The sequence below is a fragment of the Phaseolus vulgaris genome, chromosome 9 (genome assembly GCF_051622355.1).
Source record: "Phaseolus vulgaris cultivar YP4 chromosome 9, ASM5162235v1, whole genome shotgun sequence".
NCBI classification, from domain to species: domain Eukaryota; kingdom Viridiplantae; phylum Streptophyta; class Magnoliopsida; order Fabales; family Fabaceae; genus Phaseolus; species Phaseolus vulgaris.
In genome coordinates, this window is record NC_143506.1 from 30653327 (window position 1) to 30725415 (window position 72089).

The 72089-nt window shown below is 30.7% G+C and overlaps 4 protein-coding genes across 11 annotated transcripts; 1 reads left to right on the forward strand and 3 right to left on the reverse strand.

Annotated features, from left to right (window-relative positions):
- Positions 1–3102: 3102 nt before the first annotated feature.
- On the reverse strand, positions 3103–4790 carry LOC137822668 (transcription factor PRE3). Its single transcript, XM_068627610.2, has 2 exons — positions 4149–4790; positions 3103–3448 (listed from the first exon to the last, which is right to left on the reverse strand). The coding sequence occupies exons 1-2, from the start codon at positions 4275–4277 to the stop codon at positions 3299–3301; spliced, it is 279 nt and encodes a 92-aa protein (XP_068483711.1). The 5' UTR covers positions 4278–4790; the 3' UTR covers positions 3103–3298.
- A 16815-nt stretch (positions 4791–21605) lies between these two features.
- Positions 21606–29658, reverse strand: LOC137821833 (ABC transporter A family member 7). Of its 2 annotated transcripts, XM_068626605.2 has the most exons (18): positions 29449–29658; positions 28908–29289; positions 28750–28832; positions 27700–27844; positions 26963–27082; positions 26762–26886; positions 26293–26451; positions 25796–25958; positions 25589–25714; positions 25420–25503; positions 24275–24636; positions 23729–23929; positions 23286–23395; positions 23102–23186; positions 22544–22672; positions 22357–22462; positions 22174–22262; positions 21606–22064 (listed from the first exon to the last, which is right to left on the reverse strand). In XM_068626605.2, the coding sequence occupies exons 1-18, from the start codon at positions 29515–29517 to the stop codon at positions 21765–21767; spliced, it is 2838 nt and encodes a 945-aa protein (XP_068482706.2). In that variant the 5' UTR covers positions 29518–29658; the 3' UTR covers positions 21606–21764. The 2 variants fall into 2 exon arrangements, with proteins under 2 accessions (XP_068482706.2, XP_068482705.2); XM_068626604.2 differs by having other exon boundaries at positions 25589–25958.
- Positions 29659–40953: 11295 nt separating this feature from the next.
- Positions 40954–47513, forward strand: LOC137822729 (ABC transporter A family member 2). The gene is made up of 16 exons (XM_068627683.2): positions 40954–41671; positions 41755–41986; positions 42082–42251; positions 42611–42796; positions 42900–42995; positions 43095–43295; positions 43481–43640; positions 43734–43963; positions 44448–44565; positions 44676–44752; positions 44870–44959; positions 45097–45240; positions 45322–45627; positions 45710–45790; positions 46500–46676; positions 46896–47513. The coding sequence occupies exons 1-16, from the start codon at positions 41300–41302 to the stop codon at positions 47160–47162; spliced, it is 2907 nt and encodes a 968-aa protein (XP_068483784.1). The 5' UTR covers positions 40954–41299; the 3' UTR covers positions 47163–47513.
- Positions 47514–51486: 3973 nt separating this feature from the next.
- LOC137822730 (protein IQ-DOMAIN 31) lies at positions 51487–58977 on the reverse strand. Of its 7 annotated transcripts, XM_068627690.2 has the most exons (10): positions 58848–58960; positions 58614–58727; positions 58398–58438; positions 58109–58138; positions 57040–57137; positions 56599–56853; positions 54811–55014; positions 53913–53987; positions 52184–53288; positions 51487–51843 (listed from the first exon to the last, which is right to left on the reverse strand). In XM_068627690.2, exons 5-10 carry the CDS (start codon positions 57121–57123, stop codon positions 51812–51814), a joined length of 1755 nt encoding a protein of 584 aa, XP_068483791.2. In that variant the 5' UTR covers positions 57124–57137; positions 58109–58138; positions 58398–58438; positions 58614–58727; positions 58848–58960; the 3' UTR covers positions 51487–51811. The 7 variants fall into 7 exon arrangements, with proteins under 7 accessions (XP_068483791.2, XP_068483786.2, XP_068483787.2 ...); XM_068627685.2 differs by lacking the exon at positions 58109–58138 and having other exon boundaries at positions 58848–58977; XM_068627686.2 differs by lacking the exon at positions 58848–58960 and having other exon boundaries at positions 58614–58827.
- Positions 58978–72089: the final 13112 nt, after the last annotated feature.

The window sequence follows — 72089 nt, forward strand, 5'->3', positions numbered from 1 at the left end:
GAGAAAGATCATTTTGAATACAAAGCAACACAGATAACGAGGTGCATAAACTAGATGACCTTTTAGGCAAAATAATTATGAGAACATGGAATGTGACACATTTCAAGTTTTATTTCAATTAAGTTATCAAGACCTAATGCTCCAAGTGCACTCTTTTCTCACTCAGTTTTTTTTCCATAAGGAGGGTTTTGACCGAGAAGGTCTTAATGAAGCACAAATAAAATTATTTCTTATTCAAGTCTTTAGTTGAAATTAAATTCGGTTAAGGAAGTTTCAACTTGACCTCTGGCAATACAAATGTTGGCTTATGATGATTTACATTAAAGGAATCGACTAAGGAAGTTCCGCAGTTGATGACTTTTTTATGGCAAGTGTACCGTGTCAGAAGTAATAATTTGTCTATTCTTTTTTTTCCTTTTCATCTCAATTCTTTCCTAGAATCCTGAAATTAACACAAATTTGGGAATAAATCGTTCTTATTCAAATTATAATCACAAAATATGTAAAAAGGTTTAAATTCATAAATTAGGGGTTATATTATAGTTATTTTATCAATTAATATCATAAGTGTCTGTATTTTAATATGAAATATTATTGAAATATGACACTAATCAGTAGTCGAGCAATCCTTCTCGATTACCTTAGCGCAAGAATTAAAGGAACTAACTAAGAAAGCTTCACAATTGAGCAATCCCTCCCAATTATCTTAAAGCAAAATAAAATTAATCGAATAAATTTCACACACAAGTTAATCCTCTCAGTCACCTCAATATAGATAAATTGAATATGCAAATCAAAACAATCTAAAGCAGCTCAACACATTTAAATGAAAAAGAAAGAAAAATATAAAATCAGCACAAAAAAAAATCATAATTATCATTGATATAGGCTGATCTCGATAATCACTTACAAAAAATCAGAATATGTCGGTGAGATGCCACTTACAAGAATAATTCTATAGCCATTTACAAAAAATACAATTATAAACTAAGTTACTCAACCTCCCCCCAACCATCTCACCTCAGCACCCTTCTTGGTAGTACTAGCCTTGATATTATCTTCACTAGTAGGAATGTCTTCAATAGGTATCAACTGTCGTCTATAAACATCCTTGTCGATATCAAACTGCCACTCTACAATCTGAATATCATGTAGAAAGGTCACTTGACAAATGACTTGGTTAAAGCCCTCAATATGCATCTTGAGAACATACCTTTTGAATGTCAGGAGCTCTTACTAGGCCTTAACTTTTTGAGAGGTAGCCTCCTCATAAGCTAAGGTCATCTCGGTCAGATTTTTCTCCAATTCCTTCATCTCGCTCGACATGCTTTTCAAGTCGAAATCGAGAGCTTTTTTTTCGAGAAGAGGCATCTTGTCCTCTAGGGAGATTTGTCAGTGACTATCAATTCAGGATCAGTCTCAACTTTCTTCAACCTTTCATCCAAAAAAGCATTCGCTTCCAAACCAACCTTGAAAGAACTGGTGGACTCGACCAACTCTTGTTACAACTTCTTTATTTCATCTCCAAGCATGTGACCACGAGTTCCTATGATGAAGCTGAGGCTATTACCTCCTTCTCGACAGTTGTCAAGGATATGTTCTGAGGCTTATGATTTGGATGCAATTACGTGGCGTGATATTGAAGATATGGAAAACACCCATAGTAAACTCATAAAAGGGTAGACAAACATGAACATCCAAGAACAAACAAATACACATATAGAATAACTCATACGAAGTCCCCTTCCGACCATGACACACATTATTAATGACAATACATCACTCAAGAGAAACTATGCCAACTTTGACATCCCTTTTGAGCATGAGGACACTTATGACATATTACTCTATCATTGGTGGCCATTGGTGTACTTTGAAAACTATTGAGTGACTCGTGTCTGTACCCACTCAGAGACTGACTAGAGGGGGAAATCACTCTTGTCTTGCTTAACAACAAGATTCCCAACTCAACCAAAAGCATTTACCTGACATTTCCCTACCCAAAGGCTAAACACTCCCCCACAAAAACGATCGACTAACCAAAATCCCCTGAGGAGCACCAACCTGAAGATGCCAACACACTCAAAGAGGAAGACATCACTAACCTTGAATATACACGAACTCTCTATACTTAGCCACTAAATGAATCAATACAAAAAAATGCAAGTGGTCCTACTACTAAGGACCTACCTCTATTTATAAATGTTGAACTGCGGGAACCCAATCAACGCACCCCATTGCTTCGCAACCATCAAATCCCTTCAATATAACAATCAAAATCACACCGAACATGGATCACAAAGATGACACATCAAACTCTAGTCAAACCCATCCTTTCTAGACTCTTTGATATAAGACCTCGAGCTTGGGGGTTAGGTGAGATGATCGGGAACATATCGATCGGCCAAATTATTCAATCAGAGAAAAAAAGGTAAAATTTTCTTTCAAAACACAATTAAAACTCTTAAAGTCAAGACTATCAAGCTTGGAAGGCTAGTGTGTTGCACATGACTGAAACCATTAATATTCAACACCATTGACCTGAATGAGATCATGCTTGGTCGATGTCATCTTAACAAACCACACAAGCAACAATAAGAACAAACGATCTAAAAAAATCTCGTCGAACACATGTCAAGGATGGAAAGTGACAAATAAAGAAGAAATGATTAAAATCGATTAAAACACATCAATAAGCATATGTAATGTCAAAATAACCATGATTAAGCATGAAAGTCGTGATAATCCAAACCACTTGAACAATCCCCACTCACTTCTATAAATATATCCTGGTAAAATTTACGTTTTCAATAGGGTTAATTCAACTACCGAATATTGATTTAAAGTGTAGAATAACCTTTTACATCTTGCAATCTTGCAGCACATACAATAACAATTAGCATTACTAATTACTTAATTATTTAGCTAGCGTCTAAGCTATAGTTATCCATTTCCACAACCGAGGCCATTGCTGTACAAATTATTGGGAGCCTTTTTCTATGGTAAATAGTATTAATTAAAACGACAGGTTCAAATTTGGGACGAATTAAAAATACATTATGGATCTAATATCTGCGTGTGCATAGAAAGAGACAATGTATATTTAGCAAAGCACGAACTCTGAAACTTTTATTTAATATCTAAAGAAATCGGGCTTCGCAAAGAAGTAATCATGCATAGTGGACAAAAACCATACAAAAAAAGAGTGAAACGAAAAGGGAAATAAGAAATACACGACTACTGGATCCGCTCAGAAGTAGTGAAGTGCTAACTATGCATTATGGCATAAACTACCGACCTATTGCATAAGTAAATTTCTAATTATTGCAGCTTGTGCACTGTCAGTTGTTGCCAATAGCTCAGACAAACGCTCGCTTAGGTCGTCCACTTCCCTGTGTAAGCTTCTTATATAGTTGCATGTCTCTTGCAACACCTTCGAAGCTGAAACCTGAATGCATTCAAATATCTCACTTTGTTAAAACAATTATACTCTATATATTTCTCAAATTTCACACTATACATATATATTTTCTATGTAGAACCGTAACATTTTATGTTAGCTTTGCTTTTCCTTTTATTTTTTATCATTTTTAAGATGGATAACAACTTTCAAATGCTTTGCGGGTAACAAAGCCAGATGGGGTTCAAATTAACAAAATGTATATTTAATTTGAAGAAAGAAGTATTTCAGAAGTTCCATGAAAACCTATTCAATTTGGTAACTATCTCACCATTGTTTATCCTAATTAAGAATATCTATGCTAGGTCCAATGATGCGCTAAAATTAATATCGTTTGTATTTACCAAAATGACAAAATCAACTCCTGCAACATAATGAAAAATCATGGTTTCACTTTGGGACAGCATCATGCCCCAACTGCTTCGTAGTCCTCACTCAATTGGATTATGATTCTTGAAACCATGAATTGAAAGATGCAGTAATATAAACCAACACCTGATGCACTGATACATTAAAGTTAACAACCTATCTGATTTGTTCCCATATCTGTGCATCATGGTTAACTAATTAACTTTGTAGAGCTTTAATTAGAGAAAAACTAGCAGTTAGGGAAATGTGAATGTGCAGTTAAACAAAGAAAGAGGAAGAATCTTATGGAATACAGAAAAAAGAGAGTTAAATGATGCACCTTATCTGAGCGCCTATCGCGTATCTCTGGAAGAAGCTGTTGCAACTTGGAGACAAGATCGTTGATCTGATCATCGGTGATATTCCTTGAACTACCTGTTTGCCTTGACCGTGACCTCCTGCTAGACATCTTATATTATTATATATAGATAACTCAACTACTTTTAGGTCTAATTCAGAATCCTAGCCACCAATATGTTCAGGGAGTTGGTAGTAATAATCAGTTATGAAACAAAGCTAGTGACGGTTGAGAATTTGAAATTGGTTGTAGAGATGGGATAACTAATTAAGTAGTCAAAAAGGAATTAAAAAGATCAACAGTGGATGGAGGTGGGGTTGTAGAGTGTGTAGAGTTATAGCTTGTGATGTTGGGGGATCGAGAATGAAATTAAGACAAGTAATGCATGGGAGAAAGAAGAGGGCTATGGTTATCTTTAAATAGAGTTTTGGAGAGAGAGAGAGTGAGAAGAATCAACTTTCTAGAGATATGCTATAATATCGTCCAAGAGTGTTCCTAAATTTGGGTTAGAAGTTTGAGAGCACCCTGTGCATGTTTCAAGTGAGAGAAATTGAACAAGAGAGAGTGAGAGAGAGAGAGAAAGAAAGCTTTGTTCTTTTGTTTTCGACCTTCTCAGTGTGTCAGCCTCTACACGCAATACCATGTTATCTAAAGATTTCCAACAATGCCATAGTGCAAAAAATTAGTATTATATTATTGGGTGTGCAGCCCGTTTCATAAAATAGCTTGGAACCTATTTAGCAAAATCTTGAAGACTCTTTTCCTATAATGCCCACAAATTTGTGTGAGCTGCGAGTGAGGTCACTTCTTATTAAAATAAGCAAATGATTAAGCAGCATTAGCAGCAGTGTAAAGTTTCATCCAAGATCTTTATAGATATTATTCATATGGGACAAGTAGACAAAATGGGGGAACAGCAAATTAGGGTAACGTGATCACCCAGAACTTAAGTTGACTAGTCAATGCAAACTCACTCCATCTATGTTTTTGATTGCTTAAACAAGGACATGGTCTTCCAGGAGTGTCTGGAATCGCTCTATTTCAATTTCCAATCGACTCTAAAGGAAGAAACAAAAGGAACGGCACAGCCATACCTGTGGTTGAGATATAGTCATAACATTTCTAATGTTTCCTCAAAAAACAAAGCTGCATATTCACAACAACAAATTACTCATACTTTAATTTGCAAGCCTATATGTAATTTGTGGATTAAGGTTAGAACTTTTGGATATTGGTAAAATGGAAAGCAGCAAAGAATTTCTCTTCATCTTATAATGAATGGTAGTTAAAGCCTGTGCATTATTCTGCAAACCTTTATTAGAGTTTGAGAGAGGCTGAAATTTGGTTATGAATTGAAACGCTTGATGCAAAAGTACCCCATATACTCTCTGCATAATGATTTTTTTGTCTTGTCCAAAAACATTGGTCATGGTTACATTTTTACCGGAAGCCTCCACTGTTTTTAGCATATTCGAATGTCTATAATTGTAGAGTATTATTTTGTAGCCACTTGTAAAATTGTTTTCTTCTGGTAGTAGTAGTTGGAATGGATGTAACAGAAGGAAAAGAATTGAAAATAAATAATTTAAGTATGTGTGTGATTTATACATAATAATATTAAGTTTTTACCAATATATAGAGTTTTAAGGAATATGAAATTATTTATTAATCCCAAGAAAAATGATCATACATGGGCTAGTTTTTAGTTTGTGAGGGCCAGAAATAAATATCATACAAAAATTAAGAAATAACTCTAAGGGTGGCGATATAAGCAGAATTAGCATGTTGTTAAGCATATCTCCTCTATTATTTATTCTTCTTCTTTTTGATAATACTTTTCTTTAATATATATTTTCTTCCTTGTCACCCATTCAAATATCCCTCCTTTTTCTTCTTCCTTTACTTGTTATTTGATCCCTTCTATATTTTCGACAATACTCTTCTGTTTTTCCTCTTCCATTGATTGTTTGACACTTTATGAACGTTCTTCTTCTGTGTACTATTTTTCCAGTACGTCAATAGCTATGCTTCAGCATGTGAAGGAAACAAAGAAAGAGAAAAGGAAACAAAGAGCATTGTCTCAGAAAAAGGAAAGAAAGAAGAAGTAAGAACAAGTGAAAAAGAGTAGTCATAAAGAAAGGGGACATATAACAGTGAGAGGAATGAGGAATATGATTAATTCACAAAAAAAATTCTATATGTAAAACACAGATGGAACTTATACCTCAACCAAGAGTATTCACATGTCATGATGCTTTCAAATAGGTAAATATTAATTTCTTGATAGAAAGGGTCTCAAATATTGCACATTTTATCTTAGGCCACCTTAAAATATTTCAAAAGATAAGACATCTTTGATTCATTATAAACAAAATATGTATTTTTGTGATAACAATTAATTTTGTCATAAATAGTGATAAATTGTGACAAAAAGTTAAAGTGTGCGCTAATTAATAATTTATCACTAAAATGTGTCATGAAAGTCATGAACAGACTTTATTAATGATCAAAGATGAATTTGTGATACAACTACAAGTGTCATAACAAAACAAGTGTCAAAAAGTTGTTATAAAAATGAGATATTTATGTGCATTAAAATTAACTTTCTAGGGACCTAAAATATAGTTTTCATCAATGTTGTGGTGCATTATAACCCTTCAATGAGAGGTACAAGTTTAATAGCCACATATCAAGTTTTAAGTGCAAATTAAGTAAGGGAAGGTTGTTTTAAGCACCAGTATACCAAACACAAAATTTTCTAAGTGTTTCACTTTAGGCGTCCATGCTTATGTTCTTAAGAAAATCTATGTAAGTTGGTAGATTTACATTTGTACTTAAGTTCATCGTGCTTCAACCATCGTCACTTTAAATAATTGCACTTAAGTGACGATAGTCATGTTCATGATAGTAAAAAACAAAAGATGAAGAGATGAAACTTTTAATCATTATAACAAAATAATAACATTAAATACAAAAAATAAGTAGAGAAAGAAAGAAAATATCAATTTATCGAATGAAGTGTACAAATAGTGACATACAAAATATTTAAAAATTCTTTGGTGAAAGGTGGGACAACCAAATTCATAGATCTTTGCATGTTGTAAACTATTTTTCGAACCATGAATTGCATTATTCTCCTAATTTTAAAGTTAATAAAAAAAATGTTAAAATTGTTGTATTGCAATGTCTACAAAAGATGGTTGCTAACCCTGAAAAGTTGTTTGGTATTTTCTTCGTTAAACACCGAATTTGGTGAGAATCTTAGGAAGATCAACATGCAAAACTTTAAAATATTTATCATTCACGTACTTAGTTTGACATGTAGTTTCTCAGGATGTGAACATAATTATAATTTATTTGACATAATAAGATTTTAAATTTATCAAATTTTAATTAGTAATTAGTTATATGTAATTTGCATTTGTATTTAATAGGTCAAAATAAGTTGAAGAAATTATTTGAAAAAAAAAATTATTTATGTTATGGTTACTTTAAAATTGGCTAAGAAGAAGGAAGACGAAGAGTTTGAACTTAGTTTTTTTTTATAAGCAATAAAAAATAAATAAATAGAAATCAATTCAGGGGTGGTCCAACCCTTATTTAGTGATTCATAATTTTATATGATTTATGATCTACTTAAAGTTTGATTAAAAAATTTAAAGTGTAACATTGTCATTGATTATTCTTTCAATTTATTTCATGAGTATATCTCATATTTATGAGCTCACCATTTATAATATTGTAATAGTCTCGGAATTATAATTATTATTATTACTATATTGTAACAATTACCAATTGTATGATAAATAAAATAAAAGAAGGTGAAAAATTGGGAAGAAGAAAGAAAAAGAGAACAAAAAGAAGAATTTAAAAATATTTTTAAAAGGAAGCTAGTACTAGACAGCCATTATTACTTTTGTTGTATAAGGAAGCAACAATATAGTCATGTCTCAGAATTTCAAATTTCAGAATTTAGAAAAGAGAGGCGACATAATAAAAGGTTTTAGTGTGCATGTTTTTAAAAAAATGCAAGTGATGCTAAGACGTGGCTCCTTTTACAAAATTACAAGTGATGGCTAAGCCCGTGGTCTAAAAAACAACAAAATTTACTGCTAGAAATATTAACTTCGAAAAAAAATGATTAAAAAACATAGAAATGATAGTGTAGTTTTCATTTTTTTAAAAGAAATTGGTAGAATTTAAAAAAAAAACACTTTTATAAACTTATGCATTAATGTTGGTTCTAGTACTCCATTTTGGGATTTTCTTATAATAATGATGATTATTAGTATTCTTTCTTGACATTTCTGAAAAACTCACTAAAGTTATCCACTAAAAAGTACAAGTAAATTCTTTTATGATTAAAATAAATTAGTTTAAAAACTCTTTTATAGCGTAACACTTAAATTGTAGTTCAACTAGTAGGGTTTTGGATTCTATTGAAAGCATCTTCTTGTAGCCAAATAATAATGGCTACAGAAGATCTTGTCGAAAATTCTTTTTAAAAGTATCACTGAAATAAAACAAAGATAAACTCATTTTGATTTACATTTTAAAACTAGTTGAGTTATAATTCCACTCTCGAGCAAGGAATCAATCTAAAAGAAACAACCTGATTGGCAGAAAAGCATGCCCACATGATCATAAATTCTTTCTTACATGGATACTCGTTTATGTAATCATTGTCTTTGTCTAATAATATATAGACAAAAAAACAAATAATTTTATAAATGTAGAAGAGAAATATATAAAAATATATAATAGCTGCCTTCATTTATTATTTTTCTTATTCCATCTACCTTCTCTTCCTATTCTTAGATGGTGTAAATTCATCTCCATATATACTCAAACTACGATTAATAAAAATTTTAAAATTTCAACCATAATTACAAATTTGTGATATTTAAAAACTAATAATCGAATTAAAACTATTTTAAATGTTTATAAGAATTGCAAACGATCGTTACAGTTATGCGTTAGTTTAAATATAAATTGATTTTGTTGGTGACTGTTGAAATTAGTGCAAAATTTTATTGACACTCTCAATTTCATGTTTTCAACTCTTCAACTCTGAATGACTAACTACTTTTAATTTATTTAATTTAAAATTTCATGTATACAAAGTAAAGATTTAATTTATTGCATTTTCGATTGATATTTGATTCAAACAGAATTAAAAAGAGAAACTAAATTTAGTAAAATATAACTCATCAAAATAATTTAATAAATAAATAATCAAGAGTTGTTGAATAATGAATGTAAAGATTGAAGAAATAGGTGAATCACAATTATGGAGTGTTGGGTTGGCATGTTCAATGAAGAAGAACATTTTAAAATGGAAGGAAGATTTTTCAATGAAATTGTGTGAATCAATAATTTTGCTTCTTTAAAACCTGAAGCTCAAAGTGGAGATGGGAAGGAGAAGCCATGAAAGTACACAGCACAAGTCAAATTTTGAGTTCTTACTAATCATGTCTCTGCTGCTTCTCTTACAAAATTCTGGTTGCATTTTGCACAAGTTCATGGCTTTCTCTTGGCAAAATATGCTTTGATAGTCTCCACACAAAAATCAACCGAGAGCAAAGAGTACAAAGCAATATTTACTTTGTATCTTCTGTCAAACAACTCACAAATTTGCTGAACATCTTTATTCTTTGGAATTGGATGCAGGTTTGCTTTTAAAATACTTAAAATTTAAGCTTGGCTTGGTTTTTCTTTATGACACTACCTTGAACTTTACTTCTTTCTTAAGGAATCTGATCAGAGGTAATAAATTGAAGAAAAATAGAATGGTGTTTTTATTGTCTAACGAGGTCATCCATAATACTATTCTCACAGAGCATGCTTAATTGTGAAAGTTCTTATTGTCTAATGCATTTTAAAAGGTGCCTTGATTTGTAAGTGTGGTTATCATCAACTTGGCTACTTGGTATTGAATTAGGCGGGAACTGCAGACATTAACAGAACTGGGATCTTATTTAATTGCAAATCATGGTTTTGTGTTGCATCTAAGGTACGTAGGTGTTTCTCTTTTTCTGTCAGTAATATATAACTTTGTTCTTTAAATCTACTCTGCAGGGTCTATAAGAATTAGATAATAAATAAGTGTTTGGGATGTGGTGTATGAGAGTTGGAATATCCCTTGTCCTCTAATGATAATTTTTGTTTTCAGGATAAAAATACATAATGTGAGGAGCTAAATGCCATCTTCTAATTAAACTGTGTTTTGGCTTTTACTTGTATGGTAGTAAAAACGCATGCAAGTTGATTGGTTTTAACATTATTTTTATCCTATAATTTATCTAAATGGATAAGTATCTACAAATAGAAAGACCCTTTGGCCAAATTGTAAGTCTTCTGATAAAGATCATAGTATGAAGCCATTAAAATGAACCTAATGCATGATGATGCAGTATACAGAAAGACAACATAGTGATGAAGAGCTTAAAATAATTTAGCATGGATCGTAAACTACCTAGGCACATTATTATTTAATAAAACTTGGGAAATCATGATATTCTAAGGTAGACATTAAGAAGAAAACAATCTACAGCTGCCTTTTATAGTACATATCACATGAGATTTAAAAAAATATTATGAAAGGCTGAAAAGGTATAAGAAAAGGATGAATATGAATAGTGAGAAATTGTGGTGAAGGTGAGAGAAGAGTGAGCTAAAAGTTGCATGGAGATGAGATTGGTCAGCGTGCATCTCGGGGCACATGACCTTGGATCCAATTAACAGCGAGGACTGTGGTATTGGTCACGAGCATCTCTCATTTGTTTATTTCTTCTTTCATTAAAAATGAATCAAGGCTAAAGATATATCATGGTATGCGCATATGCTCTCTGTACCATTTACTCATTAAACTATATATCAAACCTGTTAAGTAATTACTCATTCACCATTTCTTAATTATCAATCTTCTCGAACTTGCTGAGATTTTGATCTGGATTCTCAAGAGTCGGTGTTCTGAACCACGTAACTGGCTCTGCTTTTTAATAATTCATCCGAATAATTGGCCCTCAACTTGATCAGTCCATCAAATATTGCCTCATTAAATTAATTTCCCACCAGATTGCTTACTATTTTACTGTACGTGTGATTTAGAAATACGCATCCTACCATGAGCTTTCTAGTAGTGTTAGGTACACATATATACAATGTCACCACTTCACACTCAAACGACAAGAACCACCTCAATTTATATCGTAATTCATGATGTCAAATTTTTAAGAATATATTTTATTTCTTACTCTTATAAAATCAATTTATAACGTAAAATTTGTAATTATTTAAATACTACAAAATATTTTTATATTCAACACATCTTCGTTTAATATCTGTCAACTTTTGCGTGAGACTATACATTATGAATAGTCTAATAGTGGGTGACACAGACTCAACAAAGTCTCGTTAAGATAGATTATAGATGACTTTGATACTATATTAAAAAATGAACTTTAAGTTTAACTCAACCTTAAATCGACTTATATTGAGATTTGCATTATACAACCAATTCTACACAAATATCCAAAATCCTAGAGAGAGAATGGAGGAAAATGGAGGTTTTCAATAATCCATGGTATTCTTTCCATGGAGAAATGAAACGTTTAATTATTCCGAAAGACCAGGTACAATGCGATTATTAGATTGTATTATTAGTTTTTTTTAGCATAAAAAGGTGGGCAATATATTGTGGCAATGTAGGATGGTATTGGTTTGCATAGGGTGATGGTTGGAAGAGTTGCAGAGTGACGAAAATAGTTAAAAGGGAGTGCACGTGTTGAGACTTAGAAGGAGCATCTTTATCTTCCCTCCATGCATTGAGGGAATAAAACAAATGCGTAGGAACAGAACCATACAATCAAAGAGTTGAAATTGAAACCCTTTTCGTTTAAGCTTCCGACAAAAGGTGAAATTATCCATCGGTGATTCCTGCGAACAAACCGCAGAGCCACAAACCAACAAAGGTTTAATTCCACATTTTTGTATTTGACAAGTTTCTAGGCTTAACTGAAGACACTGACTTCGCCCGCTGCTTCTTCTTTGCATGCAACTTCCTCTCAGCTTCTCGTAAAACTCATCATCATATATACACTGCCCTTTGATTACCACTTTATATGTTAGTGCAAGCTTTTACACCAGTTTAACATTACCAATGTAACTGCTCTAAATTATCTAATATTCTTGTTTTCAAAAGGGGATATATTACAAGCGGTTTGTATATATATAGATAGATAGGAAATGACCAAAACTTATAAGGCATCATTTATAGTATTAAAACCTAAATGTGTATAAATCCATTTTGCCTATGTGAGTATGAAATTATTGTAAAATTATTATCAAATAGACTTAAGAATGTGTTTCATAAGGTTCTAGTGGTAAATGAGACGATAAGAAAAGGTGTATTATAATTAAGGTTGATTTTGAGAAGACTTATGATTGAGTTAAATATGAATTTCTTTTATACATGATGTAAAGACTAGGGTGAGTTCAAATCTTTGTGGATAAATTGACTAAAAAAACGAATAGAGCCATTTAATGTGTTTATATTTATTACTGAACGTCCAACTAAGGAATTTAAGTCTTTTAAGGATCTTAGGCAGGCGAACCTCTTCCTCACTTTCTGTTTTTGATTGGTGCAGAAAGTCTTGTTGAGTTAGTGAGACAATCAGTACAACGAAAATTATTAAGTGGGGTCGTAGTGAGTAACAAGGGTTTAGAAATTGATATGTTGCAATTTTCGAATGCTAGCTTGTTCTTGTGTGGTATACTATTGAAAACATCCACTACAAAAAAATATTATTTAGTGATCGAGTTTAGCGACCAAAATAAATAGGTCTCAAATTGTAACTGAAATTGCGAGCGATATCGTTTTTGTCACTAAATCAATGCAAATTAACGACCAATTTTGGTTTTTGTTGTTAATTTACACTGATTTAGTAACCGAAATTCAATGGTTGCTAAATACAAATACATTACTACAAATTAGTCACCAAATTTGATTTTTATTGCTAATTTACATTGATTTAGGGATCAAAATCAAATTGATCACTAAATACAAATATAATACTACAAATTAGTGATCGATTTAACGATCGAATTGTAATTATTTTATTATTAAGATTATAATTATTTTATTATTATAATAATTAATTGTAATTATTATTATAATTTTAATTATTAAGGTTTTTTTTAATTTTAATTATTAAATTTAACTCCATTAGCACTCGATTTAACGACCAAATTTCTCATCAATTTTTGGTTGTTGAATTGGCCTCCTACAATTGGGTGACCAAACCCTTTACAATTAAAATAACAATCAATTTTTTCGGTCGCAAATTAGTTGAGCGGCTAATATTTTCTTTTTAGCAACCAATTTTGATGGTCGTTAAAAGACATTTTTTGGTAGTGATCTTTGCAATTAAAAATATGATTAGGTGCTTTTGAATTATCATTTGGGTTTAAAGCAAACTTATCTAAGACCAAAATTGGTGGCATTGGGGTTTAGACTAATAAGCCTTTAAGATTTTTGGCAATGTTGAGTTGTGACACTATGGAATTATCGTTTAAATATCTAGGTATGTTTGTTTGGAGAAATTTAAGAAAGATATTCTTTTGAAAGGAGATCATACATAAAATCAAGAGGAAATTGACAAATGGAAAGGAAAGTACCTATATAAAATTAGTAATTATAGCCTAACACTTGTTTTATATTTCATTTTTTTTTTGTAATGCCAAAAGCAGTGTGCAACCTAATTTAGAAAATCCTAAAGGACTTGTGGGGTTGGGGTTATCAAGAGAGAAAATTAGCACAGGTGAAATGGGCCTAAAAATGAAGGGGGATTACACATTAAGAATTTAAAAAATATTCAAATATGGCTTTAGTTGGGAAATGGACGATGTGAGTTGATTTTGTAAAGACAAGGTGCAGCACAGTTAGGAACAAAATAAGGAGGCTTAAGGACACATCAATGGAGTACAATGCCTTCCAAATGATGAACCTAACTTATGAACATGAGTGTCATATCCTTACACATAAATGATTAGTAAAAACACACACTAACAGCAAGATAACAAGATAAGGATGCCGAAACTTAAAGAAGATAAGAACAACACATTTAAACGAACATAATCACAATACAAAGTATTTGAACCGAATGAATTGAAGAACAAAACAAGTCAACTGAATAGAATTGAAGGACAACACAAAACAATCGATTAGAATTTGAATATAAGTGCGAAAATGGAAATGGAAGATGAAAGTAAGAAGAACTTATGTGGTTGTAGTCATGGAAGGGAAGAACACGCCACTTGGATGGTGAATGATCCAAGATAAGTGCAAGTTGCCGCCACTTGAGAGCTTCCCAATTACTCACAAGATGAGACTAGTTAGGAGAAAACAATTCTCACAACTCTAACACAAAATGTGTATAGTTTCTTTACTTCAAATTCAATCTCCTTTTACAAGAGCCAAGCACCTCTATTTATAGTGTTTAGAGGGCTGCAAAAGAAGAGGGAAAATTCAAAAGCAAACTATTCAAATTTGGCACCTAACAGTCACAAGGAATGTGTGACTTGATTTCTTTGTTTGGCACCTCCTAAAACTACACCTACACCTTCTATTTATGTCACATGGAAGGTGTGACTTATCTTTATACATTAGCACCCCCTATATCTATATCTACACCTTCTTTTTGTGTTATACTAAAAAACTACTCAAAAGAAATTACAAAAAGAGACATCCAATGATGCTCATCTCCCAAAGCCTTGGCCTTGTTCCTAGTAATCCTTTGAGGCATGAAGGATGTTGAGCTCATGGATTGGGCTTGGGCTTCTTGGGCTTGGGCTTCCATGTTAAGAATACTAATAGGAAGAACTTCAAATGTTTTAGTCCTTGACCATTCCTCCTATTGATGACATCTTTATTTGCTTGTTGAGATGATCCTTCTAGTATAACATCATTGGTCATCTTTATGTGTTTTTGAATCACATCAATGGAGGTGGAGATTAGGTATATAATACGGGAACTTGAAAGGATTTGTTGGAAGCCAAGTATGGTGGTTGGAGAACTTTAAATAAGGGGGATGATGTGAGTTGATTTTTGGATTGCACATTTTATGGGTTAATATTTTGTTTATGAGTTTTATGATTAGCCATTATGGTGAGAAACCCAAAGAAGATTCTCACTGTACACAAACTTAACCAAGTGGTTAAGTAAGTGTGAATGTTCCCTTCTAGAGAACAAAGAGAAAAACACAATTATATGGTGTTGATGATAATGAGGTGAGAAATTAAAGAACATATAATGGAAAGAAACAATATGGAAACCAAATAGAAAAGGAAGAACACAAGAACATAAAAGGAATGGAAATGGCGCAAATAAGAAAGGAAAAAGATGAAGAGATGAAGAAAGCTTATGGAAAATGGAGCAAGGAATCACACCACTTGGAGGGTGAGGGAATTCCAAAATGAGTGGTGAGGAGCAACCAATTAAGGTGTTATGCACTTAAGATAAGACCCAAGAAAAATTTAGGAGACAAAGCTCACTAATCACTCAAACAGAGTTTCTCTTCTTAATTCAAATTCAAGTGTAAAATACATGAGGCAAGACACTCTATTTATAGGAGAGTGTCTTAGAGAGCAAGCTAGAGAGCTAGGGGTGTCATTTTTTAGAAACCTTCCAGAAGGTAGGTCAAAGTGGAGTGCCTCCCAAGCTAGCCTATATCTTTTAGAAACTAGGTTAAGGGGCGGTTTTGGTAATGGTTTCTAGAAGCTAGGTTTTTTTTGGTGGGTTGGCACAAGCCCAATGTTATACTAAGTACACCTTTATCAAGTTTATTCTTCTATTTGGCATCCCTAAAGCGAGTTCAATTTATTTTACATAAACTTGTCTTGTGAAAAGACTAGAAGGAAGAACAACTGATATTCTGGTATATGTTTGGTTCTTATTCTGTTGAGGCTTTTCTAAGGCCTTTGGCGGGTTTGATCTTGTATGCTGAGACGACTGACGTAGTTGTGAAGTGTCTGTTGTTTCCTTGGTCATTTGTTTGTCGAGTTGGGTTGTATCACGAAAGAATATGAAAAGGGAATCCTTTTGGTGGAGGGACCTGAGAAAAATAATAAATGAGACAAAACTAGGGAAATGGTTTAAAAACAATGTGGAATGGGAATGGTAACAAAATAGATTTTTGGCACGATAAATGGGTAAGGGATGAGACATTAGCAGTGTCATATCTTAGGTAACATAGAAGCAAAACTACATCACATCAGGAAGTGACTAAGTGACACACGGGTTTGAAATTTTGAGTGGAGAAGGGATTGGTTCACTTGGGAAATACAACAACTCAACTGTATGTTTAACATTATAACTTATGAGCAGTTAATCATGAATAAATGATGATTGGAAGTGGAAAAAACTCTATGTCAAATGCCTACACGGTTAGTACTGCTTACACAATTTTACAACAATATAGTATAAAGCCGAATGAGTACATTTTCATATTAATTTGGACAGTTATGACCTTATCGTTAGCGCAATATTTCACATGGCAAGTTATATGAGGTCAAATTGTTACTATGGATAACTTAGTCTCAAAAGGAATTCTGACCATTGTGTAAAATTGAGCCTGAAAATGTAGATCATCTCTTCTTCAAGTATTATGGTAAGGGAGGTTTGGGATAAGTGGAATAGGTGGATAGGCTTAAATAATGTACAACACTACATTGCCAAATTGTATTTTTGTGAATTCAATATAATTGGTCTCAATACTAAACAAAACTTGTCTTGGAAAGGAATATGGATGAATGTGGTTTGGGTGCTATGGAACCATATAAACAATATAATTTTTAGAATAGGGTGGTTGACCTGAGAGAGACTTTTACATTAGCACAATTAAAATGTTGGGGTTGACTAACAAGTTTGTATCATACAACATGATTTTTCTTTTTGATTGGTGCCTTTGCCCTCTCTTATGTCCTAAAACACTTTAATTTTTGGTGATAGTCTTTGATTGGTCAACAAATGGTAGCAAACCAAAATAGCATGAGTATGTTAGTGAATATGTAGGCCAGAACTGGCCAGTACATCTTGACGTGATTTTGTAGGTTCATGGTCGGATGTAAGAATCAACAACTACAAATAACCTCCTTCTAGGAATGATGTCTTTAGCATGAGCATAAAGGCATCACTAAGCGAATAAGAAATTAATGAAGGATATGAAACAATATACATTAAGCAGATGGCTTATGATGGAAGGTGCCTTACTTCCATATAGTTCCAAGCAATTTTGACCGAACAAATATTAATTTGGAGGCAACTAAAGATATTTATGATCTGAAGGAAATAGTGGAATAGTCTAGGTAGTTTCACTTAGAAACTAGAAGAAGTAGAGCTTTTACTTCACGAAACTCCTAGGTTGGGTACACTTGAACACTAGAAGGGAGAAAGAATGAGACAAGGGAGTTTAGAAATATGTTTTGAAAGAGTTTTCTTACTCTCAAATCAAGTCTGAATTATACATCAAGAGAAGCCCTATTTATAGGAGAGAAGGAAGGGAGGTGATGTGCCAAGCAAGCTACCTAAACCCTAGTTTGATAGTAAGTTAGGGTTAGGGTTTGGAGCAACTGTTTATGTCTTCTACTAAATCATAGTTTGCATGGAAAGTTAGGATTTGTAAAGGCTCTTGTACACACCCTCTTAATCATGGGGTTAAGGTTTATTCTTATTTTACATTTGACCCATAATACAAGGTTAGAAATGAAATTTCTTAATCTACTATTTACAACTTTATACAAGACTTCAGAATAAGAATATATTATTTTGTGTCTTTACTCTAAGTCTGAGTTGTGGTGACTATCTTTATATGGATGAATCTACATTAAATTCTTTATATTAGAGACGTATATTTGTTTTCTTTAGTGTTAGATATTAGCACTACAAATTTAACTAAAGGGGTATTTTGAATAGGATTTAATCTTGAGGGTTAGAGATTTTTTATTTTTTTTTGTTACCGCACTTTTTTGTAATAGCTGGATGTTTTAAGGTAATCTTACTTCACTGATTTTTTTATTTATGAACTGTAACTTTCTTTAAATATCTCTTTAAATTTATTTATTGATTGTTGATAAAAAAAAATATATGTAACTTTCTTTAGTATAAAAGACATACAAGTATTAGATTTGATGCTATCATTAAAAAAAAAATCAATAAATAACATATAAAAATTAATTAGTCACTATATTGGCTAAATTATATATTATTTTAGAAACTAAAAATTATTCGTATCTAAAGTGATTTTTATTATTAATAAAAATTTATAAAATGATTTCTAAATTAACTACTAAAGTTTTAGTTACTAATATTTTAGATTCTAAATTAGTCTCTAAAAGACTAATAAAGACTAATTTTGAATATAAAGTAGTAAGTAGCTAAAATCTTTGTAGTTAATAATTAGATACTATTTAAAAATTATTTTATAATTTTTTTAATAATAGAAATTATTTTAGATATCAATAATTTTTTAATTTATAAAATTTTCTCTAATTTAGTAAAATAATAAATAATTATTTTGATTTGTAAAATTATTTTTTTAGTGTATAACATACAAGCGTGTAGTAAAGTAGATGTAATATATGATATTTAAGGTTTGTTGGAAAATCCAGCTTTTTGTTTGGTTTTTAATTAAAAAAATGAGTTTTGGAGTCAAATAAAAGGTCTCACATGTTTTCAAAATAATAGATTTTTGATATGGAGACAGAAGGAGCTTGTAACAGGGATAGACAAAGATATGACGACGGTTTCTTCCGGCACTTCCGTACCTTCTTCTCTTTCCTTCGTATATTTTCAAATTTCCAAAAATGTCTTCTTTATTATTTTGGATTACACAATTCGAAAATCATTTTTCAAATTTATAATTAGCTTCTGGATTACCAGAAGTCTTTTTTCATATACATGATTAATTTTCAGATTATATAATCCGGAAGTCTTATTTAGCTTCCGGATTATGTAATCCAGAAATTTTTTTTAAATGAATTTCTGGATTACATAATCCGAAAACTATTATATGAGGGTGACATAAGAAGGATAAAAATGTATTTGCATGTTGTGTATGGAGGTGGCAGAAGAAAAGGTAGGAAGAAACCGTCAGATATAACTATACGATTCCAGGAACTCATGATGGGCTCACTTTATTTTTTAAGTTTGGGGAAGGCCCTGTTAAAACACTATAGCAAACATTCTTTTATATTGAAAACAAATTGAAAATGTGGGTTTCATATAGAGATTAAAAAAATTATTAAAACCGAATTTAAAATTAAAGTATGACACTAACAAGAATCCAATGCATAGATCTTTAATACACAATGCATTATAATTAAAATAAAACCATAATCAAAACCAATAAGTATATAAGGTTGAATATTTAAGTCTACAAAGTACAATTACATACATAGTGTTTCGTTGAAGAAAAGAGATAGAAACAAAAGGGTTTTCCAAATCTATCTTGTTTGATTTTATTTTTGAAGAGATTTCAAAATTCATTTATTTAACTTTTTTCTCCCTCTATATATTGGAGGGATTTGAGGAGGAGGGAAAGTCAGTTGACTAAAAATTTGAAGTGCATCGAGAAAATTTATTTATTTTTAAAATAAAAATATAATGTCTAATTAAAATTTCTTCCCTCTCTTTCCCTTTATTAAAATCAAACACAATGTCTAATTAAAATCCATTCCTTTCTTTCCATCAAAATGTCTCTTCATACCTTCCAATTTGATGTACTAAATAAGAAAAATATTTTGAAGTCCTTTTATATAGTAATTTCTAATACTTAATTTAATCAAACTGGTTTATAAGAAATTTTATCTAATAGCAATGTAATTGATATGGGTTGGGTCAAATTTAATTTAACTTTGGATCATAAAGATAATCGCTCACAATAAAGAAGAGTGTAGGAATCCTAGTATTGAGTGTTTGAGAGCAAAGCAGTGTAAACGCAGAGAAATTCAGAGAGGGAAGAAAGAAGAAGTTTTGAGAGAGAAAAGAGATAAGCGAAAGAATTTGATTAATCACAAAATGAAAGCACATCATGTTCACGGGTTACAAAGAGCAAAATATAAAGGCAAAGTAAAAGTCCAAAAACATAAAAGGGCCCAAAATAGAAAAATGAAAATAAAAAAACAGAAATATGTTATGGAGGTGGTAATAGCACAAGTCACTATGTAAGATTAAAAAAAAGTGAAAGTAAGACATGTGTAAAAAGTGAGAGAACTCGTACAAATCTTAAAAAGTAAACACTCTAATTGTTAGCTTCTTTATTAGAATAAAAAAAGTCTTTTTTTAGTAGCTTCTTTTTCTTTAGTTGTAAAAGAACACTGTGATTGTTATGATGGAGTGATTCAGAATCATTCAGCATAAATAAGTTTTGAAGATTCCTTCTGACATAAAGAAGGACTATCAAACCTTCTAATATTCCAAATTTAAAATTAAAAGCAAAACAGAGCAATTTTTTTTATTTTAAAGAAAGTAATATTACAACAAACGTTTAGAAGGTATAAGTAACAAATTGCAAGAAGAAGAAAAGGAGAGAAAGGCAGCAAATGTAACATAGTATTAAAATAATCAAAACAAATTCATAAGAAAACTTCAGTTATTACTATTACGTTTAGTTTTTTATATATTTTTTGAATTAACAAAATAAAAAATTGATAGAAACATTTATCGTTCAACGAAACTTTTTCAAAAAATAATATTAATAAAGGGCATCATCCAACATAACATTAGTATGAACATCTCTCAACAATCATATTTCTTTTAAGGATAAGTATATAGAAACAAAAATATAAAAAAAAAATACAAATAAGCCTGGGAGATGGAATGAAAACCATATAATTAGGAAAATTTATACTTCAAAATAACTAACTCCTCTATATTATTATCCATCATCATGATTCCAACCTGAATCCACCCCAACTATATAACATGAATGGAAAACAAGCAAGATGAAAATATCTCATATATAAATCATCAAAAAATCTAAATAAAGCAAAAAAAACAGTTACAAAAAGATGGTTTCTGGAAGTACCAAACTTACAAGCACGAAATTACTTTATATATATATATATATATATATATATATATATATATATGTTTATAATAATATATAATAAAGATTTTTCTATTTATAATGTCTTTATACTTTGCTCTTAATACTATCTTAAAGTCACACTAATAAATAAACTAATACATGACTTCTACCTATACTAAAAAACCAATAATGATTTATATCATATTTATACTGTTACGATAAAGTGTTTAAAATATTTAATTATATATAGTTATTTTTTTATTATAATATAATTTTAATATAATGCATGACAAATAATATATTTAATTATTTTATTTTTATATAATAAAAAAATCACATAAAATAAAAAATATATATACCTACACTGTTTCGAATAGTAATAAGAAAATCTCTGAAAGAGATGGTTTTACAATGAAGAAGCTAAATTTTAGTTTATTTTGGGAGAAGCAGTAAACAAAATTCGAGGGTGTATATATACACATTATTGATCATGTACATGCAGAGTATGAAGCTATGACAAAGTGTCAAATGCCTGAGCCCCACGTGCAACTTTGATGAAGACATCTTCCAATGTGGTATCAGCTAAACCCCATGCTGAAACGGTGAAGCTTCTCTTTGCAGTTTCAACTGCTTTGAATACATTTGCTATTTTAACCTCCTCCTTTGGTAGCTCAAACTTTTGTGTACCAGAGATGTGGTAGATCTTGTTAGCATTTGGTGAAAGCCCTCGCACCAAATTCTCTACATCCTTTTCATCATCCACAGCTGTTGTCATTGTGAACACATAACTTCCTCCATACCTACCTTTCAACTTTGATCAAACCACCACAAGTATAAAAAGTGTCACTTCACGAACATGGCATATGCATGAAATTGGATTTCCAATGAAGTTGATTATTATTATTATTAAGCAATGTTACCTGCTTTGGGTTTCCTATGCACTGCAAGCTTCCATCTACAAATATTCCTAATCGATCGCATAGGACTTCTGCCTCTTCCATGGAATGTGCTGAAAAGAGTGTGCAAACAAAGATTTTATTAATCACCAAAAGGTAAACAAGCTCTGTATATGTGCTTCTAAACCAAGAGGAGAGTGAGATTACTGGTAAGAATGATTGCACGATCTTGTTTTGCACGCTTCACAACATTCCATAAGTTGTTTCTTGATGCAGGGTCTAATCCAGTACTTGGCTCATCCATATAAACAACCTTAAAAAACAAAACATTTAGTATAAGAAAACATAACAAAAACATTTTGGAGAAAGAAAAAATTAGTTTAATGAAAGCTACTTTAGGATCTCCAATCAATGAAATTGCGACACTAAGCCTCCTTTTCATTCCTCCACTGTATTTTCCAGCTTGTTTATCTGCAACTCCTCCATAAAAAAGGTTTACACTTTTCAACGATTCTTCCACCGCCTGCATCAATAGATTGGAAGTTAAAATTACCTAAGTCTTGTCTCTACAGATAAATAAATGTTAAGAGAAAATGGTTCAGTTTGTATCTACACTACAACCAATACCTCTAAAGATCACCCTTTTAACAGAAAAATATATATCCATGAATAATTAAGGGGGAGTGAGCATAAAACTATGATAACATTGATAAAATGTTCAATTTCCTTTAAAAATGACAAACTAATAGTACTCTTCATGACGTTTCACACACTTGTGTCATTCAAACATAATACACAAGAACTGTATATTACTAATAAAGAATGACAAAACTTTTAACTACCCAATGTTTTTGTCACATAAGAATTGTATGGTTCTCTCTTTGCTCCAACTATGATGCAACATATTCTAGGTTCCAACATTCTCTGCAATCACAAACTCAAGTAGACTTACTTCTGTCAAGGCTGAACCTTTAAGATTTTTAAGTCTGCCATAAAAGAGTAGATGCTCTCTTCCTGTCAGAGATTCCCACAGCAAACTAAAATGATAAAAGAAAAATATATAAAATTTCTTAATTATTACAAATTTAATTTAATACTACATTAAAAAACATAAATAGGAGGAAGTTTCAGCTTACTCATGCTGTGGGCATACACCCATGCTAGTATATATTCCATCCATATGAGTTCTTATGTCAAGACCTTGAACAAATGCTGTACCGGAGGTTGGCTTCGTGAGACCAATCATCTGTAAGCAATACATGATGGTTAATTGAGGAGCAAACCACCAGCAAAAGAAAAACAAGGATTCATGGCATAACAGGATTTCGCAGAAAACCAATCAGATTCATACTTTTATGTGTCAACTCAGACATCATCTCTAAGGATCAACAAAATTGGCAATTTTCATTGATAAAGATACTCTTTTTTTCAAAGTAATTTTAAAATTGTTCTTTCCTCTTGAGAAACTAAATAGATTTTTCAGATTCAGCTTATATTTAAAGAGGAAGGAAGGGATAGAGAAAGAAAAGTAAGGAATTTTCCAAAAACGTTTATTGCTGATAAATCAAATTTAACTAACCATATTGATAAAGGAAGTCTTCCCAGCACCATTGGGACCAAGCATACCAAAGCATTCCCCTTGAGGCAAAGCAAGGGACAACCCTCTCACTGCAAATTTCTCAGGGTTACCATCCCTCCCCGGGTAGACCTTTTTCAGGTCGTCGCATACAATTGCTTGATTAATGGTCGGTTCAAGTAGCAGTTGCTCCACCTTCTCCCTCTGAAGAGAAAAAGGCAAAAAAATTAACACTTCATGCATGTAACTGAGGTACACCATATTTTAAAGAGAAAATAGGCTATACAGAGAACTTTCTTGCATAGTCTAGTCATAAACAATCTTTGTTAATTTTTACAATAATTACTTGAGAAGTCATACAATGGATTATTCTGTTCAATTATGACAATCTAAAACTGTTTTACACTATGAATGCATAATCATTGACTCTATTTTAAATAAAAAGAAACAAGTAGTGACATGTTTTTCAGTAAAAATATACTGTTCAAAGAATAATCTATTAAAGAAACCACTAATGAGTAAATGTATTCAATGAAAACAAAAATTTACCTCTTGAGCGACATCAGGTTTCTCCATCTGAACAAACACCTTAGATTTCTGCCTTCGGATACTAGGCTTCCGAAAAGATGAATGAGACTCTTTCTGAAATCCTTTCAAGAAAAAAAGAGGACTTTTTCTGCTTCCAGATGACAAAACTTGATCGATATAATAAGCAAAGAAAAGCACCAGAAGCCACTCCACAAACATTATAATTAAGACCTCCTTCATGCCATTTGCGCTATCATTCAGATCGCTCCAGCGCATACCATCAGTCCCCAAAGCATCCCCACTAAAGGAATATTGCGAAAACTCATATAACCCACGATATAATGCAAACCCAGGATACAACTCCATAACAATGATCCACCCTCCTGAAAATATTGTACAGACAATAAATCAACACGCCAGAATGAAGCTTAGAAAGTGCCAACATGTTCGCACATGATACATAAAGATGTTCACAATGATCATGTTAGTCTATTATTTTCAGTTGATAAAGAATAAAACCTTAATTCCCTACTCATGCCATTCATCCTTGTGTATCAATTCACAAGAACATTCAGCAACATAACACTCACTCCTCGTCATGATCTTACATGATAATGCGTGATTTCATGACTGCAGAAACTTTGTTCTCATTAATAATTTGGTGTTTTAAATATCACAGATTTTTAACAAATGAGGCTACAAATTTCCTTTGACATGAAATTGAACTGAAACATGTTTGTAGCCACTAGAACAATAATGGTTAACATAATTAGGGGAACAATAGCATGTTGGGTAGAGGGGGCAAAGACAGTAAATTTAAGTTTATGTTACATGGTATTCAAATTTATTTCATTGTTCTATTTGTTAAAGAGTTTAATAAAATTTTAGAGGAAAAATTTCTCAAGAAATTTGTAGGTAAAATTATTTCCAGTTCAGTTAAAGTCATGATCGTGTAAACAAAGATGGAATTTTTCCAGAAGTTTATTGAGGACAGAAACAAGGGCTACATAAATTTGTAAAATATCTTCCATGCTGAAAACTGTCTGATTATGAATTGTAATGTGGTACAGTATATCTGTCAATACTTTAGAATAAACATTCTAAAATTTATATGTCCACATGAATGATCCAAGATGCTTACAAATTTTTTATCATTTTTTACTTACTCGGAAATGATGTGTCTTGAACAAAAAATTGGAAAAGAAAGCCAGCTAATAGCCCAGTTCCAAACACACCTATATATGAAATTACTGCAATTACAAAAAAAAAAAGTTAGTAATCCGACCAGATAGAAGAAAATACTAATTCAACAACATAACATGGTAATCATCAAACCTGTAGCAGTTTTAACATTTGAAAACACGGAAGCCAGCAAAAAAGCCAGTACAATTTGTAAATTTATATAGATGAAATAAAACACGAATTGGATGCTGTAAGCATTCATTGTGAAGAAATTCAACCCTGAAAAAAACCAAGCAGTTGTATTAAAGAGAAACTGAAAAAATGTCAGAATGAAAATAGTCACATTGGTTGCATTCTTACCTATGACTGAGCCAAATATCACCAAACACAGCATGTAGACAATAGATATGGCAAGAAAATAGCCATACGAAATCATCCAATATGGCCCATCACCAAGACCATGCATTTTCATCATGATTCTTAATTTTTGTTGCTTCTCATATACTAGCGTTGTCAAGGCAATCTACATCAATAAATCCACAATTTTAAAAACACATTATAGAAAATTAACTGTTCTGTATTGACATAACAGATATCGGATAAAACTGTTGCCTTTCAATCATGTATTTTTTTCTTAGTGCAAAAATCCTTATCCACAAAGAGGCTTTACATGAACACACTCATACCAAAATGATATGGGAGACATAAAAATGACAGGCCTAATTCAAAATCAAATTTTAGCCAAATAGAAACTTATTCAGTAAACCATGTCAGTTCTTTTCTCCTGTGCTAAATTCTATTGGTACAAACAATGTAGTTCATTGTAAATATATTGCTTCATATAGTTATGTACTTACAGGGAAAAGTTGCAGGATGACCCATGTAAAGAAGAGAGCACCCAAAAGAGAAGCTAAATCAAATTTAATTGGGGTTGAAGGTTTTGGCATTTCCTTCACAAACTCAAAAAACATTCTGGTACCAGGTCCCAACAGAAACTGGAGGTAGGCATCTGATACCTGCGATTGCCAAAAAATAGAGACACCAATGTTATTAAAATGAAAAGTAGGAAAATGCATACAGAGCAAATTATAATCATACAGTTTTGAAATCTAAAATACCACAATTGAATAATACATGGATGTCATGATAACTCCTTTAACTTCCCCCGTTTGAAATATGAATTTGAAATGCATGCAGAAATTATATTGCAAGTAGCGCGAAGTTGTTTCATATACTGAGACAGAGTTTGCTGTTACAATATGTTATATCAATCATAGATAATAGAACAGAAGATGCACATTGAAAAACAAAGTTTTAGATTCTTACCAAATTAACAGAACGAGGAATACGCGCCAATGCAATTTGACTAGAACCAGTGTCGTTTTTGTAGGTGGAGTTGTACCATATGCTGACATTAAATATGTTCCCATTTGAATTTAAAAAATCATAACCTGTCAAAAGAATATAAAGTTAAGTATTGCTTTCAACACTTTAGTGAATCAAATCAAAATATGATTATGTACCTACCTGCAGCTATCTCTTCGATTTGTTCCTCTAGATTACTTTTCCGATAGCCTCTATATAGCTCATTGTTCACTTCAGAAGCACTATTACGCCATAAAGGTAAACCCTCAGCGCAAACTAACTCTACATCCAGTAGAAAACAAAATTTTGAATTAGTAACAAAACTTTTAAACAAGACATGCAAGCCTTGAGCATACTCAGAAAAGAAAAGACAAGCACACTACAAGCAAACGTATTCAAAATCATTTGGGAACACTTCTTGGGCGCAAGATCACTATCATTAGAAGTGTTTGAGAAAAGTATACCAAAGGTTGCAATTATGAGTAACTATGCAAACATATTGTATACTTTCTTTTGATAGTTCCTAGTTTGGCAATATAGCAATTATTTATTAATGATCCTATAGCTAAACTTCCACCCTAAAATATTACATCCTACAAGGCTTAAATTTTTATACTCAATTAAGTTTGGTTTAATTTTTATACTACTAATTACTTGTTTGAACAAGAAGACATGAACTAAAATCATATGAAAGCAGAAAAAAACATGTCCAGAGTACACAAGTTTATCGAGTTATTTTTAATCAAACATCACCTTCTTGATTAATATATAGATACAAAATCCACAATGGATTATCATATTTCATTAACAGATGTATGCAATACAACTATGCACATTCATTCACTTTCCTGTTATCACTTCAGGAAACAATACATTGCCAATAAAAGGATGTCTTGTACCTTGTCTGCTAGTTGCTGCTGATAGCTCAATAGAAATGGAAAATGTAGAGTTCTGCGTGCACTGACTTTGTAGATAATAAATAGGTTCATCCGAAAAGAAAGCAGGTTCCAGAAAATTGGTGTTCTCTGTCATTGAGGCTGATCCCTATATTTTAAAGACAAAATGAAATTACATATATATGAATCTAAATACATAAGAATAGATAAAGTTTACACACGAACAATGTCTAAACGTTTCATAGTGTTATCCAAGTATAAATCATTATGCATGACAACTCTTTTGATTTTTATAATACTAATGATGATTTATGACTGGTAAATAGTTTAAAACTTTTACATTAATAATGCATGTCTATTAAATTCAATAAACAAATAAACACTAAATTATCTTTTTTTTAATCCTAAACCTTAATCCCAAACCCTTTTTTTTCAATTTTTTAAAAGTTTCCTTATTTGCTCCCACATATACTAAAATTTTCAGTACAGTCTTATAATTACCAAAATATATGCACTGTGACCCTTTTTATTTGTTTTCTCGCTAACTTGATTAGGTACTGAGGAAACAGATGAAACCATATGTTTCAGAACTTAGAAAATCACGTTAAAAAAATTGGTATCTATAAAATTTAAATAACATATTTAATCCTCTAATTTTACAAAATTAAATAATTGATCTAACATAATATTTCATCTAATTACTACCAGAAAATCACAACATTTTCTTAACAATGTTAAAAATTTATTGTTAATCATGACCCCTAATGTTTTATACGAATAAATAACTAATCTTTGTCATAATTTATGGAAAGGTCGGCATTTTAGGTTAAAAATTAAAAAAAATATTAATATTAAAATATACATAATGATGCCTAACTTAAAAAGTTTATATAAAAAAATAAAATTATTTAATTTTTAAACATTAAAAGACTAACTGCCCCGTTCAAATTTTTACGTAGATCAAAATTACACATTCACTAAACAATAGAGGCAAAAAAAAACGATTTAAGCCAAATTTAGTAACAATATAGCCAATTTAGAACAGTAACTCACAGCGACATTTGCTGCCAAACTAGCCATAACAGCAGAGCTGTTTATAGGAGTGAAGGAACTTGGGATCATATTCCCAGATATGGCTACAAAAGAGAAAACCAAGAGTAAGTTAAGTAAGAAAAAAAAAAACAATATAATGTAAGGATTCAGAGTTTTACCTTCTCCAAAAGACTGATTTGTGCCAGTGAAGAGCATAGTGACAGGGCAGGAGCCATTCCTCCTGCAGGAGGCGTTTGGATAATCGGAAAAGGGAAAATTGTCTGTTCTCACAGCTCGGTACTGTGGAGCCGGCACTTGCAACAGAGGAGGCCATTCCTGAGGATTGGGAACAGGGCAGGTCGAAACTTGGTCCAAATCCGAATGCTCAAGCCCGCACTGCTCCTCCACACACGTGTCCCCTTGTCTCCTCACACAAACGCACCCACACTTGTTCTCTGCCTTGTCCAATTGAGTATCCACCAGGCGTTGGAGCAGAACCAGCAACAGACACAACAGGAACGGGAACATGATGAGTCGAACGTTTGTTTTAACATTTCGCTTCTGAAAACGAAAACAACACCTTAATATCTCACACTCACCTCAATAACCATTTCTAACAGAAAGTCATATAATCAATAGTGCATGTTTGGCTCAGCGAGTTAAACCCAAACCACTTCCATTAGCTTCAAAACATCAAATCAAAGACGCAGATAAAGTTACCTGAAAGGTTAAATTCTTCCTAAGGAGTGCGTTTGCCTGAGTCCAGAAGCTCGCCGGTTCGTTTGCCATGCTTCGGAATTTTCTATGTCAGAAACGAACACCAACTTGTGTGAAACTTCAAACCCACGTTGTTTTATATTATATGTTCTATATAATGTTTTCAGTATGACCGTTTTGTCCCTGAATCTTGATGTTATTTTCAACAATGGTGTTTTGTGAAGTGTGGAAGCGAATTTTTGTTAAGGCAGGTGAATTTTTGTTTTCCGAATATGCCCTTGGTTAAATGACTAGAGTGTCCTCTTGTAGGAATGTTGACTTTGTGTCGGGAAGCATTTTCCATGACCTTTACAAGGCCAGACTTTTTCTGTTACGTTGAAATGTACCCGTTCCGTTTTTACTCGACGCGTTTTTTCCAATTAGCACGTAAACTTAACGACATCAAAATCTGTTGACAATAATATATAATGGTCAGTGTCTTCCTAATATAAGTAAAGAGTAATACGAAAGCTAAAACAACACTCTTTTTAACATATTTTATTATTGGGTAAAATTGGTTGGGATTTTTTTTAAAAAAATTCTACATCTAAATCAAGAGAGAATATTAAAAGATCAAATATTATGTCTAAACAACAATAATAGAAAAGAATTGAAAAGAGAATGTCTCTAACTTTTCTTATTTATTATTATCATTACCATTGAAGAAGATCATTACTATACTTTTCTTTCAAGTAAGAATAAATTATTTTTTAAAATTATTATATTAAAATGTTAATTATTTTTAACTCATTTTTAAAGTGATTTAATTCTTTCATTATTGTTATTATTTATCAAAAGTAAAATATTTTTTTATTCTTTCTATTATATCTCATTGTTCTTTGGCTTTTTTTCTTTTTTTTTTCTTCTTTTATCTACTCCAATTCACTACAACAATGAGTAGATGAACACATTTCTTCATATATCAAACTTTTTTTATCTATCTACGGCAAATTATATCACTGATTACACTTATATATGTTTTTTTACTCTTTCTTCTTTTTGTTAATTTTAGAGCTAAAGTAATAATAAAATACAAATTCAAAAATTAACTTATCTATTTATCCTTTATATGAAGAGTTAAAGAATGTCAATTTATTTTATTGGTTCGTGAACCATTGATGAAGATTTTTTCCATTATTTTTCTCTCATGGTTTTAAGAAAGAAGGTCGATTACGTTAGTAAGCTTTAACTTAAAAATCGAATCTACCAATTAAATAAATAAAAAAAACCTGTAAATGTAACGAATAACCAAATTACCTAAACTACAAAATTAATATAAAGAAAAACCAATCAAAATTAGAAAACCAGTTCAAATTAAAAAAAAAAAGAGTTAAAATTCCATTCAAGCTAGATCAATAAAAAAGTTTAATACAATATCATCTTTTACTCTTTTTTTCTTAAAAAAATAGCTTAAAATATTTGGAATTTTCTTTATATTATACACATTAATTTTAATTCAATTATGATAATCATTTTATTTAAACTTTTATATTATTATGACTGTTAACATGTTTCATTTTTAACTTATTATAAAATTGTGATATTATTTTTTAATTTTTTAATATAAAATTTTCTTTTTTTTCACCCGAAGTGATCCTATTTTTAAAGAATCTTTTTAACTTCTCTTATTGGCCACACATCTCTTGAATAAATTATGCAATTTTACACATTAATCAATTGTCACAATAACCAATTATCAAATAATTTAATCAATATATAATTAAATAATTTGGTCATTTCACCCAAATTATCTCAAATAGGAATATCCTAAGTTAATACTTAATCACTCATTACAGAATTCGGTGAATATTTTGAACTACCATACTTTAATATATCATTCAAATTCAATATATTCTACACCACATTTTTAACTCAATATACACAAATTCGATGAATAAAGTTGAGGTCATTATTTTCTATATCAATTGATTATATTACAAGATAATACTAGATATATAATCTCGACATTGGAATACTCGTAAAAATAAATAATTACTTAAAATAAATTAGTTTAAATTAACCTTAGTTTTTAATTATGTTTTAAAATAAAACAGTTAATTATTAGAGCAAAATTGCAATAATTATATAATTTCAATTAAGTTCTTATCCAACAAAGCATGAAGAAGTTGTATACGATAGACGCTATACACCAAGAGTAAATTATGCAAAATGCAAGTGTTTTGTCTTGACAAACAATAAATAATCATGTAGATTTTCCACTTTGTCTGACAAGCGTTGATGATGATCATACGAGAAATGCAAACAAATTTTAAGCTAACATAAACATACTCTCGAAGCTTAATTTTGTGTTATAGGAAATGTCTTCTTCATCTGTCACCAAGATTATTCATGCCAAAGGTAAGTCTACATCAAACATTTCTTGGGAATCGAGCTAAAGCTATATTGTTAGTCAATTGTCATAATATAAGTATATATCAACTTTGACTTGGTTGTCTACCAAGTACGATGTGCACTTTTATCATGTGTTTGGTGTAAAAAGTTATTCAACCTAAGGAGATATTCTCTACAATCAAGCTTGACAAATGATAAAAGAAAAAGAAGAAGCTATTCAAAATGAGTTCAAATACAAACCATTTTCTGACTACCTAGTACCACACGATGCTTTATGAAAAAAATTTAAAAGATTGAAATTAAATTCAACTTTCCCTTCTTATGTTTCTCCTATTTTCTACCTAAATTATGTCTTAGAAAATAATAGTTTACTCCTACAAATGAAAAATAAATATAATGTCTTTTATCATAGGATTGATATTTACTTATCATGGTCAAAACAAAATTTAATATTGGATGTAGCACTACAAAAAGTTTATTTTTAACATAGGTTTGTTGACAGAGGTTACAATAACCTCGACTAAGACAAATGTGTATTGGGGGTTTTCTAAACCTCTCATAAGTGACAATGGTTATTTAAGAAACCTCAGCAAAATTTTATATATTTTTATTTCTCACTTTATTTTTTTTCTTTCTGCATTTTCTACATATTGTTTTAAAGGCACACATAGTTCTAGAATTCATAATTCAAAATTCAAAACTCTCAATCATAGGCATGCATAAGCACACAAAGCACGCTCTTCCCATCTTCATCTCTCGATCGTAAGAAAGAATTCAGAATTTTCAAGGAAAACAACAATTTATCTCTTCTTGCACTAAGGCTTTCGTTGATATTCTTTTTCCCTTTGCCCTATTTGATTATTCGAAATTGATTTTTTTTTTCATTTCTCGTGTCTTTCTTCTTTGCCTAACTTTTAGTGGTGTATTTTCTTCAAGCAACCCGTTTTCCTCTAGACGGTTCATTTTCCTTCCGGTGTGCATTTTCCTTTTGGAACTTTAGAGCATTTAATGGGTTTAAAACCATCTCTTTGAACTTTTTTTCTAGCTTATAGCTTTAATATGTATAAATGGCATGTTTCACTTCTTAAGCAAGTTGAGCAGTGGTGTCGAAATTTTATTTGGACTTATGATATTCTAAAAAAGGCATAGTTATCGTTAATTAGGTGATGATTTTTTCACCTATTGAGAATGGAGGTTTGAATATTACTAATCTCCATCATGAAAATAATGTGTATCTTCTTAAGCTAGCTTGAAACTTTGCTTATAGCAATAGGCCTTGGCTCCTGAAAGCCAAAGTTCTTAAATCAAAATACGAATTTAGAATGGCTTATAGATCCTCACCTCTTTGGCTTAGAATTAAACAGTTTTATTCTATCATACTTGATAATACTTTTTGGACTGTTAGTACAGGTACTTTTATTAATTTTTGGAATGAATGATAAATGGTGTTCTACTACTTCTTTAACAAATATTGCAGAATTATTTGATGGTGTTAGCATTCTGGATATAGTTTTGGACTGGTTGTGATTGGAATATTCCCTTGTTTTTACAGCAGATGCCTCATTTTTTTAATCATATCATGGTTAGGGAGGAACAGGATCTCCCTAATTGGATTTTAGATGAGTCTGGTCGTTTCACTCTTAAATCGACGAAGACTTTTTTCTTAGAACCCGAAGTTCCTTGTGGTTTGGGTAAATTCATTTGGTTTTCATATATTCTGCCTTCCAAAATTCTAGTACTTTGAAAAAATTTTCATGGGCGACTTCCTACAAATCAACATATTCAAAATAAAGGTTTGTACATATGTTCTATGTGTATGCTTTGTGAAAAGCACGAGGAATCTATTTAGCATTTATTTTTTAAATGTTCTAATGTTTTGCATATTTGGAGTTGGGTTCTAATGTTCTGCTTTTGCCTTTCATTTTCTTTCTTTTTCTTTATATACAAAACAAATCGTTTGCGTCCCCAAACTGCCGTCGAACGGCTCCCCGTCGCCGTCATCACCACTGAAGAAACCGATCCTGATGCCGACGACGATGTGAGGGGTTAAGGCCTAGGGGACACCGCCACTTGACACGTTATATCTCTTAATTCCATCTCTCTCTGCCACATAATATCTCTTAATTCCATCTCTCTCTGCCACATAAGTAGCCCTTGACGCCGTAAGGTGCGATTTAACAGAAATGACCAATTTGTATACATTTTAAAAAACATAAGGACTAAATTGATTTTTTTTTAAAATCACGATACTAAATTGAATGTTAACCCTAAATGTATGGACAAATAAGATAATTAAATCTATATTAAGATAATTAAATCTAGTAAAAACTGTTAATAATCTGTTAAAAATGTTAGATCTATTGAGAAAAAACAAACTAACTTATTTATTAGAGATTAAAATCACTAGAAACATTAAATATAACTATTTAAATACAGTTTTTTTAATGTGCATTATCATCAACTAGAGAATATTAGTTATTATTAGTCTTGTTAGATATTATTCTCCTTGTTCGAATTAGTGATGTTTTGTGGTCCATAAGCAATTATGATTTTGTATATGGATACAATGATTTGAACGTACAGTTTTCAAAAAAATCTTCCTAGACTAATTCAGTTGTCTATGTTCCCATATGTGTGCAGAAAATTCGCATAAGTAATGTCGTTGTCCAATGTTATCCGCCGTGGAAAACCTCAAGCATTATGGTTTGACAAAACAACCTTGTTCTCATCAGAAATTGTTCATGAAAAAAACTGTATTCAAGAAAAAAACAAAATATGGTCCTGGAACTAATGTACACAAATGTATAAATGCCAAGATTCATGATTGGCTTTGATATTCTACCAGAATGATTGGATTGATTTTTTTTAATACTTTTGTTTGAATTTGAAAAAAAAAATTACATTATTCTTTTGAATTTTTGTGTTAGGATTACGACGGTTTGTATGGTGTACATTAGTAGATAATATTGATCAATATTTTCTACTTGTTACTGTAAGTGGTCAGAGCTATTTTTTTTATAACTCAAACAAAATTTTACTGGTGGAATTATATTACATTTTTTAGAAATGATATTCTTCGAAGTATTATTTTCGAATATATTTAAAAAGGTGTTTAGTTATATTTTACTATTTTTAGGAACCTTTTTAAAAATTGAAAATTAGTAAAAGTGAAATTTGAAAGTGTAATAATAAATTATTTGTTATATTTTTTTGGAAATATCACTTTCTTATCCTTCATTATAAATATTTTACCATGCATATTTTTTTATGATTCATGGTAGTTGGTTTATATAATTTCTATTTTTTTTTACAAGTTCATATTTCAAAAAATCTGACTTATTTTTTTTTAGCTTTTGATGTATGTATATTTTATGTGCAATTTTAACTTTAGTTATAATTGTTAATTCTCATAAATTTGAAATATTTTAAATTAAGGTCTTCATTTTAAAATGTAACTAATAATTAATTCACTGTGAAAGTGATAAGTAATAAAGTTAATTTTCTCCTCGCAATATGTTATTCCAATCTTTAGCCAAAAATATACATGACTTTGAAGTCCACATCTGACGGATAATGCAATTATTTATGATATATAAAGCAATGATAAACACTAGTTGTTGCCAAACTAGGTAAGAGTGACTTGTGACCCAAGTTGGGGCAGTAAGGTGATGGAAGAAACAATATTGGACTAAGAAAAAGATTCTACCTTATTTGGTGTTTCTTCTCCTTATATATAATAGACATAAGTGCGGCTGAATTGTGATTCCTTGCTAGGACTACCATCGGTGACCATTGAGCATGTGCTGGAGAGCCATCTGTCTATGGTGGAAGAGAGAAGTCAGGAAGATCGTTAGAAATAGTGGAAAATGGGATTGAAGGTTATTTCAAACGACAAGTCATTTTACGAAAATTTTGAAACTCATAGTATTTTACGAAGGTTCTTAAACCCATGGTATTTAACAGGAGTTCTAAAAAACTCTTTTTGAAGTTTAAAAAAACATCAAGAAACATATTCCCCAGGAATGATTTAGCGGGAAAAACTACAACTCTATGTAAATAACTTAATAGAGATTTTAATCCTGAATAATGTAAAAATAAACCCGTTAAAATATTTTTTTTATAGTGTTACTTTATGTCATGTAAAAATTAGAATAAGTTAAATTGTTATTTTTTTTATTAACTCAAGAACCAATTTGAACAACTAAGTAACAAAACTTAGATCAACACTTTATCCTTCTTGAAAAGAACATATACATAAAATTTTACAATTTGTAATTATTTACTTTTTACTCCATATAGTCAATTATCTTTGCAATTATATAATATTTTTCTCTCCTTTTTCTCCTCTTCTCTCTTACGCGTGTAATATGTTATATAAGATATGAAGTAAAAGTAACATCTCCATACAATTTCTACAAATATCAAGTGAAACACAGTGATGTATGAAAATGAACCTTTTTAACTCTAATAAATTATAAGACAAATAATGAGAGAGAGAGAAAGATGTAAAAAAAATGAATCCAAGAAGAGGAAGTCGAAGTTATGAACGTCATCAAATGATCAAATTAAGGGATTATTATGTTATGATGGACACATATTGGAACAGTTAGAGATTGAATTATAATTTTGTAATTTTAAGTGTAAAGTCTTAACTAATGTATTTTTAAACTATTGAATCTTAATGTTAACTTATTTTTATATAATAAAGTGTTGAATGGGTTGGGTAGGTATAAACGGATTCAAACATCAGCAAATAATCTTGGAATAATGAAAATTGACACCTTCTCGGTACACGCAAAAAATACTCAAATTTATAAAATATTAATACCCCATATTTGTTTTTATATTAAAGTAACCTTTCATTAATATATTAAAGTGACCTTTTATATATTAACCTTTGAGCTTTGGCAATATATATTTTTCTTTTAATAAAAATAAATTAAAGTAAAAATAGATATATAGAAACTCCTTAGGTTTGAAACTTTGTGTGTTTCGTCTAAATAAAGCAATGGCGTGATTTTGTCGTGCTGAATTTTAAAAAATGTGGATTTAAGGCTGTATAGTGTAGCAGTCACTTGAAAAAGGATTTTCTTATAAACATTTTAAGGAATACAAATTTTATAAGTTGAAATTAGGGTATAAATAATTTTTGAATAAAAATGTAAAGAAACCTATATAATAAAACTTTAACAAATTATTTTATACAGAAAAGTTAATATTTTTCTTTCCTATAAATAGTTTTTGGGATATTTGTTCAAACAAGTTCTACATAAAATATTTAAATTTTTCTTCATGAGTAAAATATTAATATATTTTTTAAAAATTTTTTGAAGTAAACTTATAAATTACAAAAAGAGTATATTTATAAAAATGGTTAAATACATTTTTAGTTCCTATACTATAAAACAAAATTGATTTTTGTTTCTTGTTTAAACTTTATACCATTTAGATTATGAAAATAATATGTGAAATTACTGTTAGTTATTTTTCAAAATTCGTTATTATTTTGAGTACAAACTATAACTTTTTCAATTGCTTGTTAAAGTAAAAAAAAAAAAACTAATTTTATATTATAATATTGAAACGAAAAATATATTTAATCATTATTAAAAAAATTAAATATGAAGAAGATGCAACTCAAAATGCACTTTCCAATGAAAAAAAGTGCTTTAAAACATGAATTTTCTTTAACTATATAAACAATAATATTGGGTTATATTTTAAAATAAGAATTCAATAGTACAAAGTGGACGATAGCGGTCCGATAGTGGGTGGCACAATAAGCCCTACACAAACACTCATTAGGATAGACTCTGATACCATGTTACGAAGTGAACTTTAAGCCTAACTCAACCCCATAAAACCGGCTCCTAGGATTAAGGTTTGCACCCACTTATATACAATGAAAGACTCTAATCTCTAGTCGACATGGGATCTCCAACATTCATTTTGAAATAAATTAAAATTTGACTTCAGAAGTTATATATAGTATAAATTTGAAGTTTCTGACTTAAAATATAATTTAAATTTTTTAATGAAAAGAAAAGTTGTGTTTAAAAATTCAGTTTAGCTACACAATTTTCTTAGAGTTTGCCTCTCGATAATTTTTTAAACAAATAACTAAATTTTTTAAAATTCCGTTGAAATTGACTTTTATTAATGCTTGTTTGACAAGGAAGACGTAAAGGAAAAAAGGAGTGAAAATAACATAAAAGAAGGAAAATAATGAAAATTAAGATTTTTAGTTCAAGATAAAGGTGTAGAAATAGATGATAAATTACTTTAAGTTTAGATTATTAAATTAAAAATATAAAACAAAAATAGTGATGATTTAAGGGAAGAAAAGTAAAAAGTAAATAAAATTAAAGCTATTTTTTAAAATATTATTAATTTTATTAAGAATGTTAATTTATTTATTTTATTATTAGTAGTAGTAAAAACAAGAGGATATGTGTGTTCGTAATTTAAAAATATTTTGATTTATAATTAAATATTGTAATTATAAATTGTAAAAAATGAATTTTTAAAATTTATTTTAATTTATTTTGTTTATTTTGTTGTATGAGATATTAAATCTCCAACATATTTGTTTTTCTTTCCGTTCCATGGCTAACCAAATATACGCTTCCGTGTACGTATTCACCATTTTCCAGTTATACATATTCTATTTTTATTGCCTATTATCATTTGATGTGTATATGAGAACAAAATCTAAAATCTTATATAATATACCTAAATTTATTAGTTCAAGCACGATGGGTTCTTTGGACTATTATTTAATATTATTACATATATGTCTCTTTTATTTATTATAGACATTGTACGCGTTATTGTTTTTTTTTTCTTTATAATTATTTAAGAAAATAGTAATTAATATTATTTTAATGTTCTAAATAAAACAAACAAGAGTAGTATTCCTGGAAAGTGATAAATGGAAAAACAAAGAATAACTCAATGGTCAACAAAAGCAAATAGTTTTTTAAGTGTTAATTTCAACCTTGAGTTTTGAATATTTTCTCCAAAAATCCCTTCTCATTAAGTTTTTTAAAATTTATTTTCCAATTTCTTGATCACATCAAAGCACATGGTCAACACTTCCAATGTCTTATTCTAATTAACGGCGAATGACACTTTTGTCCTTCACCATGTCGCATCTAAATGACCAAAATGTCCTTGTATAAAAACATGGTTATCTCTCTCAATCCTCTTTGATAGCAGTGACAGATATTGCGGATCACATCTGAATTTAATTTTTTTTTAACATTTTAGATGTGATGATATTGATTTGGATATTATATTTACGTTTAATAGCTATTTTTATATAGTATTATATATATTTTTTTAATTTTTAATTTTTTAGATAATCTTTTTTTATTAAATTAATGTAATAATGTTATCAAAATGATATCAGTCGTTAATTGTTTATGTCATTTATTGTTGATGTATTATTTGTGATTTTGTCATCATGAATATCGCTAAATTATATTAACTTATTTTTAAGAAAAGAGTGATCTAATTAAAAATAGTGTAATCAAATTAAAAGTATCTTCATAATAATGAAATACAACTATTAAGTCTTATATTTATATTATAGGTATATAACTAATGAAACTTGATTTTAGTTAATGATTTTATTATTGTAAAAAAAATCATGTAGTTGAACTTTATATGATTTATGTTGTAAATTGTTTTATTAAATAATTCTATGATTCTGACTTTTAAATTTATTTAATAACTTTTAGTTATTTTTCTTTTATTTTTTTATTTTTTATTATTTAATAGTAAATTCATAGAAATTTTATTATTTTGAAGTTAGTCATTAACTTTTGAAGTTCCTGAGTAAAGCCAGCCTGAATAAATAGTTAATGACTACATATTTAATAGATCTTGATTGTTTAAAAAATAGTTAATGACTACATATGTAATAATTATGAAGTTGTTAAAATATACATTAAAAATATTTTAATTAGTAGTTACAATTTGATTTTATGCGTTTAAAGTACACATTATTTCTCACATCAAAAGTGTTATAAATATTACATGCTTTAGTTAATTATTACACACGTTCAATATTTATTTATCTTTTTAATTTAAAATATTTATAGTCTTTGTAAAAAAAATATCTTTAAAATGTCTGAAATAATTATGTACTGTTTAAGTAAACTATGAAATTAAAATAGCTGTATTTATATACTTTTTTGGCAAGATAAAAATAGTTTAGATAATATAAACAACTTTATTGTAATTTTTAAATTTTAAATTAATAAGCATGAGAACCAATTTTTCTTATTTAGAATGAATATTTTTGAAAATATACATGTTAAAAATGTCATGTTTAAGAATATAAATTAAATTTTTATTATTTAATTATTTGTTTCTAAAATTTATAATTTTTCTAAAAAAAAAATCTATACTTTTTATATCTTCATTTTCGGTAATCTGAACCTATTTCAAAATAAGTTTCTTCTTTATTTAAACATTTTCTTTCTAGTTCTACTTGTGAGTATCATAGGATTTCACAAGTTCTATTATGTAGAATTTGTTATTGTTGATTTTCTTTCCGAAGTTAAACATTCAAACATTGACTTTGACTTATTGCTCAAATGAGAAAGATGCAACATCAATAAATGATGGACTCATAATTCAAACAGTGATAATTTATTTATAAATAATTTTAAAAATTAACTATCTTTGATTAAAATTATTTAAATTGAGTATGAATGATCTTATATCATATATATACAAGATGTATTTTGGTTTTAAAAGGTTATTTGTAATTATAGAGTGTAATTGAGAAATATTATTGTAAATTAAACACATGATGATGGTGAATAGTAACTAAAATAGTATTATTTTGATAATATAAGTAATAACTAAGAAAATAAATGAGTTATTGATAAAAAAAATGGTGAAAGTATTCAATTAAATAATTTAATGAAATATTTATATTTTAGTGATACATTAATTAAATTAGACAAATATATCATGGCATAAGTTTATGAAAGATGTTTCTAAGACCATCTGAAAGATATATCTTCTCATATTTATCGGATCAATTTTTTTTTTCTAAAATCGTTATAATCTTTTAAATTCAGCGTTTAGAAAGTAAAAAAAATTAAGAAATATGGTTAGAAGAAGAGATAATGGCAGTAATCGTAAATTTGGCAGCATTGCAGTGTCAAAAGTGAAAGCAGGCTTGCGTAAGCGCGATTTGCAGCCCCTGAGAATGACGACGGAAAACGAAAACCCGCGCTTTCCCTCACGATTAACGATGTTGCTTCAGTTACAGAACAAACCCAACCCAACAGTATTCAAAAGAGAAAGAGGGAAAACATTTTCATCGCTATATATTCCACATTCCAAACATTTTCATTCCAATCTCCTTCTTTCGTCCCCCACCTGTGACAGACTCACTCACTGACAGACACACAGAGACTGGGGGGAGAGAGGTCACGCGCAAACCATGAGAACCACTCTCACCGGTTTGCCGTTGGTGTTCCAACAATTCAGAGCTCTGTTGAAGAAGAATCTGTTACTGTCATGGCGGAACAAGAGAGCCACCCTTCTGCAATTGATCTCCCCTCTCATATTCATTTTCCTCATATTCGCAATCGACAAGGCCATTAAGGCGCAGACATCAACCTCCTCCGCCTACAAGACCGTCACCGACCCTCCCTCCCACCCCTCTCCTCCCATAACTCCCTGCGAAGACAAGTTCTTCATCAAACTCCCCTGCTACGACTTCGTTTGGAGCGGTGATCAAAGCACCACCTTCCAAACCATCGTCACCCGCATCATGAACAACAACCCCGGCAGACCCATCCCTCCCTCCAAGGCACCCTATTTCTCTTTGCAATCTTCAAGATTCTCAATAATTTAGCATTTTATTCTTCGCGAATAACGAATAATTGCGTGCAGGTGAAGTCGTTTAAGGACAAGACCGAGGTGGATGCGTGGCTGTTCAGTAATCCTATGCGTTGTCCAGGGGCGCTTCATTTCTCGCAGCTAAACGGCACCGTTATAAGCTACGGTCTTCAGACCAACTCCACCAGCCTTCAGAGGCGAGGCAAATATGAGGACCCTACTATGTCGTTTCAACTTCCTCTTCAGCTTGCCGCCGAGAGGGAAATTGCCAGACACCTTATTGGAGGTATCAGAACTATGCAGAGTTTTTTTTTTTTTTTTTTTTTTTTTAATTTTGGTTGGTGATGGTTCGATTTAATTAATGAATTTGTGGGATTTCAGACCCGGGTTTCAGTTGGAATGTGTTTCTGAGGGAATTCGCGCACCCTTCCATGAGTCCTTTCTCTGCCGTGGGTTCAATTGGTCCCGCGTTTTTCCTCGCCATTGCCATGTTTAATTTTGTTCTTCAGATAAGTTCTTTGGTGACGGAGAAAGAGCTTAAACTTCGCCAGGTACATATGTTGTATAAAATCATTCCTGTGTATTTTCCTACGTGAATGTTTCATTCATGTTGCATCATCTAAAATTATATTGAAACAGTAGTTACGATGATTTTAAGTAAATATGCGTGTGTTTTGACCCTTGGCACAAAAGGGATTTCAAATTAAAACAATTTTAAGTAGCTGTAGCGGTAGATAAAACTTTTCATAGTGAAATTTATTACTAACTTGTTTCCATAATTAAAATTATCCAAATGTAAATCGTTCACTTTAAAATTAACGTTAATTTTGTAAAATTTTGCTGATGCTCATCCCCTATGAATTTGTGCCATATTTTTATGATTGAATTTGTTGTTCCTCTGTTCTTGCAGGCAATGACTATGATGGGCCTTTACGACTTTGCTTACTGGTCGTCCTGGCTCATTTGGGAGACGGTTGTCACAATCATATCTGCCCTCCTCATAGTACTCTTTGGAATGATGTTCCAGTTCAGTTTTTTCTTGAAAAACAGTTTCGCAGTCCTGTTTGTTTTGTTCTTCCTATTTGAACTTAATATGGTAAGCAATTTATGGTATTCTTCCAGTCTTACTGTTTGCCCTACTTGTTCATTTGGATTTGTATCTGTATGATGTGTAATATGGCTTCCCTTTTTTACTTTAGACTGGCTTGGCCTTCATGTTATCTGCTTTCATTAAGAAGTCATCTTCGGCAACAACAATGGGATTCTCTATATTTATTGTGGGCTTTTTGACTCAGGTGTGAATCCTTTTGGTGCTTTGTAGTTTGCAGACAAGGTTTCTTTAGTAGCAGAAAGTGAATGCTCAAGTTCTTTATCTGTTGTTTTTCTGTTTGCAGCTTGTGGTTCAAGGAGGGTTTCCTTACACGGATAGTTTCTCCAAAACTTTACGAGATTTGTGGTCGTTATTCCCACCCAATCCTTTTTCTCAAGGTATAAAAGTGCTTTCAGATGCAGTTGCAACTTCTGAAGACGATGGTGTTAGCTGGAGTAGACGCGGAGAATGTGCTCTTACTGATGCAGACTGTGTTATAACTATTGTATGCAACGATTTGACCTCTAAATTCCTACTCCATAAACCACCACTTCATTTTAAGAAGCCTTTTGGTTCCTTTCCCCATTTACTTTCTGCTCCATAGTTCTATATTTGCTTTTATCCTTCCTTCCTTTTAGCCTTGGTTGTCTTACTGCAGTTACCCACTATTTTTTTTCTTTTCATTGACAGGATGATATTTATAAATGGCTTGCGGCTACATTTGTTCTCTGGTTTGTTCTGGCCATTTACTTTGACAATATAATCCCAAATGCATCGGGTGTGAGGAAGTCAATATTCTACTTTCTAAATCCCGGTTATTGGTTGGGAAAAGGGGGTCAAAAAGTGAAAGGTGATTAATTTGTTGGGTTAATTTGTTTTTTTTCTTCCTTCCAGCTCTTTATGGCTTAACACTACTTCCCCGTCCATCATCTTCCTTTCATAGAGGGTGGGCTTTGTAGTTGTGTAGATTCAAACCCACGTCAGGAAATAAGTACACCTGATGATGAAGATGTCCTTGATGAAGAAAGCAAAGTGAAACAGCAACTAACAGAAGGGCTGGTTGATACAAATATTGCTGTTCAAATGCATGGCCTTGCAAAGACCTATCCCGGTACACGTAACATTGGTTGCTGCTGCAAATGTAAAAAAACTGCTCCTTACACTGCCGTTAAGGTAAATTATTTCTTATTGAACTTTTAATCCTTGAAGTTGGGGGGTGATTAGAAGAAAACTTGTTGATTTCATGCAACATTTTTGAGTTTCTTAGTTCATGATATGGCCAAAATCTTCTCATTAGAAGTGAAATCTCAGGAGTCAGGACAAGAATGCAAAGATGGGTCTGTTCATTGTAGTATCCATGCTTCAACCACAAGGGCTCCTATTTTGGGTGCTTGGAATTAGTTGGTTTATGAAAAACTTTTGCCAAAGTATCATGGGTGTAGTTCAATCGAATAGTCATGCAAACTACAAACATGCTGAATTTTTCAGCTTGATCTCATTTTGGATCATGATTATCAATTTTTTGTTTCCGGAAATTCTTCCTCCCCCTTTAATATTTTATGTGGATGTGGATATTTCATGTTTCAATACGGCAACATGTTGGAGATATACCTATATTCAGATGGTGTTGAATGTGCTATTCTGCAATTATTTTCAGGGTTTGTGGGTGAACTTTGCAAAGGATCAGTTGTTTTGTCTTCTAGGACCCAACGGAGCTGGAAAAACGACAGCTATTAATTGTTTGACAGGGATAACTCCAGTAACTAACGGAGATGGTGATACTTTCTATCCGTGTCTCTGTCTTTAACTACTAGATTGAATATTCGTTAACTAAAATTACAAAAGTCATAGAGTATGTTAGCATTTTCAATTTTTTCTTTAACAGCGTTGGTTTATGGACATTCAATCAGAAATTCTATTGGCATGTCAAATATTCGAAAGCTTATAGGAGTATGTCCACAGGTGTTTCTCTCTCTCTCACTCTCGCAGACACACCAACATGATTTTCGAATTCAATAAAATTTTCTTCTCGTCCCATTAACGGATGACTGACCTGATATTGATTATTTTAATCTGCAGTTTGATATACTATGGGATGCACTGTCTGGCCAAGAACACCTCCAACTCTTTGCTACTATTAAAGGCCTGCCCCCAGCTTCCATAAAATCAGTATGTCTTCTCCAGGCCTGAAATTGTTCTGTACAACCAATGATTATGTGTGTGTGTGCAATATTTGAAATTATTATTAGCTATTTCGAATACTTCCTCTCATTCCTTTTAATTCAAGTTCTTCTGAAAAAATGTAGATTACCCAGACTTCATTAGCAGAGGTGAAACTCACGGATGCAGCCAAAGTCAGAGCTGGAAGTTACAGTGGAGGAATGAAACGCCGTCTCAGTGTTGCAATTGCCCTTATTGGTGACCCTAAGTTAGTCATTTTGGATGAACCGGTATGTACGACAGTATTTTCCTTTCATGCATATATTCTGTTGACATGATTATAAGATTAATCTTTCATTTTAATTTCATAGACTACTGGTATGGATCCAATAACAAGAAGGCATGTGTGGGACATAATTGAAAATGCAAAAAAAGGGCGTGCCATTGTTCTTACAACGCACTCTATGGAAGAAGCTGACATTCTAAGTGACCGCATAGGAATCATGGCAAAAGGAAGACTTCGCTGCATTGGCACCTCAATCAGATTAAAATCACGCTTTGGTACTGGTTTTATTGCTAATCTCAGTTTCTTTGGAAACAATATTGAACGCAGTCCTACCAATGGAGATGCAATATCTACGGAGCATCGAGAGGAAGTGAAGAAATTCTTTAAGAATGTGAGATGAATTATTATAATGGTTTAAAAAAATTCCTTGACAATAGAAGTATTGGTTTTTAACCACTGAAATCTTTCGACAGTATTTAAATGTTGAGCCAAAAGAGGAGACCAATAACTTCGTAACTTTCGTGATTCCCCATGACAGAGAGGCGCTCCTAACAGTAAGCTTTCTTTCCTTGCCTTTGTCCATCTCCTTAAAATTTCTCTAACCCAGGGTTTGGATTAACTGTTTAAGTACTGATTGACATGGAAACAGATCTTCATTGGAATTTTCTAGTTTAAGTTGGTCCCTATTGGCTGAAATTTTTGCCGAGTCACAATATTTACTATGATTTTGCTGACCATGTAAACTTCTGTATCTTTAGTCAGTTTCAAACTTGGTGGACTTAACGATAACTAATTTGAATAGACTTTAGCTAACTTATCTAGTGTCTTACCAGAGAACACCAATACTTCACTTTAAATGACAGAAGGTTGAACAAATTCTTTGTTGCCTTAAAGGGGGAAAAACGATTCAACTGTGAACCGTGTTTTAATAATTTGGGAATATGTTCTTGGTTAGTCATGAAATTCTTTTCTTCAAGAAAAATATTTTAAGTGAATCCTGGTTATCTCTTTGATGTCAGTTTTTGATTGTAATCAAGGATAACTCTATTTACATTCCCCGTGGACATAAGTTGCGATTGCAAACATGTGTGCATACTGCATGTATTTGATAGAAAGCTGAAAATTGTTTAGGTAACGTAGACACAGGCAGGCTCCACCGCACCAGTGTGAGCTATATTATTAGCGAGAATAGCAACCATGAACACAAATTGTTCTTAATTATATGGGATACATTATCTTATATTCCTGGTGCTTTCCAAACAGAATTTCTTTTCGGAGCTCCAAGATAGAGAAGAAGAATTTGGCATTTCTGACATACAGCTTGGTCTTACAACTCTCGAAGAAGTTTTCTTGAATATTGCAAGACAAGCAGAGCTAGAAAATGCTACAGCCGAAGGAAGGCTAATAACCCTGACCTTAACATCTGGGGAATCCGTGCAGGTCAGTGTAACAGTATTTTGCTTCATATTTTTCTACAGTCTAAAAGGGTTGAGTTGTAATTGGTTCTATAAATTTCTGATACAAAGTGAATATAAATACTTATTTATACCTGATCACAATATTCAAAGTTGCAGAATTACCCTTCTGCTTTTCAGTTCAATATAAGTTGCAAGTAAGACGAGTAATCCTTTTCTGCTGACCAATACAATAAACATGCAGATTCCTGTAGGAGCTAGGTTTGTGGGAATTCCAGGAACACAGTCTGTGGAAAACCCAACTGGGTTTATGGTAGAAGTTTACTGGGAGCAAGATGATACTGGGACCCTATGCATTGCTGGCCACTCGCAGAAGGTTCCTATTCCTGATGGCGTTCAATTATCATCCTCATTTTCTGCAAGACAACGTAGAAACTTAGGCCGGGCAGGACCAATTCATGGGGTTGTGATTGATCCAAGTCAAGTTAGTCCAGGTGATTTTCAGCGATAATGTACAGGGAGAAACATCATGTCCTATTTGATTTATTTTTGTTTTCAGCAATATCTTTCTGCAATTATGTTTGAGGTACTTTCTTTCACTAAATATGGACACCTCAAGTACATTTTATACCCAAAAGTATTTCAAACATGATTGCCTCCATAAAGATATCTGTAGGAAAAACAAAAACAAAATAAGGCATGGTGAGTTATGTCCTGTGCAGTTGTGCTCACTGTATACAATTTTTTGCTAAGACTTTTTAGATTTCATTTTATATATCTTCATTTCTCTTCAGTTGTAGAAATATGTTAAAATAATATTACCAGAAAAGGCCAGAGTACATGTTTTCGGCCGTTGGCACCATGTTGGACTAGTATGTAGAGATAAACTATTTTCCAAACATAGATGTTACAGGAAAGTTTTTTGACAACTATTGTAATGGTTTTTGTTCTCGCCGTCTGAAAAAAAAAAAAGAATTGGAAGTGTTTTTTAGTTCTAAATTGATAAAGTCATTTAAGTGAAAACCAGGTTATCTGAAGTGAGTCACGCCTAAGCAACAAAAGTTTTATGTTTAAGTGAACAATGTTAAGTGCTTAAGCGACAATAGTTTAATTGAGTAAGGACGCTTAAGTGAGATGGTTTAAATGAATTAATCATGTATCATGGTCGTTTAAGTGGAAGAATTGCCACGCTTAAGCAAGAAATAATTGTTAGATAGATTTTAACTTTCTAAGTAAGAAAAAATCCTAGATGAAAATATTAAGACTAAATTGAAAATGGTAAATATCTATTAACAAAATAACAAGATAAATAAGAAAACAATAACTACAAAACGAAAAACAATATAATGTTGTCAAATCAAGCCTAAGAATAACTTTAATAATGAGATTACTTTTAGAAAAAAAAAGTGAAAGAAATTTATTGAAGCAAAATAACAAATTAATGGCAAGGAATGGGTGTAAAAATGTGTGGTGTGACCCTTTATATAAAAGTAGGGGATCATTAGAAGAAGGTGAATCTAATCACTTCTGACACTCAAGTCATGCTTAAACCATCAATAGTAAAAAAAAGTACCACATTTTAACCCTCAACAATAGTGTCAAATCACTTAACCTAAATTTAAGCTATTCTTAATCAAGCAATGATACAAAGTTTATTACATTTTAACCTCTAATAGTTATGGCATATCACTTAATGGAGCCTTCAATCGTGCTTAAGTGATAAAATTTAATGACTTTTAAATGTATGAGCTCTGCATATCATCCTCAAACAGATGAACAGTCTAAGAGAACGATCTAGTTCTTAGAAGATTTGTTGAGGGCATGTGTATTGGATGATCTGGGAAGTTGGAATGAGATGTTGTCTTTGGTGGAGTTTGCTCATTATAATAGTTATCATGTCAGTGTTTAGATGACACCATATGAAGCTTTGTATGGGAGAAAGTGAAGAACTCCTTTATGTTGGTATCAAGATAGTGAGATAATATTGGTTGGGCTAGAGTTACTTCAACAGACCACTGAGAAGGTGAAGCATATACAAGATAGAATGAAAGTTTATCAAAGTAGACATAAATCATATGAAGATAAGAGGAATAAGCCTTTGGAGTTTACAACTGGAGACCATGTGTTCCTAGGAGTATCACCTACCAAGGGTGTAAGACAAGTTATCAGAGTTTACAGCTGGAGACCATGTGTTCCTAGGAGTATCACCTACCAAGGGTGTTAGACAAGTTATCAGATTGAGGAAGTTATCTCTTAAGTTTTTGGGCCTTATCAGATGTTGAAAAACTAGTGTTTTGGAAATGGATAATGTGCAAATCAATTGAAGTAAAACCATATATTATTGAAGATTATCATAGTAAACAACTCAAAAGCAAGACAATCAGTATGGTGAAGGTAGTGTGGGATGATAGGTTTGGTGATTCATCTTGGGAAATAGAAGAAATCATGAGAGAAACCTATCCCTATTTCTTTATCGCAAGTCAATTTAAGAGGACGAAAATTTTTCTTGTTGGTGAAAATGTATGAACCAAGAAAAAATAGTCTTAGAGTAGAAGTGGTACAATTAAAATGACACCTGGATATTTTATTATTGAAGTTAAAAGAGTATATAAATAGAAATTCAGTTATTCAGGTTTCATTTTAAAAAAGAACCACCATCTCTCTAAAAACATTTTGTTTCATTCATCTACCTTCTGGCAGTGAATACATAAGACTGACCGATCGGAATCTTTAATAGAGTAAGTTCATTTTTGCTCTTCTCTATAAGTCAAATTTTAAACTTGTTAGGTTATGACCAGGACTTTGTGGTGCAGGTTAGGCTACCCTTGAGCTTTTGGTAGGTTTGGAGCTCTTAGGGAGCATATGCTCAAGTTCAGGTAATGGAAACTAGTTTTAAATTTTGAATAAAACCTTAGGTTAGAAGATCTGAATGTGGGGGCGTGACGTGATCACCAGTCTTAATTTTTCTAGCAGGATCTCTTTTAAGAGTAAAGTAATATATTGACTGAAATAGTTGATTTTGAATATTATATTGTGATTTTTAAGGTGAATAAATTAATGAAAGTGTTGTGATTGAAAATTGAAAGTGTTTGAATGGTGATATAAATGAGTTGAATTGTATTTGAATAATTTGTTGAATTATTTAAAGTGTGATGTTTGATGGGAATTGGTTGTTTGATTTTTGATGATGTTTGATTTAGAAAGCATATATGAGTAAGAACTGTCATTTTTAATGTGTAGATTATTAAAATTATGAGTTGAATGACAATTGATTCAACAATATTATAAGATTATGCAGATATCTCTGCATATCTCGCTCAGGCGAGTAAATTCTCGCTCAAGCGAGAATGGAATGAAAAATGAGGTGCTTTGGGGTCCGTTTTTGCCCAAACGAGAAGAAATCTCGCTCAGGCGCGACCTGAGATAAAAATCTGGGTGCTCTCGGGTTCAATCTTGCTAAAGCGAGAATTTACTCGCTTGAGCGAGAATAGGTCTCGCTCAAGCTAGACTCTATGTAAAAAAAATAAATTATTTTTGCTTTTGAAAGCCTAGTTTATTATTGTATATTGTTTTTAAGTGAAAATTATAAATTTTATTTAAAAATATGATTAAAGGAACTTAGTTATGTGTTTAATTGAATTTTGAGATATATTTGGATTGCATTGAAAATTTAAATTATGATGTGATTAAATTGTGTATTGATGTGTTAAATGGAGCATGCAATGATGTGAAAGTGTGATCATAATATAGTATTTCCTGGAAAGGAAATATCATGTTGAGATTGTTGTTAGGATGCATTGATTTGTCAGGTTCGTAATGAAACATCCTGACTCTACTTATATAATGAAATCACATAGATGAATTTATGCAGTTGGTGAGAGATGATGGAGGTTCATATGACTTTGTTTGCGGTTTAAATATAATATAGTCTTTCAGGTCATATGAATTTACCCTGTCATACAAGATGGTGAGATATTGAGATGTTTATGCGCATGACTGTGTGGATTCACAACGAGTAGTATGACAGGTTCAGGTCTCAAGATTCTAATTTCAATACACGAGTCTTCTGAAAGTAGAGTCAAGTGTCTATATGTTGTGAGTTATAGAAGTCTGACATGTGAAAAATGAATTATAAATTTTAATAGACACTTGATGGTTTGAGAAATTGTATAAGACTTGATGAATTATGTTTATTAATTTGCAATTGAAATTATATAGAAATTTTTATATAGGTAGCTTACCTTATTCTTTGTTTCTGTTTGATGACCGTGTAATTACAGGAGTTGATGAAAAAAACCAAAATCACAAATTGAATAGAAGACCAAAATTATATTTAGGCCTCAAGCCTATATATATCGCCCTTCACTAATGCATTTCTTCAAAATCATTTTGATCTTATAAATTATAATGATTTTGTTTCCGAATTAATGCTTTATACACTCTCTTTAATCACTTTAATCTTCAATAAGAACCAATGTGAGCCTTTAAATTGTATTTTAGATGCTTTATATTACAAAATCAAGTTGGTCTAAGTGTTTAATAAGGAAAGAATATCTGCAAAGCTGCTTTTCATACCAATTGAGGCATCACAACCCCTTATTCTTCATTTTTGTTACTTCTGCTGTTACACTGATATCAGTCTACATTAATAATAAAAGGTATATCATTATTGAGCAGGTCACTGTATTGAATGGTATTTTTAGTGGTTACACAAGCTAGACCCTAATCATGCATGATAGACTTGCAATAATGAATGTCACAATGTGATCCATCCTTCACTACGGATCGGAAGAGTTGAAATACAAAAAAAAAAAGTTTCTTGAAGGCTGAAGAAATCTCGAGAAAGAGTATTCTCATGTTACCAGATCATTCTTGTCCAAACACAAGCTTGGGAACACAAATAATGTTTATGATCACACACACTGCAGGATAAAAATACAATATGGACAGCCAAGACAAACAGAGCATAGACTTGTAAAGTTGCAGCATGCAAAACTTAAAACCTGTGTTGTACAACTCACCACCCAGAATGCAGGAAAAATAAGCTGATCAAACCAGGTCATACAACGACCCTATCATTTCAACAACTTTCATCACATTTGACTCAAAAGGATTTTCAACCTCCCCGTGTTCAATCCCTGAAAACCAGGGTTCCCTTGCTCACCTCTTCCACTCTGCTTGAATTACTTTCCCTGCAAGATGAATACACAAGTTTATGATTATCAATCATGAGAAAACAAAGGCATACACCAGCATATAGTGGATTCATTTTGAAAATTATAACTTCACTTACCAAGTTGATTTACCATGAATAAAAAAACTAGTGTTTTGGAATCAGCCGTTAAGTTAAGACACTAAACTATAAACTATAAAGTACCCGAAACTTTCTCAACGACATTCATCTAACTTAAGATTGGATAAGTGTCTTTAAATTAACAATTTAGTTTTAAAACTATTTGAAAATGGTAATTTTCTAGGTGAATCATAACGTGACATTTTCAATCACTAGATGTATGAGGGACTATATCATACCATTCCCTCCTTTAGAAGATGTTATTGATCTGTCACTTTTGTTACTCCCTTTGCCACCTGCTTGAGCTGATCTCTGTGTCCTAGGTGAATTTGAACTAATCTTGTTGCCAGTTGAAGCTGGCAGAGAATGTCTCCCAGAATCAGCAGTGTTGCTTTTCTCAATTCCATCTTCTCCAAACCTTGGGGACCCTAGTGCCCTCAACTTTGCCTTGGCGGATTCAGTTGCTGCCATATAACTTGGTACTTTTGGACTAATCTTTAAGCCATGTTCTCCATTCTCCTGTTTGATCACATTTGATGCTTTACGGGTAGGTTTCTGGTTTTCATTACCTGTCAGATCTTTATGACTCAAATCTCCATTTGTTAATAAGGAGTTGTCTTCTTTAAAAATATCCTCTGGTTGATTGCCTAGCTCGTTTTTAACTTCATCACGAGAAGTGTTTCTATCTTTAGTTGTGGTCTCTGACAAGGGTTTAGATTCTACAGACACTAGATAACTGTTTGGAATGTCAGAGACTTCCTTGTTAACTGATGGTCTTGGTGTAAATTCGACATCAGGCACATTGGAGACAGTCAAAGTATCTTCCTTCTTGATCTTTTCCTCAGAAGTAATGATCACTTGTTCTGAACAAGCATGACCTGGAAGAACTGTTGTGATTTCCAGATGCTGCTTTAGAGTCTCAGATTCAACTTCTGGCTGAACAGCATTCTCGACAACAGGGTTATTAATCTTTCTCAAGTTACGTTTAACCTTTTCAAGCTCACTTTGTGGATTGTCTTGGTCTTGATCTGACACTTGGTATGGTGTTTTCCTGAAATTACGTTTTGGTTTCTCAAATTCAGGATTTGTTTGCACTGGAACTGGATCAAAACTTGGGACAGGAAGCTTCCGGTTAGTGCGTCTTGACTTGGAAATTTGAACTTCTCCATTTGAAATATTACCCTGCTTTCTCTGAGATTTATAGTCTCGAATTTTCTTAGGTTGGGGAACTGGTTTCCAAAAGTAAGATGCTGACCAGCGCTCCAACCAGCTTAACACTGAATTTGGATCTCCACTAACATATTGCAAGCGCAGTGCCATTATTGTAATTGATGAAGCCTGAAGCTGAAACAACAAAATAACATTTTCACAAGCTCAATTTTAGTAAAACAGATCAAAATACAAATTTGATAGAAGAACCCCATTTATTTCCATGTTCAGACAAGAACAGTATTGCACATAATGACATCCACTTAGAGAAAATTTAAACAGGTTCATGTATAAACTTGTAAGATATACAAAACCACAGGTTGTAAAGTAATGTAAAGCACTTTCTGGCTCAGCTTCATGCTCAAGGATATCAATAGTCAGTTCTAGTAACAAAAGACATGTAATTCTTTCACCATTCTTAACATCAAAATTCATCACTACAGTGATAAAGAAAAAGAAATGCCATATTGTTGAAAAGTAAATTATAACTTATGTTTGTATCCGAATTTAAAATCCTCTGCAGTTGAGAGCAATTAGACGGTTCCACTTGCTCATAGAGAAAAAACAAAAGAGAATAGTACCCTGCTGTTCTATTAACCAAGATGATCTAAAAGTCTAACCTTTCAAATTTTTAAAACTATAGTATTGTCACCTCAAAATTTGTAATACTGTTCAATCACAAATGGACTCTATCCAGAATATGCCAAACTTAAAAATAAATAAATATTTGTATGACATGCATGGCACAATTGAAGTTACCTTGCGGATGAAAGTATTTGCAGACAACTTTGAAATTTTTGTGGAAATACCAACTGGCTCACCAAGTTTGCCCTCCTGAAGCACAAACGCATAACACATTCAGAGGGAAAAATCTCAGCACCAAGAATAATACAAAAGAAGGAAAAATAAACAGAAAATATAATTCTGGTTGGGATGTTATATGCGTTGGGTACCCCTTTTTGTATAATATTGTCTTTGGCTGACAAAAAAGAATAGAAAAGGGAATTCTTGGTAAACCTACTTTCAATTTAGGAATACTTAAACAATGAAGTGGCTAAGTCATAATCGTTATTCATAACCCTCTATTATAAGCTTTTGATCATCATTGACCAGTGGAGTAATTATAGGTTCCCAAATTTACCAAGAATTCCCCCTTTGTAATTTTTCCAGAAGATTTATTATACAGAATAATCCTTCCCTGTATCTCTACATGATTCAGTCATGAACTTGGTGCTAACAATACCTGATTGGCGAACAATCCACCAAAAAGAAACTCATTAGAAATTTCACACCTTGTTCGATAAATACACATTATTCACTTGTCCCAATATATACAACTCAATAAGCGGTAAAAAAAGATTGAAGAACACAATTCTTAACAATCTTAATCAGAAAAAAAAGAGTAATGGACGATCAGACGCCACACTGAATCTAGTAATAGTTAATTCAAAAGTACCCCCATTTATTGCCTACTCAGTCCTCATTTTAAATGTCCAGCCTGTTCAGCCAAAATGTTTACATTTAATAGGACCACTTTGTTTTAATTTAACCTAGATAGTCAGGTACATAACTAATGCACGCAATCAGAAAAACACCTTAAACAATAGAAGTAAGATGATAAATCATTGACAATTTACAGATTCTTAGAGAACATTACCAGAGGCTTAAATAGACTGCACTTCTGATGAATTTCAAATCCAACATTAGACTTCCTAATCTTTAGTCCACGTGCAAATGCTTGAAACTTTACAATCCCATACATACAGCATAATGTAACAACAGCTTGTCTCCTAACTAGGTGCCCACGAATAAGTGCTTGCAACCTTATTATGCCTTTTAGAGCCCTAAATGCCCTGCGAGCCTTCAGAAAAGATGCTTCCATTAGTTAATATCAAATATTACAATTTTCATCCACTATACAAGCAAAACTCTACAAACATATTCCAATTTGTTAAAAATGTTCATGTGCCAGATCTTCAAATATCAGGAAAGTAGTATAAAAATTAGGATTTCAATTTATTTCTCAATGAAATACAAATTCGGTTGAAAGAGTCTCATGACAGTGGAACCTGGGATGAGTAGATAACTGACAGGAAAACATATGTGAATTAATTTCAACATTAAGAAGATTCTTAGAATTTTTATTTTAAAACCAAGTTATTTGCTATACTGACTTATTGGTCAGCCTCATATAATACTTTATAAAACAAAATACAAAACTACAAAAAAATTGGGGGAGGGGATTGATAGGAACTTGGGTATTATCTGGTGCCTAAATCACACATTAAATACCATGGGATGCGTGTTTAAGTATTTGATTCCCCCCCCTTAATAGTTAGCTTCTGAGGAGTGGGTTCTCCAAGTGTTTGGGTACTTATCAGGGGTATAGGAGTAAGTGATTCTAACTCCAAATACCACAGTTGATTTTAAACATCATGTTCTCATGTTTTAACAGCAACTCTTCACAAGATCCTTGGAAAGGGAAAAGTCCTGTCCAATATATAAAAACATGGATACTGAACTGAAGAAATGCGTAAATAAATGACAACCAAAGCTATATTGGGAAAAACCCAAGTCCTGCATTGACTAGAGATAAGACCAAAATAGTGCATATAAATAGGAGACAACCCAAACCTCATAAGTTGGTTTTGTGGGAATAAGTTAGACTCAAATCCAAATTCTAAAATGGTATCAAAGTCACAAAGTTTATCCTAGATTTATTAATGGATTACCTACCAGGCCCAATAGTATTAGTAACGACGGGCTATATTGGGAAAAACTCACCACCCACATTAATTAGAGATAAGGTTGAAGTAGTGTATAAATGAGAGGCAATCCTCACCTCACAAGCTAGTTTTGTGGGATTGAGTTAAACCAGAGTAAAGTATAACTAACAAGATAAATGGGACGCAGTCCTCGCATTACAAGTCAATTTTGTAGGATTGAGTTAGAATCAAATCCAAATTCTAAGAAGCTGATAAACACATTTTCCCCCACCATGATCTAAGCCACCAATTCAGCCCCAAATTCAATTATGCTACTCCGCTATTCTGCCTCTACTCCTAAATTCATGTTTCCCTTCCCCTCTTTCATCATGGCATAATTCTCCTTTAGAATAATACCTTGTTACCAACTGAAATTCTACAATGTTTTCCCACCATTGTTTCCTCCTTACTCCTGGCAGCATTCCTATTTCTTCTCTCATACACATAATTTCCCTTTTTGTCTGTTGTGCATGTGTTAAAGGCTCACCAGACCTCATGTGAGATATTATGACAATTAAAATTTACAATCATAATAGAAAATAAGCTTGACAGTCTATTTATCCTTTAGCAGTCTAGTTCTAGATATCTTATCCCAGAGTAAACTTCAAAACTAATGTTCTATACTAAACAATTAAAAGAATTCAGTTACTTAATGTTCTCAAAAACAGTGAGACACCTACCAAGTAACCCCTGAAAGCAGCTTGTGCCTTTATTGCTGCTACCTCCTGCCTGATTTTCTCTGGATCAGGTGGTGCATCTGGATCAACAGGTCCTATACTGTCTCTTTCTTGATTCTCAGGTAAAATAACTTCTGATTCTTCATTCTCCAGTACAAGGTCCTCCTCATTTGTAGCAATCTCATTGTGGTTTGGATCTAAGGCCAAACCATTTTCCAACACGTTGGAAGCAACCACTGCCTCTCTTTTATTAACAATCTTCCACATGAAATTACAGCAAAAGAAGTCAGAAGTTAAAATCAGGAATGTTCACACATGCAAATTTATTTTTGTTATGCCACCACTCATGTCATTTAAATGAAAATTACGCATGCACACATGAAAGTATTATCAAATATATTTTAACATTATTGAATAGAGTTTTGCTTTAACTAATTGCATTACCTCTCTTCCCTTTGACATATTTGATCTGGATGACTTTTTCCCAAATAGTACAGTTTTGATCCATTTTCCTGGTGATTTCCCCATTCTGAGATTACAACCTGCAGCAGAAAAACAGTAAACCTAATCTCCAAATTCCAAATGATTCACTAAGAAAGTAAACAACAACTAAAAAACAAAAAATACACTTATCAAGAAAGTACGTAAGATGAATACTAAGTAAGATTGTCCAATTTAGATACTTTTGTTATTGCAACTAAGATTAAGCAGTGAGCCGAGGTCACAGGTTGTACTATGACCCCACAGTGTTTACGTTTGAGATACACAAGTCAGTATGGTCAACGGGCAGCAAAGTAAATTTTGGAACTTGTGAGATAAATTCTTAATTAGCAATCATAAATGGCAGCGTAGACACCACTTGACCACGGAACTCAGAAAAATAAATTCTCAAACACTTAATTAGCTGAACTATTTACATAATATAAAGCAGGAATATTAAGAGATGGAGACATATCAGTTCTAGAAACTAGAAAATAAATTTCATAAAATTTCTCACATTTAAAGCTATACGTTATATTAAGATGCTACACAGAATTATATATTACAAGAGAATATAATTTAGTACTCTCTGTTAAGAAAGAAATTGTATCACTTGAGGGGGAGCGGGTATAGAAACTATATCTCAGTTGATTTAACAGCTAGGAACTATTACTAAATACTTACACCGCTAACTTTAAAATTCTGGGTGAAATTGGATAACAGCTTTTGCTACAAGGATATTCTTACTAGAGAATAAAAAGTTATCTTTTCCGTAATGAATAGGTAATTAATAAGAGAACGATTTTGCCACTAATGATTGACAAAGTGGAGTGACATGCTCACTAGTTAGCAAAATTTATAGCATAAAGAGAAAGGTAGGCAATGTAATCCAGGCTTTAAAACAAAATAAGTTAAGGGCAATCATGACCAACAACTTTGAACAGTAGAAAGACATAATGATCAAAATTGATCCCATCTATTCTCTTACGCAATAATAATACTGCACCTAATCATGGGCCACCGCACTCATTACCTCAATATGTTGCTATCACCGACAATAATTCTGCACGAAAACAAAATAATCAAACAAAATACCCCAGTCCCCTGACTGTTACCAACTGGAATTTTCACGAAAACCTCAACAATTACAGTTTACTAATAATAAACAAGACACAAACACCCCGCAAATCTTCAAACTAAAGCAAAAACTCAAACACACAAAAAGGGAAAAAAAAAAGCAGAATTAGGATCAACAAGATCTGCAACAAGCAGGTGAGAAACTAAACATCTGAAATTGAAGCTAGGTTAGATCTGACAATTACCTGACAAACGTGAAAGCTCTTGGTCTCAAATCTTACAATTCCTATCAAACACAAGCACAATGGAAGTAAATATGAGACTATAAAATTAAAACATCCATTGTTCTTCTCCTAGTTGTTTCCACAACAATAACACAACAAGTAGCATAAAGATATTGAGTGGAGAAGATAACAAGAACAAGTAAGGAGAGAAAGAAACAGGAGAGAAAAGTTGTGTACCATGGAAGAGGTGAAGAGGTGAAATTGAAAATGAGAACTAAGAGAGTAAAATGTGACCTAAAGCTTCATCAATTTATGAGTTGTTGCATTTGCATGCTGTCATGTCTTTGAAAGCTAAATTGGAAAAGAAAAGAAAAATGAAAATGTCTGAACCTGAAACCGAAACTGAAACTGAAAGAAAAGCTTGGATTATTTGTTCCGTTTAGGCAAGGACGGCGTGTGGTCAACACTAACCGAATATTTGGCGGCAATTCTTCTTGGAACCGTTGATGCAATGACTTACTTGATCGTACGGTGGAGGGTGCAGCTTGCGAAACGGTGCGTTTAAGTGCACGTTAAGAGGCATGGCCGCAGTGGTTGTGGTGGGAGTGCCGGTGCAGTTACTTCGGAACCAAGTGTGCCAGCTCCTTTATTGCGAAATGACTTTGTTGCCCTTCAATGGAAATCCGAATCTCACGCGCGAAGGGGCGCGTTTGGGGAATGTGAGAAATAGGGAGTGTGTGGGAGAGAGTGGGGGTGAAGATGAAGCGCGTTGAGACGCGTGTGGAAGTAGGTGGGAGGGGAATGGAGTTAGTTGGTACATGGAAGCCATGCTGGCATGAAGGGACCTGCTTTGTCGAGTGGATAATTAGGGTGCGACAAAACAAAACAAGCACTTTTCTATTTTTGTTTTAAGGAATATTTTTTGTTGTTGCTGTGAATAGGGTAATTTATTTTACAAAAGTTGGAATCAACCTGAATTTATGATGTAATTTTTAGTTCTTAATATAATTTACTCAGTATTGTCGAAAAATTTAGAGATAATTTGGTAATAATTTTTTTAGAGATTTTTTTATAAAGTAATCAAATTTTAAAACTTTAAATGCATGAAAATAATTTATTTTTTTGAGACTCATATATTAGTTCACCTTTTATTTTATTATTTAAAATTTGAAAATATTGTGTTAAATAAGTAATAATAGCATGTTCTACCTGGTTTTGTTCAAAGTATTTAAGACTCAGAGTAATAATTACCACAATTTATAATAGTACTTAAGAATAATGGTAGCATTGGAAAGTATAGTTAGAATCAAACTTTACCCGATTTACTTCTTTTGTGTTTTCAATAACATAAATGAAAGTTTGTAATCCATTAAATTCATACGAAAAAATTGTAAAAATTGTTATATAATAAAGATTATTAATGTCTTTGGATTATTTTTTTAATAATGTATGTAAATTGTCTTTAAATAGTGATTAGTTAATAAGGAACAAATAAGTTTTAGCTTTACTATTTATTTGTTTTGTTAAATTTAATCACCTCTTAATAAAAAGTTAAATCATGTTTGGGTGATAAATAGACATATTGTCACATTTTTAAAAAAGTTCGGAACATAATTGAATTTTTATTAATAATACAACTAAATAAATAAATAAATAATGACATTAGAAAGATAATGAAACCTAAAAATATAGATCTAGATATCAGTTTTATGTAATTACTAATGAATATAAATACTAAAAGAAAAGTTGTAAAAAATTACTAATACCCATATATGTCTTTCAAAATTATTTACATTGGTCATATAGTTAGATAAACATTTAACTCTTAAACAATTGAAATATTATATTTTTAAATATTTTTTTAGTTTTTTATTTTTAAAAATGAATGCAATAAATGGAAAAACACGTACAATTTTCAGTCAAACAAAAAATAAAAAAGCAAAATAAAAATTATATGTATTAAAGAGAGACATAATTGAATATGAGTAAGAGCGTTCAACACATCATCAATCATGTTAATTTTCATAATTGATTATGTCTATATGCAACCACACATCATAACATTTCATGTAAGGATAAACGTGTAAATTCACCAACTTAACATGTAACTTCATATTTTTCTTCACATATATGATAGCGGGTGCTCCTTCCATGCCCTCTCATCTTTCTTTCAATGCATTTTCATTCAAAATTATGTTGTCCAAACTTCAACATTGTTGAGTCTTTCTTGGTTCGCATATTGTCTTTAAAAGCATACAAGGTGTAAATGTTTTTTACTATTAACTAATATACTTAAAACTATCACAATATTATTATGTATATTTGTAAGGTTATTCAACTAAAAAAAAGTATAAGACGAAAAAAATAATATATTCAAAGGTAACATTATTTATCATAATACTTTAAAAATACCATTTTTCAACATATAATAACCTTATTATGGATAACGTCTCATATTTACAATAATATTATGTGATATATATATATATAATTATAATAATACTCAAAAATATATTAGTCTTAAGAAACATATAAAATAATTATATATATTTCAAAATTATTAAATAAAACTATTAAATCAGTTTTAAATGTAATATTTTCTTGTACGATTTACCATTATCACAATTATAACTAAAATCTAACAAATGATAAATTAACATAAAATAAAATATGATGTATAGTACCTTAATATAAACAAATCTCACAACCATATCCACAATAAATATATATTTCTTGTTTCAACAAAAATTACTAAGAAACTAAATTACATTACATTTTTTTTATCTCAATAAAAGTCATCAATGAACTAAAATGCTCAATTCGTTAAGATAAATATAACACAATTCACATAACCATTACCATCTCAAGGAATTTAAATAGAAAAAAAAACATTGGTTATGATACAAAGGAATATCATTTGAGAGTGACACATCATTGCTTGAGTGATATTCCCCCACAAGAGAGAATTGGCATAGACTGTCCCTTGCTCAAGATATGCTTAATCACTTAAGAAATACCCTTCGTCGCTTGAGCGACTTTTATGGCCCTTGAGTCTTATAATCCCAATGGATAGAGAATTGACTCTATTTATTACTTGAACATCCATTAGGACGCTTTGAGCGACAAAAATCACAAAAAAAAATTAAAAAAAAAATCCTTTGACTTTTATTTATTTAGTTCTCAACACATTGTTTTAGCCACTTGTGAAAGCAGGGGGAAACACAAGAAGGAAACGTTGAATTATGTTTTTGAAAACTTTTAGACACTTTTCGCAAATATCGTCTGATAAGGAAGGTTCATATGATAATTATATATATAGTAATAAGTTGATGATAATTGTGTCTGGTGAAGTACGTCAAAACTTTTCAATTTGAATAATTTATTTATTTAAAAAATGTTTTATTTATATGTAATATTGTAGTGACTATCCTTCTACATTAGTGATGATAAAAGAAAACAACATGTATAGTAAAGAGATAGAGAAAGAGAGAATGCACATTATAATTTTATACTAGTTCTTCTAACCACTCATATTACATCCAATTATAAACTAGTAGATTGAGTTTCACTAAGTAAACTAATGTTGTAAGGTACAATGTCATTATTTTTTGGGGTTCGTAGACACTTCTGACTAACCCATTGAGTATTGTTTGGGGTCGTAGCCACCCATGGCTAGCTCATTCAGTATTCTTAACACAAGTTTGACTTAACGAGTACTTTTTTTGGCTTGCAGCTACTCCTGGTTGACTCGTTCAAGTATTTTTTTCACAAGTCACTTCTGCCTTAACCAAGTATTCTTCACAAGTCACCTTTGACTTAAGTGAATATTCTTTGAACATTAGCCATAATTGCTATTAACCAGTATTCTTTGCCAAACATCCCCTTTTGGCTAAGATGTAGATATAATAGTTGTATAAGTGTTGATCACATAATCACAAGCTTTTTATCACTAGAGATTGAGATTGATCGTTCATTGTCGTATATAAGATTGATGCTCTCTCTTATAGCTTGATAAAATGAACACTAATAGTGTTCTTCTTAAAGTTGTTTGTTGGCTCAAAAATTTTAGTAGTGTTTTTGTACAAAATCACATCATTTATCTTTCTTCTTCTTCTTCTTGAGTTGCTTTATATAGGCTCCTAAGAAAATAGTCATTGTAGATTTGTGTTTGGTTGTTGAGCAGCTTCATCTCTTTTGGATGTCCTTTTATGCCTAACGAGCTTACTTGAGTGAGATGCATTAAATGCATTTCATGTAGCATTAAATGCTCCCTTATTCTTTACATAATCTTCCCAATAGCTGGATGTGGTTACCTCTTCTTGACTTTGCTAATCATGCAAAGTCGAACGATGTACATAGCCTTTTCAGAGTTGTCAATACTTAATGTTAGCAATTGCAAAAGAAAACAGTTTTAGCTTGAACTTCAAGAGATCTTTGATATTGACTTTAGCTGGCATCTTTAATGGATCTCTTTAGTAGATGAAAGTAACAGACATTCCCTACAACATATAATATGCATATATGTTTTTGTGAGGTATAATGTTAGCTTATTGTTATGTTCTCATTGTCTAATCATATCTTGTTCCATGTCAAACATAAAAACAAGACTACATAGTGTTGTATCATCTGTTAGATGGAACATTTGTGTCTTAGATAATCTGTTGTTTGAACAAAGTTATTATCTTATAGACGAAGTATGATCATGTTTTACACTTAGTTGTTTTTAATACTTAATCAAAATTTTAACGTCATGATGTACCTATTTGATAAGGTAACTAGTACGTTACACTTTGAAACTTTGTGAAAGAAATTCACGAGAGAAGAAGAAATAAATTCTTCAAATAGTTTATGATATAATAGTATCATCATGTAAACTTTAACTATATATATTAAACATATATATTTGAAAAAGTAATTAGAATGTTACATTTTGAAAAAGTTTGAATATTAGTGAATGAGTATAACAAGGCACTTTCAGAAACAATTATTTTGTTGTAATGAAAATGGATTTCAACAAATACATATTTGGACAGATTTGAATTTTCATTTTATCATTAAAATTATATTAAAATATTAAATAACGTATTTTTAATTAAATAATTATTTTTTCATATAAATTGTGTATCATCTAAAGCCTAATCAAACTAGTACAACATTATTTTAAAATATTAAAATAATTTTGTCTCTTAATCGTGGACATGTAGTTATTATCTTAAATATTCATAAGGAGATTTTTACCTATATTATAATTTTAAATATTAATTATGTTTAAAATATTTCATAAATTTAGATATTTTTAATTAAATTTATATTAAAATATTTATTTATTGATTGTTTAAATATATATATATATATATATATATATTTAAATGTTTTAAATTAAATTTATATTAAAATATTTGTTTATTGAGTGTTTAAAATACTTTTTATTTTCATATAAACATCATCTTATTTTGATTCTTGTAGTTAATAAGATAACCTGATTGTTATTTTTATCTTTTTATTTCTAATTTTTCGATTAACTCGTTCATTCAATCTCTAATATTTTTTAACTTGTGTTTTTTTTTTCTCTAAGAACAAGATGACATACAAGTTGAAAATAACTGGTAAGAGAAGGCGTGAATTAACTGATAAATTAGATATAGAAAGATGAAAATAACAATTAGTACGTAATCTCATTAATGATAAAATCAAACTAAGAATATTTATATAATAACCATACAAAATATTTAAAACATTTAATAAAAAAAATTAATAAAAAATAATTAAACATATCAAATTTAGGAGTTCATTAGAGCTTAATTAATCTTATTTTCTAATGATTTCCAACCAAATTCTTTCCCATAAAAGATAGACATAAAATTTTAAAATATTCTTGCACTTTTGGATCATAACCATAATTGTTGGTTTATGTTCTCAATAAATTAACAGGAAGTGTTTACGCATTATTTAACAGTTTTGATGTGAATGTCCTCAATGGATTTTGAAGGCAAATACATGTTTTGGATTTAAAAATCATTTTGAATTTTGAATTTTTTTTCTTATCTTTTATATTAAATAAAACATATATTTATTTGTTTTCTATTTTTTAAACTAAAAACATTCAAATATAAATCATTTTGTTTCAAATCAAAATTAAGTAAAATAAATTTCATTAAGCTATTTTGTAGATGTTTAGTTATACTCAGACATTATTTATCTCTTAAATATTCTTGTTATTCCTTTGGACTATTTTATTTATTTCATTTTATTTATAATTTTATCAAGAAATAAAATTTAGAACAAAATATTTTAATTTTATTTTAAAATTAAAATGAAAGTATTGGATAATTAACATTCACCTCAAACATTGTTTTTTATTAGACAATTAACTATAATAAGATTTTAATTTAATTGAATGATAATACAAAAAAAAAAAACTACATACAAGTTTTATTCTTTAAAAAAATTAAATAGTGAATAATATTTTTTTTTTTTATAATTTTAGTATTATTATAGTAAGGCTGAAAATGAAGAATATAATATAATAAAATTTCAAGTGTTTAATAAAAAAGTTAAATATAACTTTTTTTTAAATTATAATTCATATTTTAAATACCAAAAATTTAATTATTGTACATTTATTATAAGCAGATAAAAATGAACCGACTGAATATTTAAGATATATAAAATTAATTTATCGTTTTTGTTAACATGTGGGTTTTAGTCTAGTTCTCCTATATTTTTGTATTTTTTTTTAATAATACATTTTTTATGTGATGACAGATGATTGTTGTTACTAAAGTGTCAGCTTAGCTGAGATGTCAAGTTACATAGTGATGTCTAGCATGAAAACTTTTATAAAATATATATATATATATATATATAATTTAAATTGTTATTAACCATAATTTTAATTTTAATTGTAATATAAAAATTGTATTTTCAATCAACTGTTATTTTAAAAAATAACAGTTTTCAATTACATAAAATTTATTTTTAAATGGAAATATAATTTTTTTTTATTATATTTTAATTAAAAAATTGCTAAAGGTATCAATTTATTTTTTAGAAATTGATGTTAGGAATTAAAAAAAAAAGGATTGCAGATGAAATGTCTGGAGATACAAGGAGAATTTGCCAGAATTAGTTAATGTTAAGATGGGAGGATTATTTATAGATCACGTTTGAAAATAGTTAAAATTTGGTTGTTATGAAGATAGAAAAAATTGAATTATTATTAATTAAGTGACTAGACCTTAGACCAAGAAGCAATGAGAATTATATAACATTTTGTTGTGGAGATTCCATCATCAAGTGTTTGGTTCATAAAGAAAGAAAGAAAGAAGTGTGTTTCTTAGGTTGAAAAAAAGTATGGAATAGGTGGAGGTAGCAATGGAGATATGGGAGCAACAATAAATGAAGGGTTGAGTTTTGAAAGGACAATGTGTAGTGGTAGATATCAGTTGTTTTGTAAGTTTCATGCATATGTAGCAAAGAGATTTCGAGCATAAGAACTTGTCGGTGTGGTGTTTAGATTTTTTTTTCTTTCCTAATATTTAATAGAGATTCGCATTATTTCCTTTTGCACCTCTTTTTCTTTTTATGTCATTAAAGTGAAAAAATTGTGAATGAAAATTAATGGAGATGGGTATATGAATGAAATGTAATGAAGAACTAAAATATATTAACGAAAATTATTTAGAAAACTTGAGCAAATAAAATGAAAAAAAAAATTATAAATTCTTTAAGTTCACAAGGACGTTATGGTCTTTAATGTTGATGTTCATGGAAGATTACAAAAAGTTAAATGTGAAAAGCTTCAAAGAAGATATTATTAACCGAAAAAATATTGAGAGAAAAGTTATTTAAATATTGATTGATGAAATTATGTATTACGTCTCTTAATGAGATCTATAAGAAGTTATGAAAGAAATTCATATAACAATAATCATAAAAAAAATAGCATGTTAAATTGTGATTGAAAATAGAATTTTTTTATTTAATGTTCTATTAATGTGATTTTAACCTATGCATAAACATCTAACATATTTAAATTGAAAATCATTAACATTGCTAGTTTGAAAAAAAGAATTTATCTAATAGTTAGAAAAATGGATGAATCTTTATCAATTCAAGAGGTGTTGAATAAGCCAATCATCTTAAACTGAGAATCAAGAAGTAATAAACATTTAATTCATTTCAAAGCTTCAAAACATGCTCAAATGCAAGGAGACTCTCATAATGACTACAAAGATTTTGTAATGAATTTTTTCTTCTAAAGTTCTACATGAAAAAAATGTCTATGAAGAAGGAAAACTTACAAAACTATTCCTTCCCTCTTTTTTCTCATTTTTTATTCTCACATTTTTGTATAATAAAATGAAGAAATTTAAATTTGGTTTTGTTGGTCTTAGAAGACATTGAAGCTTCAAGTAATGATGTTTTGATGATGAAGATTCATGAAGAGAGAAGATGATATTTCTATATATGTGTCTAGGCTTTCTATGTATTTGTTTCTATGTGTCTCACACAAAGGTACTCATAAGATCAACAACACACAGTCAAGCAAGAATGAATTGAAATGTATTTGAAAATGATTTCAAAACATAGTAACTGATTACATGATTGATTAATCGATTAAATGATTTCTGGTGAGGGTTAGAATAATTTAATCGATTATCATATTTGATAAAAAGTTAAATCAAAAAGTCATGATAAGTGTTTTCAAGTTTTCAAGATAATAATTAATTATAGTATTGAGATAATCGATTAAACACACCCCTACAATTAACACACCCCTACAATTAATGAATAACTTATTTGCAAGATAATAATTGATTATGGTCTTTAGATAATCGATTAAAAACACTAATAATTAAGGAAGAACTTATATAATCGATTATCTAATGAACTAATCAATTAAAATAAAAGCCTTAATTAACTGATTATAAAGGATAATTGATTAAATGAAACAATAATCAATTAAATGTGTTAAAATCTATTTTAACCAATGACTTTCAAAATCTATAAATAGAGCACTTGACTTTACATTTGAATTACGAATTTTCAGCATAAGATTTTCAAGCAATCAAAAAGTTTTTTACAATTTTCAAAAGCTTATTTGCACTCAAAGAATTCAAGAAATGTTGTGATCAAGTGTTTGTTTTATGAGTTGTTTCTATTGTGTAGTTACATTTTATGATTTGTACTTTCTATTATTTATGGATTGGTTATCTAGGTTTGCAATCTTGGTGATTAAGAGTTGATAAAGTTATAGATCCTCTTAAGGTGTGAGAGTTGATATGGTTGTATATCCTCTTAATATCAAGTGTGTTATATATCCTCTTGAAGAGGTTCAAGAGTTTATTATGGTATAAGTTTTGAGAAAGTTAGTTGAACCAACAATTCTTAGGTTGAATTGTTGAGATTGAAGTAGGATTTGAACCAATATAAATTCTTGTGAGTTTTATTTTTACTTTCTTTATTCTTTATATTGTTCCACTCCTTTTCTTGTATCAATTTAGATTCTACTTAAATGTGCATTCTATTTTTCAGTCTTCAAGGTTTTGGAAAAGAATCCCAAAAAGGTGAAAATTTCCAGAAAAAAGTTTATAAAACCTATTCACCTCCTCTTGGTTTAACTTAGCCATTCTCTTTTTATAATTTTTTTCTTTTATTTCCTATTATTTCAAATTTATCCATTATATGATGGTCAAACAAAAAAAAAATTACCTTTTTTATCATATACTGATACTTTGAATTAAGAGTCACAATGTGAGTTGGTCCACCCTGTTTTGACTCATCCTACAAATGGTTTGTTAGCCAGGACGAGGTAGCCTACACAAGACATTTAGGCTAATATGTCTAATTCACCATATGTAATTGCAAGTTTTTGGACTAATGAGTATAATTTTTCTCACACTTAAAAGCTCTAATCATAAACTCTTAGATTGAAATCATGAATAAATCCATTTTTTTAATTGAGATTCATCTAATTGGATTAATTTGGGTCTTAATTGTTATTTATGCTAATTATTTGTTTTAAGACACAGTAGTGGTCCAGTATTTCACAAGACAAACGACTCAGTATTTCACAAGACAGACGTTCCAGTATTTCATAGAGCAGACGATTTGACCAGACAATCTAATTAGAGCATTTGTTGGATGATCTTCATGAAGCACCTACTAATGGGTTCTCTATTATGGAAAATGAATATATTGATTTGATGATTCTATTACATTCTAAGGAAGAAAGAATCAAAATCAATTCAATTTTATGCTCTCAAATCCTGCAATTAAAACTTTTATGCAAAACGTGTAGAAAATAGAGCAAATATCTTTTGAAGATGTTATCCAAGAAAATCTTCTGCAATATCTCTCGCAACAGCGTTGTAATCAATTACAATCAATGCGCAAATCTGAAGCAAGTTTGGAAAGAATAAATTTGGAAGAGAAGCAAGAATAAAATCTAGAACTAGTTGGGAATGAAGATATCTACTTAATAATTTGAAACAGAGAAAGGAAACATTTGATAATTGTAAAAGAATATTATGAGGTTGATTTCAAATCCGATTTTGTGCAAGGGAAGATTATAAAAGAGACTTCAGTGGAAGAATGAACCGAGCTTTTTGGATCACATTTCATAGTCGCACATCGCACTCCAAGCCTAGTTTTATTTCCTTTGTATTTTTCTTGTTTTTGCCAACACATGGAAGGATAAAACCCTTTGGGTTGATTCCCTCGTTATTTCTCATTGATTTTTGAGGGTCCGTTTAATAAAGTTTTGTTCTTAAATTTTTTGTAGTAGCATATTATGTTTTATTTTTTATCTTTTTGAAATTGAGTTTCCGCCAAAGGAATTCTTTTTTAATGTTTGTTTCATGGTTAGTTCGCTTAGTTCTAATCAATCTCTTGTTTGCTTAGTTCGAGAGGTAAAAGATAAACATCTCATGAGTATACACTTGGAACTAGTGAGATACTAAATACATTAGTATACGCTTGTTTTGCTGATAAATTATGTTGAATTTGATTGACATTTGCTTGATTAAGTTTGACATATGTGTGGGAACTAAAAGATAGTAATCCTAGGAAAATCAATGAGGAATTTATGGCGAAAAAACTTGAGAGTCAACCTGCATTCTCTATAGTTTTTAATCATTTTTTATATTTTCCTGCTGAACAATCACATTCCCCTTTCCTTTACTGTTATTGTCAATTTCATTGAATGCAGATGAATTTGAAAACTGATTTCACTGGATTATCTATTAGATTCGTAGGGGAGATGACTTGGGATCATCTAACATTGTCTATACTATCATCTCTCTAACATTAGACGATTTATCACCTTGTTAGACGGTATACGCTAGAATATTTTTAATTTGATTGTTAAATGACAACTATCATGGACCTACGAGTCGACCTACAAGAAATTTAAAAAATAAAATCAACAAAGTTCTTTATAATATTTTGATCCAAAATTTGAATATCTTATAAGAGGGGGATTTATTGCAAGTACAATAATTAAAAGAAAAACAAAGATTAATGATTTACCATGATTTTTTTTAAAGGAGACCATAAAATAAAATTTAGATTTATGCTTCTAAATATATGTTATTGATGAAATAATGAATAAAAATATTTAATTATATTTAACACAATTTTACACAGCAACAAACAATTAAAATAATTAATGTGATGTACAAAGCGGACAAACCTGATTGTACTTTGACCTAATTTTATATTATGGAAGAGAGGAAAGATTGATGATATAAAGATTATTGATTTTAGTAGTATTAAAATATGAGAAAGTTCATTATAAAATTTATGAAAATGTAGGTCTTGAGATGATATATGAGAGTCATTTTATTAAATTTGAGTCAAATTGTTATACTACTTATGATTCGAGAAAATTTCATGTCTCGTGACTTTGAGTGAAGTAAATTATCTTGATAGTGAAGATCAAACTCAAGAATCTGTAATAAGTGAATTCAATGAAATGTTCTTGAAAACTCTGGAATAAGTGAATTCAATGAAATGTTCTTGAGAAATGTTCCCAAGTCAAGGAAACCAAAGAAGTTATAAACAAAGCAATTTCAAACAATAGTTTCACTAATATTTAGTTTATTTTTGAAAAAGTATTATATGTTGTAACTCTATAAATAGGGGACTTGATAAACACATTAAAACACAAGAATACACATTTGTAACACAAATTCATCTTTGTAACATGCCCCAAAACAAGTGAAAATGAACAAGGTTAGTCGTATTAGTGTGTATGCTTCAACTTTCTCTTTTCAATTTCATCTACTTTTTGTATTTTTATTTTATTAAAACTCATATTAGACATCACTATGAATTTTGACATCTTAGCTAGGTTGACATCCCAAAATCCACCAATCATCTATCATTACATGAAACATACCATAAAAGAAAAAAGAAAAGGTTACAAAAATACGGGGGACCACACCAAACTCATGTAAGAAAAAAGTTCACCACCTAAATACAGAACAAAGAAAATTGATATTTGTTATGAAAAAAAAAATCAAACTAAGACAACGCAGCATAACAAAGTACCAAAAAAAGTATAACTTATTATCAACATCTAGATTAACCAATTTATTAACACAATTACTGTCTTCTATACAAATATAGGAAACTTTGAAGTTCATGCCAACACATATACGCATACACTTTCTTCACCTTCCTTTAAAAATCCAAGGAACCACATTAGCAAAAAGGAAAAAACATGACAGAGCAAAATAGAATCACTCTCCAACCAAAGTTTTACGAAACTAACATACTCAACATGTTCAATGCCAGTAATAACTTACCAGGTCTAGAGCTAATGCTAAAAAATTTCAAGACAGAAAATTCAACAATATGATTAGACATACATTTCTTATATATATTTCCTAAAATCCAAATGTAGTCCTTAATAATGTGAATTGCATAATCCATATTAGTGCACTATTGAAATCTACACATCCTTTGCATCATCCATAGAAAAAATGTGATAACAACAAACTTAATGTAATTAATAAAAGAGTTACTTGAATACTTAAGAAAAGCAAGAAAACCAAAACAAGAAAAATTAGTAAGATGAAGAAATATATTCTTAAACCAAGATCAAATAAAATAAACAAAAGGCCAAATAAACAACGTTTCTTTCTTTTCTTTAATTTTTTCTTTCATTAAATGAATGCACATATTATCTTTGAAAGTTTACATTCGAGAGATTAGTAATAATAAAAGGGAAGTTTTTTAATTTAAAAATAACATTATAAATTACGTTAGTTTGTGTTTTGTTGACAAAGATTTGACAATCATTAATATTAAATTAATTATTGTTTGAGTTAATTTTGAATCTTGGCATGTTATAACTTTTGACTTAAAACACGAGTGGAAGAGAAGTGAGGGTGGAAAGGGAAATAAGCATTGGTAATGATTGGGCCATGGGTGCGTATATAACCCAGTTTCCAAGCTCATCGAAAGCAGTTTTTGACCCAAAAAAAAAACGGCTCTCTCTTGCTTTTCTAAACCAAAACGTAACGAAAGCTTAATTTTGAAATTTAAATTTTGAATAACGGAAGGAGCCTCTCATGTTGAACAAAACCAACCCTGTATTGCTTGCAAACGGCTCCATCCAGCCCCACCAATCTCATCTTTCAACACTCTCTAATTCCATTTTAAACGCATCAAAACTTGAATAAAATAAAATAAAATAATATTATT

Bases quoted from the DNA above. Each gene is read 5' to 3' on its own strand.
- LOC137822668 (XM_068627610.2), bottom strand. From the start codon at position 4,277: ATGTCTAGCAGGAGGTCACGGTCAAGGCAAACAGGTAGTTCAAGGAAT. The intron at 3,449-4,148 runs GTGCATCATTTA...GAATGCATTCAG, and splicing joins GCGATAGGCGCTCAGATAAG to GTTTCAGCTTCGAAGGTGTT.
- LOC137822729 (XM_068627683.2), top strand. From the start codon at position 41,300: ATGAGAACCACTCTCACCGGTTTGCCGTTGGTGTTCCAACAATTCAGA. The intron at 43,964-44,447 runs GTAAATTATTTC...AATTATTTTCAG, and splicing joins CTCCTTACACTGCCGTTAAG to GGTTTGTGGGTGAACTTTGC. The intron at 45,791-46,499 runs GTAAGCTTTCTT...CTTTCCAAACAG, and splicing joins ACAGAGAGGCGCTCCTAACA to AATTTCTTTTCGGAGCTCCA.
- LOC137821833 (XM_068626604.2), bottom strand. From the start codon at position 29,517: ATGGCAAACGAACCGGCGAGCTTCTGGACTCAGGCAAACGCACTCCTT. The intron at 24,637-25,419 runs GTAAGTAAAAAA...CAATATTTTCAG, and splicing joins TCAAGACACATCATTTCCGA to GAGGGTGGATCATTGTTATG. The intron at 22,673-23,101 runs GTAAGTCTACTT...CTATTGATGCAG, and splicing joins AAGGTTCAGCCTTGACAGAA to GCGGTGGAAGAATCGTTGAA.
- LOC137822730 (XM_068627685.2), bottom strand. From the start codon at position 57,123: ATGGGGAAATCACCAGGAAAATGGATCAAAACTGTACTATTTGGGAAA. The intron at 56,854-57,039 runs GTAATGCAATTA...TTCATGTGGAAG, and splicing joins ATATGTCAAAGGGAAGAGAG to ATTGTTAATAAAAGAGAGGC. The intron at 53,289-53,912 runs GTAACTTCAATT...TTGTTGTTTCAG, and splicing joins CAAATACTTTCATCCGCAAG to CTTCAGGCTTCATCAATTAC.